General features: G+C 46.5%; 1 pseudogene; it reads left to right on the forward strand.

The window, feature by feature from the left end:
• The first annotated feature begins 21504 nt into the window (after positions 1–21504).
• Positions 21505–23165, forward strand: LOC147985094 (F-box/FBD/LRR-repeat protein At5g53840-like; annotated as a pseudogene).
• The last annotated feature ends 48924 nt before the right edge of the window (positions 23166–72089 follow it).

The raw sequence follows: 72089 nt of genomic DNA on the forward strand, positions 1-72089 counted from the left end.
AACATAGAAGAACAGGAGTGTTGTGTTACTTTTTGTGATTTTTCGGGGTTTGTCTGGACATTTTTATGCATTAAGTGAGTTTTCAATGCATTTATGTGCATAATTCAAATTTGAACTTCATGCACATGCTCCAATGCATATTAATTGGTTGAAAAATCAAATCTTAGTCCTTGGGTGCATGCTTAGGTCCCATGCAAGAAATGGGAATGAATGTCAAACACCCTGCCACCGTCACTCGGCCGCAAACATTGAGATACTTGGTTTTTAAATTCTAGTAAATCCAAAACTCATCAAATATTCATGAAACTTGGCATGCTATCATGGAGCAGCATCAACATGCCGTGGTAAATTTTTTGTCCCATTTGGGGCAGGTTTGGGTATATGCTTATCACAAACTAGAGCTTCTCACAACAAGCATGATGGTTTCGGTAGGGAACGTCCCACCTTTGGGGACAAAATGATATCCATTGCCTCTTATTGCTACCAAAATTTTTCTCATGTCAACATCGAACAATAGGAGTGTTGTGTCAATTTTTGTGATTTTTCGGGGTTCGTTTGGACATTTTTATGCATTAACTGAGTTTTCAATGCATTTATGTGCACAATTCAAAGTTGAACTACATGCACATGCTCCAGTGCATATAAATTGGTTGAAAAAACAAATCTTCGTCCTTGGGTGCATGCTTAGGTCCCATCCAAGAAATGTGAATGAATTTCAAACACTAGGGCACTATTGATTGCCGGCAAAACATTGAGATGCCTGGTTTTTAAATTCTAGTAAATCCAAAACTCGTATGAAATTCATGAAACTTGGCATGCTATCATGGAGCGGTATCAACACGTCGTGGTAAATTTTTTGTCCCATTTGTGGTAGGTTTGGGTATATGCTTCTCACAAACCAGACCTCTCACAACAAGTAAGTTGGTTTCGGTAGGGAACATCCCACCTTTGGGGACGAAACGATATCCATTGCCTCTTATTGCTTCCAAATTTTTTTTCCATGTCAACATAGAACAACATGATTGTTGTGTCATTTTTTGTGATTCTTTAGGGTTCATTTCGAAATTTTTATGCATTAACTGAGTTTTCAATGCATTTATGTGCATAATTCAAATTTGAACTGCATGCACATGCTCCAGTGTATATAAATTGGTTGAAAATAAAATATGTGTCCTTATGTGCATGCTTAGGTCCCATGCAAGAAATGGGAATGAATTTGAAACACCAGGGCACTTGTCGGTGTCAAAACCGGCGGATCTCGGGTAGGGGGTCCCGAACTGTGCGTCTAAGGCGGATGGTAACAGGAGGCAGGGGACACGATGTTTTACCCAGGTTCGGGCCCTCTTGATGAGGTAAAACCCTACGTCCATATCCGTACAAGAGTTGATCTATCACGAGATCGGAGAGGCTAAACCCTAGAAGCTAGCCTATGGTATGATTGTATCTTGTCCTATGGACTAAAACCCTCTGGTTTATATAGACACCGGAGGGGGTTAGGGTTACACAAGGTCGGTAACAAAGGAGGAGACATCCATATCCATACTGCCTAGCTTGCCTTCCACGCCAAGTAGAGTCTCATCCGGACACGAGACGAAGTCTTCAATCTTGTATCTTCATAGTCCAACAGTCCGGCCAAAGGATATAGTCCGGCTGTCCGGAGACCCCCTAATCCAGGACTCCCTTAGTAGCCCCTGAACCAGGCTTCAATGACGATGAGTCCGGCGCGCAGTGTTGTCTTCAGCATTGCAAGGCGGGTTCCTCCTTCGAATATACCACGGAAGAATTTGAATACAAGGATAGTGTCCGACCCTACAAAAATAAGTTCCACATACCACCGTAGAGAGAATAATATTTCCACAAATCTAATTTGCTGACACGTTTTGGCAACATGACATCATGCCATGGCCCGGTAATTATTCGAACCGTCTTTCCTTAACCAGCCCCACACATAACGCGAGGCGATTTCTTGACACGTCTTGTCAAAGAAGAGATCGTGTTCCCCTTATTACAGGATTCTCATCAATACGGATGTGGGTAACCCAACCGCGCCTAGGACTCCTAGATTTTAGGCAAGTCCCAAACGGCCACGAGGAGGACGCTTGATATTCACCCTCTTTATAAAGGGACAAGTATTTTACTTTTTTCCTCCCGTGCTCAATCGAATCCTTCCCCCGCCTTGAGTTCTAACACCCAAAGCCCAGGTCAGGTGCTTCGGACCTTCAATCATGTCCGGATCCAGCCTCAGTGGATGCCCTCCTCCGTCACGAAAGAGGATATCAAGAAGTTGAGGGAGGCAAGATACCTGACCGCCGAAGTTTCGCATCGGCTGCCTGCCCGAGGGCAGGTCGTCCCTACTCCTGAACCCAATGAAGACGTCGTGTTCATCTCCCACTTCCTCCGAGGACTAGGCCTCACTCTGGATCCCTTTGTTAGGGGTTTGATGTTCTATTACGGGCTTGATTTCCACGATCTAGCCCCGGATTCCTTTCTCCACATCTCGGCATTTATTGTCGTATGTGAGGCCATCCTCCGCATTACCCCTCACTTCGGCCTGTGGCTCAAGACCTTTGATGTGACGCCAAAGACGGTCGAGGGGCAGCATGTAGCTTGCGGAGGTGCATTAATAAGCAAGATCGCTGGAGCTCCATGGCCAAAGGGTTCCTTTCCAGAGGTGTCCGGATTATGGCAACGGGAGTGGTTCTATGTCACCGCTCCCAGAAGTGCCAAGTGGGTAGCTTCCCCCGCCTTTTGCTCGGGCCCTCCACCACAACTGATGTCATGGATCAGCAGGGGGCTGAGCTGGGGTCCAGCCAAGGATGTGCCCATACTGCAGAGCCGCATCCGAGATCTCTTCGAGGGAGATTTTAGTTTGGTTATGGTAGTGCAAGTCATGCTGGTTCGTCGAGTCCATCCTTGCAAACGCCGACCCCTCCGTATGTGGGAATTCAACCCGGAAGGACCGCGCACTATTCAGAACTTCCTCGGCCTGATGCACGAGGAGTTGTACAAATCATTCTTCGGACCCCAAGCAGAGTGTCCGGACACTACCGAGGACGTGGGCCTAAGAAGCAACCGTACCGGGGCCCAAGTAAGTAATCCCATGGCCGAACACACCGTCTTTTTATTTATCATGAGATCATTCTGAAGAGTCGCTCTTTGACCAGGACTGGATAGAAAGGCGAAGATGATCCGGTGTTCGGCCCCCCTTCCTGAAGGCTTGGACAATCCGGTGCTGGAAAAGATGCTCAAGCCAGCACCCTGCCCGGTGCCCTCAAAGGAAGATGAAGGGGGGAATAAAGAGGGCGAAAGCGGGCCTCCACCGCTACCTATTCCAATCGAGGGAATGAGCGCCTCCGTGAGGGAGGAAACCAGGGGGAAGAATCTGACGTTCCCTCGCCCCGGGGGAGGAAGAGGACTACCTCTGAAGATCTGTAGCGACCCGACCCGAATGGATCAAGTCTCTGTGCTTAAGTGTCATCCCTGGATCAGTATGCTGACACACACAGTACTCGAGGATTTATAACAGAGGTAAATCACATGTAAAAGTAACGTAAATACTATTACCTCAATCCAAAATAGCAGAAGTAACAAGGTTGTGGATTCCCATCAACACCAACGGCAAGGTTGAGTGTAGAAATCGTAACCCTAACGTATCACTTACTCGTCGTAAGAAATCCTGCAACATGAGATGTTGCAGCCACAGAGGGTCGGTACATGGAATGTACTGGCAAATTCACACCATAGAGAATGATGAATAAAGGCTATCACTACATGCATATTTGGCTGGTGGAAAAGCTCTATGGTTATAAGGTTTTTGCGAAAAGCCAATTTTTCCCTACTACAAAGGAATAAATTTATTTAGCTATCATGGTGGTTGTTAAACATTGAGAATGGTTGACAGCATTCTCAATCCCAATTAAGTAACATCATTAAACCCAACAATATTCATTTAAAGTAACATGATGAGATTCACATGATAATCCAGGTACTAGATACTCAAGATGTCCATAACCGGGGACACGGCTAACCATGATTAGTTTATACACTCTGCAGAGGTTTGCGCACTTTTCCCCACAAGACTTGATCTCCTCCGTTGGATTTCTCGCACTACATGGTGTTTGAGAAACGGATGACCGAGACATAGTCTTTCAGAAGCGTTTGCACCTTACGATGGGTAGACCGTACCACCTACAACCCCTACATCTGCTAGTCTACCACTTTAAGAGTTCACACGACTTAATCAACTATGCTAGAGCCCATAATAGCTTGTGGCTGCACACGGAAGTTTCTAGTATGAATAATCTCATCATCCCTTTGAGCCTGGGTGGCAGTCCATAAAAAACAGGTAATCCTGGTCTACCCAGGTGCCTAGACAGGCAATCCTGGAATACCCAGGTGCCTCAATCCACCCAGATGTGTGTTTAAGTTGCCACCTTAAGTAAACCATTAATTAACAATCTCACATCTGTCATGAATACTCTCAAAACCCAATCCACGTCTACGAGCATAGCATGGCACTATAAGCATAACATAATAGTAACTCCCAAGGTTTGAATGCAGGGCAATAGGTTCCTACCTCATCAACTACTTCCCAATACCCACATGTTATCAATCCTACTCATGCAATGTTTGAGGATTGACCTAATGCAATAAAACTAGGTATGAAAGAGGTATGATCAAAGTGTGAACTTGCCTGCAATGTTGATGAAGATGATTCGCACTCAAAACTCTTGATAGCTCTACTCGTCACACTCCGGTCAATCTATCGTAAGCAAGCAATAGTAACCACACATAAGCAATCAGTCAAAAGAATAGAAAGAACGAAGAAGACGATTTGGAAAACATCAAAATCAAGCAAATGACTCTTGCAACATAAAACAATTTCTAACAGAACCAAAATTATGTGAATTTGGCCTTATCAAAAATTTTAAGTCAAGAGCTTCGATTTGCAAAAAGAATCAACTCAAACGGAGCTACGAAACTCAAGTTATGATCAAACGAAGTTTGAATTCAAATCTGATCTAATTCAAATTTTAAAATTTTCAAAACATGTTTGAGTTGGCTTACTGGATAGAGGGGATCATAACGAAGATGTGGGCGTTGGTTTCGTTGAATTTGGGATAACGAGTAAAAAGTAATGATCGTTTGAAAATCAGGGGCCAATCTGTAAAAAATATTCACAAACGAGTCCCTGGCAGAAAACTAAAAGAAAAGAAAAAGACGAAAAAGCGAACGTTCGTTTATAAGATCTAAACAGCGGACGTTCTCTATATAATTAAACCTAAACAAAACCGGTTTTAAACGAAACTAAACTAAAAGAAAAACCGACGAACCGGGCGGTTTAAATTGGTTTATACCGGTTCGGAGGAAATAAACCGACAACGGCGGTGGTTACTCCGGCGAGGCGGCGAGGCGAGACGGCGGCTCCGGCGCGGCAGCAGGCGACGGCGGATGCAGCGCGGGACTGCAGCGGCAGCGAGGCGAGCAGGCGGGGCGCGGCGCGGTGGCGGTGGTGCAGCGGCGGCGTCTGGCGGCAGCAGCGGATCTGGCTGCGGCGGCGGCGATGCGAGAGCGGGGAGGAGAGAGAGGGGGCGAGGGGCGGCGGGGTTGGCCTTATAAGGGCGAGGGGAGGGGGACGTGGTGGCGTGGAGGAGGGGCGACGGCCGGCGTGGCTCGCTCGGACTCCGGCGAGTCCGGGTGGGGCACGGGAGGAAGGAGGCGGCGGCGACTTGGGCCGGCTGGCTGGGCTTCGGCCCAGTTGGCCCTCGGGAATTTTTTTTAAACAAAATTTCCAGACAAACATAACAAATAAAAACAAATAGAAATAAAATATTATATAGGCATATAATATATCAAAATTTTCAGAAAGATTCTCTACGACATGAACATTTTTATAATGCCAAATAAAATCCAAACTAATTCAAATAATTCAAAGAGTGCTACTGGTCTAATAAAAACTCAATAAAATCATTTTAAAAATACCAAAATGATTTCAAATTAATTTTTCTCCAATTTTCTATTGTAGGGAATCATTTTACCCTATTTTCCATATATTTTATTTTTGGAGAAAAATAATTTGAATAAAACTCAAATAACTCCAAATTGAAAATAAATTCAAAAGAACTTTGAATTTAATTCTTTGAAACTCCCAACTCATATTTCATATAATTTGAAGAAGTCATTTTATCTTCGCTCGTGAAAATCATTGAGTTGCATAAAGTTTCAGAATTGGAAATATTCTCAAATGAAATTCAAAATATTTTCAACACCCCTTGTCATTTAAATAAATGGAAGAAGTCCTGTTATCTTCTCTCCAGGGTTTTGTGATGAAAAGAATTTGAATTCACGGAGATCAAAATGCAAAAATGAAAGTTTGGGAAAGTCCTTTTATTCCCTCTCATTTATCTTTCAAAAAGTTTCGAATTCACTCACTTTCACACAATCAATCAAACAATCAATCAAATCTATCTATTTATTATAACATTCCAAAATTTAGAATTTTGGGATGTTACAAACCTACCACCCTTAAAATGAATCTCATCCTCGAGATTCGGAGAGGCTAGAAAGAAATAGGTTAGGGTTTGGGGGTCTCCTCAAAATCCATCGATCATCACAAGGGTCTGGGGTGCTACCACCCTTAGAAACATTGTTACGGTTCCATCAAAACTCATATACTCCATCCTTATTCTTGACGGGGCCGGTCTTCCTAGATCTTTAGTATAATTCCTTTCTCTGGGCTCTTCCGGTAACGGCATAACCTTTACCTCAATCCTTTTGTCCTTTCATCTTGGTAAGGTTATTCCGAGACTGGGTCTTCTTAGCTGACGGGTCTGGCGCCAAAACTAAACAACTATCGATATCTCATGGTGGTCAAAAATTTATGGTTCCTTCTGCAGGAAATGGGTCTGGGTTGATCCTCACTGTATAACCTACGGTTGGCAAAAGCTGCCTTGTACAAGGGAAAAATTCTTATACCATTCTAAGGTTTAACAAGGTTTAACATCGGCGTCTCTCTACTATAGGCAAGTCACTCAGATTTACCATCCCATATAGCAAGGCGAACAATAAGAGTAAGTCGGTATGGTGATCAATCCATCCCGCACCCAAATCATTACCTTGTATACGGTTTAGCGAATCTCGCATTCTAACACTCGGTCGTCCTCACAAGCATTGCATAATTTCTCTTGTCTACGAACTGCGTTCGGAATAATCCATTGATTCTGCAAGCCAAACAAACATCTATCGTTCCTTCACAACTCTCAGGTTTTGCGTAATTCCTATAAGATTGCCTATCGATAAAACATAACTCCTTCTAGGGTTTTTCCTTCAGCAAGAGTGTGCTTGCTTCTTGGCAGGTCCTGGGGCCTGTGGGTTATGGCCCATCTCATCACTTGTAGTCCTTGAACTTATCATCGGGCAACTGATCATTATTCCAACTTCCAACTTCCTGGTATTCTTAAATCCATCCAATTGTACTGTCTTCCTTCCTTCTATTGGCACCAAACTAGGACATGATTACTCAGATTCATCATGGAATTTCCATTGATCCATATTTTCCGACATCATACCTCCTTTATATCCAATAGTAATTTATCTCTTCATCCTCGGGGAATATCCCTCATACCGAGATAAAAACTTATACTTATGAAGTCCATATTCTACTTCGTCGAACATCATTATCCTTTCCAAGGTCAAGCGTCCTTACAGGGGAATATTGGCCATCTCTGCATGGCACTTCTTCAACTGGGAAACGTGAAACACATCATAAACTCCTGACTCCTTCAGGTGACTCCAACTTGTTGGCCACTTCTCCCATACGCTCCAAAAATCGGTATGGTCCGTCAAATCTCGGGGCTAACTTTCCCTTAACTACAAATCGTTTAACTCCTCGCAGAGGGGTCACACGAAGACATGCTCTGTCTCCAATTTCATAGACTACCTCCAGTTTATCTCGAATCAACTTAACATTCTCTTCTAACTCCTTTGATCACCTTTGGTCCAACAACTTGACGGTCTCCAACTTCATCCCACATACTCTTGGGGTATCACACATATCGAGACAAAACTCGTATTCATTTTGTCCGAAATCCACTCAGTGGAGTATCCTTATCTTTTCCAGGGGTCAACGGTTCTTACAGGGTACTACCACCCTTAAAATGCACAAATCTTCCATAGACCATATTTCTCTTATCCTCAAAAATGGTCAAAATCCTTCTTCATAGAGTAACAACTCATAAAATCCATATCAGTACCAACGATGCTAACTTTATTCATTCTCAAGTGATTACAATCTCTCGCTTTTCCTTTACATGTCTCAACTCAACACCTCAATATAAAAGAAAATGTTCTCACTTCTACTACTCCATTTCTTTTGTTGCAAACTCAACTATCTAGCAAAAGTCTCCTTCTCCTTGGGGCATCCTCTGGCAAGGTGCCCTGCTCTATTACAACGAAAACATTTTGCTCCTGACAAGTCTCGAGGTTTCCTTTTTTTTGGGCAACTGTTGAGGTAATGCCCTGACTCCTTGCACCTATAACAGGTGATATGACTCAGGTTCTTCCTGGAATCCAATCTATTTCTCTTCCTAGACCTTTCCATGCCAATCAGGGCTTCTATTTCTTGTGGGTCATATTCTACTTCCTCCGTCGGGAATTCTACTAGATCCCCATTCATACAATTCCGGGAGATGTGTCCTTCTTCTCCACATGAATAGCAAGACTTGGTGTAGGGTTTAATTGATTCCTCTTTGGGTGTTTCCTCCAACTCCTTCTTCAGCACTCGTTCTTCTCGAATTCCCATGAGGGCTCCTTTCATTGCTTCTTTCTTCTGCTGGATGGTTCTTTGTACCATGGGGTAAATGTGACACTGAGCAGGGTAGTGGGTAGTCCCTTCACACAAGAAACAAGTAATCTGCCTAGTTGGGCATTCTTCAACTAGGTGACTTCCTTCACAATTAGAGCATTCATCCTGGTGTTCTGTATGGTTGTGTCCTATTTCTCCACAAAGCTTGCATGCACAATGCTTCTTCATATCATTTCCATAAGGCTTCAACTTCTGGGACACACGGTGGGATTTTTGCAGAGTCAACTTTAATTCTCTCCAAGTGGTTACTCCTTGCCATCCATTCATGGTTTGGTATATCCTCCACCAAGTAGCAGCACCTCTTTCAAAGCACTGAAGAGCATGCTGGGTCATATCATTTCCAACTATAGGGTTATTCTTCATGTGATCCTCCATGTTCTGAGTCCATCGGTCTGTCTCCAACTGACTCACCGGTCCAGAAAATATAAGCTCATCTTCATTCATCCTTTATTGGGTCCATGGGTTTGGGGTGAGATAAGAGAGAGGGAGAGGGATACACACAATACAAACAAAAGTTTTGAAAAGACGGATTTTTATTGTGGCTGTCGGAAAAACATCAAACAAATGACAGCTCACAATTCGTCGCATCTATCATAGGAATATAACTGGGGTTTGGTCTTCTAAAAGTCAATAAATCTTCAAAGTCATCAAGCTCTACGAGTCTTGTTCATGCCTCCAATGGCTTCTTACGATCATGCTTGTCTTCTCAAGTTCTTTTGCCAGATCATCTCTGTTGACGTGAAATCTCTCATGACATCCTTTAATATTCCGGAGTTGCATTTCAAACTTCTAGGTTTCAACATCCTTCACATGAACCATGGTCATATTGTCCTTCAGTTCCTGATAAATCTCCGGTATCTCGAGGTCGTAGCTCCTCCAGCTTGGCTTCTTTCAGCTTTTGGTTCCTGAGTTTCTTCACGAAATGCTTCCTTGTCTAATACGGCTTCATGGAGCTCCATCTTAAACTTCTTGATGTACTACTCCAGATCCTGGTGATACACCGGCTAAGGTTAAAACTTCATCTTACTAATAGGTGCTCCATCAGCCTTCTTCCATCAAATCCATTCCGAAGAAATGCATCCTTAAGTCAGCACGGTGACAATAGCATCAGCGGGCGATGACATCACGGATAACTGTGTTTCTGCTCTTGTCATTCCCATGAGCTATCATTCCATAGTTGATATCTCCTGCCTTAGGGTTTTCTCGACAAATCCTTGAGTTCTTAACCCTACATGCTACGGTTTTTCTCCGATGCACCTTGATCTTGGGTATTGACAACTTCCATAATCTGTCAAGTTCCATAAGGGTAGCCTTCCTAGTTCATACAAATCTGGGAATTCTTTAGAGCCTTCAAATTCTCCTAGTCTTAGGAGTCTTCAACCGTTGTAGTTTCCATTATTCAGATGCACAGTAAAATCCTCTTCATTCCGAAGTGGTCTTAGTTGTCCAATATCTTGTACTTATTGGAGTGGTCTTATCCGTCGAATCTTCGAGTGATCCAAAGGGAAAAGGGATATGGTCTCACTAAAGGGAATTTTTGAATAAGCTCAGAAGAGAAGAGAGGTAAAAGATCTTTTTGAAAGGGAAAGTTGTAGAGAAAAATCTTTGCTATGGGCTTGCCAGTTTCTAGGGTCACGTCCTACAGTCAACATGTGCTCTGATACCATCTTGTAGCGACCCGACCCGAATGGATCAAGTCTCTGTGCTTAAGTGTCATCCCTGGATCGGTATGCTGACACACATAGTACTCGAGGATATATAACAGAGGTAAATCACATGTAAAAGTAACGTAAATACTATTACCTCAATCCAAAATAGCAGAAGTAACAAGGATGTGGATTCCCATCAACACCAACGACAAGGTTGAGTGTAGAAGTCGTAACCCTAACCTATCACTTAATCGTCGTAAGAAATCCTGCAACAAGAGACGTGCAGCCACAGAGGGTCAGTACATGGAATGTACTGGCAAATTCACACCATAGAGAATGATGAATAAAGGCTATCACTACATGCATATTTGGCTGGTGGAAAAGCTCTATGGTTATAAGGTTTTTGCGAAAAGCCATTTTTTCCCTACTACAAAGGAATAAATTTATTTAACTATCATGGTGGTTGTTAAACATTGAGAATGGTTGACAGCATTCTCAATCCCAATTAAGTAACATCATTAAACCCAACAATATTCATTTAAAGTAACATGATGAGATTCACATGATAATCCAGGTACTAGATACTCAAGATGTCCATAACCGGGGACACGGCTAACCATGATTAGTTTATACACTCTGCAGAGGTTTGCGCACTTTTCCCCACAAGACTCGATCTCCTCCGTTGGATTTCTCGCACTAAATGGTGTTTGAGAAACGGATGACCGAGACATAGTCTTTCAGAAGCGTTTGCACCTTACGATGGGTAGACCGTACCACCAACACCCCCTACATCTGCTAGTCTACCACTGTAAGAGTTCACACGACTTAATCAACTATGCTAGAGCCCATAATAGCTTGTGGCTGCACACGGAAGTTTCTAGTATGAATAATCTCATCATCCCTTTGAGCCTGGGTGGCGGTCCATAAAAAAACAGGCAATCCTGGTCTACCCAGGTGCCTAGACAGGCAATCCTGGAATACCCAGGTGCCTCAATCCACCCAGATGTGTGTTTAAGTTGCCACCTTAAGTAAACCATTAATTAACAATCTCACATCTGTCATGAATACTCTCAAAACCCAATCCACGTCTACGAGCATAGCATGGCACTATAAGCATAACGTAATAGTAACTCCCAAGGTTTGAATGCAGGGCAATAGGTTCCTACCTCATCAACTACTTCCCAATACCCACATGTTATCAATCCTACTCATGCAATGTTTGAGGATTGACCTAATGCAATAAAACTGGGTATGAAAGAGGTATGATCAAAGTGTGAACTTGCCTGCAATGTTGATGAAGATGATTCGCACTCAAAACTCTTGATAGCTCTACTCGTCACACTCCGGTCAATCTATCGTAAGCAAGCAATAGTAACCACACATAAGCAATCACTCAAAAGATCAGAAAGAACGAAGAAGACGATTCGGAAAACATCAAAATCAAGCAAATGACTCTTGCAACATAAAACAATTTCTAACAGAACCAAAATTATGTGAATTTGGCCTTATCAGAAATTTTAAGCCAAGAGCTTCGATTTGCAAAAAGAATCAACTCAAACAGAGCTACGAAACTCAAGTTATGATCAAACAAAGTTTGAATTCAAATCTGATCTAATTCAAATTTTAAAATTTTCAAAACATGTTTGAGTTGGCTTACTGGATAGAGGGGATCATAACGAAGATGTGGGTGTTGGTTTCGTTGAATTTGGGATAACGAGTAAAAAGTAATGGTCGTTTGAAAATCAGGGGCCAATCTGTAAAAAAATATTCACAAACGAGTCCCTGGCAGAAAACTAAAAGAAAAGAAAAAGACTAAAAAGCGAACGTTCGTTTATAAGATCTAAATAGCGGACGTTCTCTGTATAATTAAACCTAAACAAAACCGGTTTTAAACGAAACTAAACTAAAAGAAAAACCGACGAATCGGGCAGTTTAAATTGGTTTATACCGGTTCGGAGGAAATAAACCGACGACGGCGGTGGTTACTCCGGCGAGGCGGCGAGGCGAGACGGCGGCTCCGGCGCGGCAGCAGGCGACGGCGGATGCAGCGCGGGACTGCAGCGGCAGCGAGGCGAGCAGGCGGGGCGCGGCGCGGTGGCGGTGGTGCAGCGGCGGCGAGCGCAAGCAGCCGCGGCGTCTGGCGGCAGCGGCGGATCTGGCCGCGGCGGCGGCGATGCGAGAGCGGGGAGGAGAGAGAGGGGGCGAGAGGCGGCGGGGTTGGCCTTATAAGGGCGAGGGGAGGGGACGTGGTGGCGTGGAGGAGGGGCGACGGCCGGCGTGGCTCGCTCGGACTCCGGCGAGTCCGGGTGGGGCATGGGAGGAAGGAGGCGGCGGCGACTTGGGCCGGCTCGCTGGGCTTCGGCCCAGTTGGCCCCCGGGATTTTTTTTAAACTAAATTTCCAGACAAACATAACAAATAAAAACAAACAGAAATAAAATATTATATAGGCATATAATATATCAAAATTTTCAGAAAAAGATTCTCTACGACATGAAATTTTTTATAATGCCAAATAAAATCCAGAATAATTCAAATAATTCAAAGAGTGCTACTGGTCTAATAAAAACTCAATAAAATCATTTTAAAAATACCAAAATGATTTCAAATTAATTTTTTTTCCAATTTTCTATTGTAGGGAATCATTTTACCCTATTTTCCATATATTTTATTTTTGGAGAAAAATAATTTGAATAAAACTCAAATAACTCCAAATTGAATATAAATTCAAAAGAACTTTGAATTTAATTCTTTGAAACTCCCAACTCATATTTCATATAATTTGAAGAAGTCATTTTATCTTCGCTCGTGAAAATCATTGAGTTGCATAAAGTTTCAGAATTGAAAATATTCTCAAATGAAATTCAAAATATTTTCAACACCCCTTGTCATTTAAATAAATGGAAGAAGTCTTGTTATCTTCTCTCCAGGGTTTTGTGATGAAAAGAATTTGAATTCACGGAGATCAAAATGCAAAAATGAAAGTTTGGGAAAGTCCTTTTATTCCCTCTCATTTATCTTTCAAAAAGTTTCGAATTCACTCACTTTCAGACAATCAATTAAACAATCAATCAAATCTATCTATTTATTATAACATTCCGAAATTTAGAATTTTGGGATGTTACAAGATCCGGAAACCAAAGTTTCCAAACGGGAGAAGAGAAATTCACCAGAGGGTCCTGCCTCGGAGGGTGCTCTTGCCGCACAAAGTCCGCGCGGGGATCAGCCCTCTAACAAGCTGTAAGTAATCAAAAAGTACTTAGTAGTGAAGATATACTACCTTACCTTTGAGGAGAATGACCGAAGCATTTATCTTGTAGTTCGGTTCTTAGCCCTTCTCAGTAGAGCTCGTCTTCGGGGGATCTTCTTCCAGAGATGATGGAGAGCGAAACGCCTCCCCCGGATTCCCCGGCTCAAGAAGCGGGCGACCTTGAAGTATCGTCGTGGAGGGTCACTCCGGATATGGTGAGGCCAGAAGATAATCCTATGGTCGCCCGAAGTCCCTAGTATCCGGCTCTTGAAGAGAGCAACCAAAAGAATCCAGCACCGTCTGGTATGCGGTCGGACGCACTGAGGGATCTGCTAGAGCGAGCCACTATCTCAGAAGAGCACCGTACATTGATGGGTACGGTGATTGAAAGGATTTCGTCCGCCGAAAGCGAGTTGCATGAAGCCTTTATGAGTCTACTGACGGGCTTTGAGGTACGTGAAATGATATACATTTGTGATAGTACCACACATTTTTAGGTGTGTCGTGTGTAGATAGTATCCCCTGAGACTCTGGTTGTCATCGAGAACGGCGGCGATCAGAGGATCATAGTCCCAGGTAATAACCAGACCGCCTTTATGTGCAGGTATCTGAAGCTCCGGTGGCTAGCCGGACTGATGGGGTTGCCGAACTAAAGCGGCGACTGGATGCGGCGGATGCCGACATCGAGCTTGTTAATAAGCGGCTTGACGAGGCACAGGGTAGGTGATGTTTATAGTGAATGTCACATAGTAAGAGCAGCGTGATGCCAGTATCTTTAATATGTTCTGACTGCAGATGGAGCTGCCACCATGGAGGCCCTGCGGGCGGAGCTTGCCCGAGCCAAGGAGCAAGCAAGGAGTAGTAATGCGGCCGCTTTGAAGGCGGCCGAAGAGTTGAGAGCCGAGAAGGCCGCGCATAGCGAGAGCAAAGAGAAAATGGCCAAAATGGCTGTGAAGTTAAAAGACACTACCGACCGCTGCTAGTTTCTTGAAGAAGAAAACCGGGCGAAGGCTACGGACCTCGAAAAGGCCACAATGGCGACCAAAGACACCCGCTCTGCAATGAGAGCAAAGAAGGAGGAACTGCGTGAAGCCGGGGACATTGTGGTTGGGAAGCCATTTATGTTGCAGAGGAAGTTCGGAGATCCGCGGTATGCCCCTCTGGATCGGCTGTGGAGTTCGGCCGACGCATATCTGGACTTGGCGGCGAGCGCTGTCGATGCGGCCGAATACTTCCGAGATCAAACAGATCGTGAAGTGGACAAGCTATTCTGGTCGCAATTTAACGTTCCAGAGCGTCCGCTTCCATTGACTGATCAGCTTGCCGAATGGGCCGAACTCAATAGATTGTCCGGAGTCGCCATGAGGTCTGTCGTGGATCATCTATGGCCGGAAAGGCCAAAGCCGAACAGCTATTTTAGCTTGGTGCAGCAGTTCCTTGGTGCGGTGCCACACATTAATTCGATGAAGAGGTCGGCGTGCATAGAAGGCTCGCGGATGGCCCTTGCCCGTGTCAAAACATACTGGGCGGAGATGGATGCCACCTCTGTCGCGGCGCAGGGTTCGGCCATAGGCCGAGTGGCTGCCGAGCACTATTTTGAAGAAGTTCTTGAGGGCGCTCGTTTGATAGAGGCCCAGTGCTCGAAGAATGTCATGTTTGACTGACATGTATTCCCATTGTAAAAACAACGTTTTATTGAATTTATCAAGGCTGTATTTATACTTTTGCCCAAAAGTATTGTGATGCCTCCTGTGCGGCCGTTTATGTATACATGTATATAACCTGAAAGATTGCAGTCGTCGGCTTCAGCCCCCACACATATAATGCGGGGGTGTTCGCAGAAGACGTGTATTCACACTTAATCCAATGTCTTGGTGCTATTAAGGAGGTGATAGCGCAGCGAACTAGGCAACCGGACTATAATGCTTTAACACTTTCACTTAGCCAGAGGAGTTTGACAGTGGGGCTACTATATAGCCCCTAGTGGCTCCGCACTCATCCGGATTCGGGGTGCGTACATGCCTGGCCGGGAAACGGCCCTTCGTTAATGCGGAGGAATCCCGAAGATTCCAATAGGTCATCGAGTGGTTCACCAGTCTCACGCTATATCATGACAGTCAGTTTTCGACTTTCTCTACTAAGGTGCTCGTCCGGATGAACAAGGGCACAATTGCAGTAGTTCTCCTGGTGCCGCCTTAGCCGATAGAGCGGAACGTAGGGCAGCAAAACACAGGAGCCGGGCAAACCCAACATTTGACCAAAGACATGATTCGGAGCTGATGCATATAAGGTCAAACTCACGACGCCGAACACTCCCTAAGGTATTCGGTCTTTATGGTATAAACCGGGCCTAAACAGTGCCCTTTGTAATAAGCCCCTGGTGTCCAGGTACATGCATTATTCTGACGTGGCCACATGCCAAGACGTCAGCATCCTTCTCAATTGTACTGAGAATTCAAGGGATGTGTAGCAACAAGAGACAGTAAAAAAGGTTTACGCAGGGTCTTAATCTAAAAAGAATCCTTGGAACGGGTCCCTGCTGCACGTCTGCGCCTGTGTCTCCGTTGTGCTGTATCCTGGACGGGTGTAGCACGATGGTCATCTGTAAAAGAGAGGAACTTAGTTGAAAAGTTGTCGCGCAAAAAGGTAGGTTATACTAAAGAAACCATGTACAATGCAAGATGAGTAAGATTGAGCCTAATTGCCACTTGTTTGCGCATGTTGAACCCCTTGTATTGTACTAGGGGTATGGCCATCAAACCTGTATTAATTACATATAGCTGCGCCAGACTCGTCTAACCGCGTCTGTGGTCTTAACGACCTGTCGAATGCTTGAGTTGGTGAGGCCGTTTAGTGTGCGGCTGCCAAGGCGGCCGCACTGTCTTCGGCGCTCAAGGAACGCTCAATATTTCCATTTACTGTAATGATGCCGCATGGACCGGGCATCTTAAGCGTGAGGGAAGCGTAATGCGGTATTGCATTAAAGCGAGTGAAAGCTTCGCGTCCGAGTAGTGCTTGATAGCCACTTTGGAACGGAGCGATGTGGAAGGTTAAATTTTCGCTGCGGAAGTTACCGGGGAAGCCGAATATAACCTCTAGTAGCAGGGAGCCCTTGGAATGAGCCTCTGGACCTGGTGTTACTCCTTTAAAGGTAGCATTGCTGCGGCAAATATTTGTTGGGTCTATCCCCATTTTGCGGACTGTATCCTGATATATCAGATTGAAACTGTTGCCGCCATCCATCAGGACTCGTGTGAAGTGGTATCCGCCAATTATTGGATCTAATACCAAGGCAGCCCATCCTGCATGTCGGATACTTGCCGAGTAGTCCCGATGATCGAAGGTGATTGATTGAGACGACCAGTGGCGGAGCTCCGCGGTGATAGGCCCTGGGGCATGTTTCTCTAAAGGTGCAGCTTTGTTTCTCCCTTTTATCACGTGTAACACGTTGACTGTTTTGACTTCTACTGGGAATTTCTTCTGTTCCCCTGTGCTTTGCTTGCGAGGCTCGTCCTCGTCTTCACTTGGTGTATCCTGCCCCTTGTGTTCGGTGTTGAGCTTGCCGGACTGTTTGAAGACCCAACATTCTCTGTGGGTATGATTTGCAGGTTTATCAGGGGTGCTATGGATCTGACATATTTGGTTAAGAATTTTGTTTAGGCTGGACAGTTCGTCTCTGTTGCCTTTGGAGGGCGGCTTTGCTGACCTGGCCAAGATCTTCTGAATCCGGCGTTTACCGCCGTGCTCTTCGGGATGTCTTCTTTATTCCGGTGCTTATTATTGCTGCGTCGTGATTTCCCGTTTCCATCCCTGACTTCGGATATACTTGGGTCGCTGGTGCTGCATCGGGCTAACCAGCTGTCCTCGTCCGCGCAAAAGCGGGTCATGAGGCTTGTTAATGCTGCCATTGTTCTCGGCTTTTCTTGACCGAGGTGTCTGGCAAGCCATTCGTCTCGAACGCTATGCTTGAAAGCTGCTAAGGCTTCGGCGTCCGGACAGTCGGCTATTTGGTTCTTTTTAGTGAGGAACCTGTTCCAAAGTTTTCGGGCTGACTCACCGGGCTGTTGAGTTATATGACTTAAATCGTCTGCATCCGGTGGTTGGACATATGTCCCTTGAAAATTTGCCCGAAAGGCGTCTTCGAGCTCTTCCCAGCTTCTGATGGAGTTTTCAGGGAGGCTTTTAAGCCAATGCCGAGCTGGCCCCTTGAGCTTGAGGAGTAAGTACTTGATGGCGTGGAGATCGTCTCCTCGAGCCAGATGGATATGGAGGATGTAGTCCTCAATCCAAACCCCAGGGTATGTTGTTCCGTCGTACGCCTCTATGTTTACGGGTTTGAATCCCTCTGGAAATTCATGGTCCAACACCTCATCGGTGAAACATAGGGGGTGTGCGGCACCCCTGTATTTGGGTGTACCGTGGTGTTCGGATGTTTATTGTGTTGCATTGTATGTTGGAGCGCTCTTGCGTGGTCCATAGATGGATCTGGTTGCGTCGTCCTTTTGATGCGAGCCCTTACGCGGATCGCGTACTGGTTTATGTGCGGCATCGTTTGCCGCTTTATGTTGGCTATGAGGTCGTCTATCCGACTGGATGGCCATTTTATTTTTTAATTGTGGAGGATCTAGGGCCTCCTCATCGAATTCAGGTAGCAACTTTCGCTTCGGATAGCTCTTGGTGTGGTGATTACTGCCGTACTTCGCTGATGTGTTGAGTACTTCACTCCATCTAATTTTGAGTGTGTCTTCTGCAGCCCTGAGCCTTTGCTTCTGCTTTTTCAGACTCCTCGCAGTGGCAACCAGCCTTTGATGGGCATTCTGTTGCTCCGGGAGCCTGTCCGGTGTGATGTCGTCCGGACTGTTATCTTCGACGGAGTCGGGTTGTTCGGTTTGATTCTCCGTGTTGCCCTGGTCGGGCGATGGTTCACCCTGCTCTATCGCTGGGCCTATATGACCGTTGTTTCTGCCGAGGCGGGGTTTAGAGCGGCGCTTGCGCCGCCTTTTTGACTACTTCCCAAGGGGACAATCCTTTGTTGCGTCCTTTTGTTCCTCGACATCATTGTCTTTGGGTGTGTCCACCATGTATACATCATATGATGAAGTGGGCGTCCAGTGCCATGTGGGCGGTGGTTCCTGTTCATCTCCGGCATCGTCGTCCATACCATCGATGTCTTCGGAGTCGAAGTCCAGCATGTCGGTTAGATCGTTGACAGTGGCTATTAAGTGGGTGGTGGGTGGGCGGCGAATTTCTTCGTCATCCACATCCCAATCCTGCCGAACGTAGTTCGGCCAGGATTCTCCTAACAGGGAGAGAGACCTTAATGAGTTCAGTACGTAGCCGAAGGGCGAGTGCTAAAAAACATCCGCGGAGGTAAACTTCATGATTGGCACCCAGCCGGATTCGACAGGCAGGGGCGCAGGCGGTTCGGAGTCCGTGGCCGGAGAAGGATCCGGTAGTTCGGCAACACGGCTCTTATGAAAGGTAAGGTCGTTCCTTGGCTCGATCGCCGCTGAGAGTACGGCCTCCATAGCGGGGTCTATCCACCCGTCCATGGATGGCGCGATTGGCTCCGAATTAAGGGTCGGAGCAGTCGCCGGTGCGATATCCTGAACACTGTCCGACGACAGAGATAAATCATGCTCATCGAGACCGTGCAGCACACTTGGCAGGGGTTTGAATCCGTCGAAGATCAAGTCTCCACGGATATCGGCCGTGCAGTTTAAGCTTCCAAACCTGACCTGGTGGCCAGGGGCGTAACTTTCGATCTGCTCCAGATGGCCAAGCGAGTTGGCCCGCAGTGCGAATCCGCCGAATACGAAGATCTGTCCTGGGAGAAAAGTCTCACCCTGGACTGCATCGCTATCGATGATTGAAGGAGCGATCAAGCCTAATGGCGACGACACAGAGGAACTCTCAATGAAAGCACCAATGTCGATGTCCAAACCGGCGGATCTCAGGTAGGGGGTCCCGAACTGTGCGTCTAAGGCGGATGGTAACAGGAGGCAGGGGACACGATGTTTTACCCAGGTTCGGGCCCTCTTGATGGAGGTAAAACCCTACGTCCTGCTTGATTTATTCTTGATGATATGAGTATTACAAGAGTTGATCTACCACGAGATCGGAGAGGCTAAACCCTAGAAGCTAGCCTATGGTATGATTGTATCCTGTCCTACGGACTAAAACCCTCCGGTTTATATAGACACCGGAGGGGTTAGGTTACACAAGGTCGGTTACAAAGGAGGAGATATCCATATCTGTATTGCCTAGCTTGCCTTCCATGCCAAGTAGAGTCCCATCCGGACACGAGACGAAGTCTTCAATCTTGTATCTTCATAGTCCAACAGTCCGGCCAAAGTATATAGTCTGGCTGTCCGGAGACCCCCTAATCCAGGACTCTCTCAGCACTGTTGATTGCCGGCAAAACATTGAGATGCCTAGTTTTTAAATTCTAGTAATTCCAAAACTCGTCTGAAATTCATGAAACTTGGCATGCTATCATGGAGCGGCATCAACATGCCGTGGTAAATTTTTTATCCCATTTGGGGCAGGTTTGGGTATATGCTTCTCACAAACCAGAGCTTCTCACAACAAGAATGATGGTTTCGGTAGGGAACGTCCCACCTTTGGGGACGAAACGATATCCATTGCCTCTTATTGCTTTCAATTTTTTTTCTCGTGTCAATATAGAACAACAGGAGTGTTGTGTCAGTTTTTGTGATTTTTTTTAGGTTCGTTTGGACATTTTTTATGCATTAACTCAGTTTTCAATGCATTTTTGTGCATAATTCAAATTTGAACTACATGCACATGCTCTAGTGCATATAAATTGGTTTAAAAATTAAATATTTGTCCTTGGGTGCATGCTTAGGTCCCATGCAAGAAATGGTAATGAATTTCAATCACCAGGGCACCGTTGATTGCCGGCACAACATTGAGATACCTGGTTTTTAAATTCTAGTAAATCCAAAACTCGTCTGAAATTCATGAAACGTGGCATGCTATCATGGAGCGGCATCAACATGTCGTGGTAAATTTTTTGTCCCATTTGGGGCAGGTTTGGGTATATGCTTCTCACAAACCAGAGCTTCTCACAACAAGCCTGGTGGTTTCAGTAGGGAACGTGCCACATTTGGGGATGAAACGATATCCGTTGCCTCTTATTGCTTTCAAAAAAATTCTTGGGTGCAAGCTTAATTAGATCCCATGCAAGAAATGGGAATGAATTTCCAACACCAGGGCACTGTTGATTGTCGGCAAAATGTTGAGATACCTGGTTTTAAATTCTAGTAAATCCAAAACTCGTCCAGTGTGCAGGTTCACCGAGAAGCATGCGAGATGTTCAACGCAGGATTTGTGCATCTCTTCAACGCAAACGGTTCGGTGAAGCAGTAAAGTGGCAGAAAATAAACCAAAAAATACACGTGCTACCACACGCCCCGTGTGCCGTGCGAGTAGGAGTGAGTTGACGGGACGCATGCGAGCATTCCACCGTGCAGGCATACCGGGAGGCGTGTGTGCAAGTGTGTGTATTGACGGGGAGGCGTGCGAGTAGCTGTGTGAAATGATGGTAGGAATGGCAGACGTCCGCCGCGCAGGCTCACCAGGACGCGAGACAACTTTTGACCGATGCCTGCCTCGCTCCCACTGGTCCGTATTAATTGCGCGCCCGAGCCGCTGGCCATAATAGGCAGCCGCACCCCCGGTCCATAGTGGTCACCAATGTCTGGACTCTGGAGTGTATGAGATGGCGCTGAAGTGCACCATCGGAGGGAGTGGCGACGCCGGGGCTGGTGAAGCACCCGCACAATGCATGAAACTGGCCACAGAGGTTTCCATCGCCACCGACGAGGTCTCGCATGGGCAGTCGCACGACCTTGACTTTGTTGGCGCCGTCGTGCCCCCCCCCCCCTCCCCACAAGCCGGAGCCGTAGGTCAACAACAACTCCGACAACAACAGCGACTCCGACGGAAAATCGGTTAGTCATCTATATACCCATTTGTGCAGCAAACATATCAAGTGTTTTCTGTGGTTAATCCGCCCACCCCGCCCCTCTATAATTTTTCTGGAATACAAATCCTATGGTTATGTTCTCCCAGTCCATGAAATCAGAGTAATTAAGATCCATTAGATGCACGTAGTGTATTGATTGTTTGAATGTTATCCGTATAGAGGTAGTGATTAATTGTTTGTTCTGTCCAAATAATTTTTGCTAATAATCCAACTAGGGTTAGCTAGCGTGCTAATAATTCGTGTCCAGATCTTGAGAATTGATTTAGAATGTCCTACATATATGTTTGTGCCTTTTTTCTTCCTGATCTTGAGAATTCATTTCGAATGTCCTACATGTTATGCCATTTATTTCTTTCAGATTGGTATGTACACAGATGAGGCTCCGACCAGTGCCGCCGCCGGATGTAGATCTTGGACCCGGCTGTGCGGCCAGAAGCGCCCCCTGGTCCTAAGGAACTAGTAGAATCTCCGGCGGACCGCAGCAGCGATCTCCTGGACGGAATCCTTGGGGAGATCATCTCCCTTCTCCCTACAAAGGATGGCTACCGCACACAAGTCCTCGCATCTCGGTGGTGCACTCTGTGGTGCACCACGCCTCTTAATCTGACTGTCGTCAGCTATCTGTCGATGATGATTCTGAACTCCCCGGAGCCATCATCTCCTCCCATGAGGGCTCCGTTCAACGCATTTGCATCCCGGCACGCTACCTGCTAGACATACCCTACACGGTGGCCGCTTGGCTGACATCCCGTCAATTTGATAAACTCCAACAGTTTGAGTTCTACCATTACTACGGCGATAGGTTAGCACCAATAGCTGCATCTGTGCCCTCACCACCGATGCCCACCTCATGGTTTTCCTCCTCTCTCGACACCGCCACCTCGACCCGGTGCCATCTAGCAGACTATATGGTACAAATGCTTTGACTGCGACTGCTGAAAAAACTTGCGCTTGTGTTGGTTGATCTTTCGGTGCCTCACTTCACAGCATCATCCACTCTAGCTGCCCTGAACTACAGCGTTTGGTGCTTGTTTTTGGACTAGGAATCCATATCCCTTGTCTCAAAATAAAGTCGTCTCACCTTGTAAACATTGGAATTCATTTTGAAGGATAGGAGCTCATCATCGGAGATGCCCCTTCACTTCAAAGGTTGCTCCTTGATTATTGTTATAAACCTTCACAAATTACTATGGTCTCTGCACCTAAACTGGAGACCTTGGGTGCAATTAGTGATCCTTTGAATGGTTCGAGTTGGTGTTTGCCTCCACACCTATTGAGGTACTGTATATTATTCACGTACACTTTTGTAATTTGCATTTTTCATTTGTGCGCATAAGTTAAGTATCATCTTGGAGTACACTTTCAATGCTAATATTATGTTCTATGCTCACTGAAGCGCTTGTCCATCCTAACACATGGAGAAAAAGGTATAACCAATCGATGGCTCAAGAAGCACCGGGATTTTCTCAGATGTCACGACATTCATTTGAAGATAGTAACACTCGAAGGATATGCATCCGACGATGCAAATACTATCTTTGTCACATTCTTCATGTTGAATGCGAGGGCACTATTGTGCATGACGATTATGTTTTTCAATAAGAAATTTCTTACGGCTGCAGGTGTGGAACAACATAAAAAGAAGTTTCATGTGGACGGTGGACCTAAGGGCTTCTGATCATGCTCGGCTTCTATTTACAACAACTTGTCATCATGGACCAGTAGAATTTCTGGCCGGGGATCTTGATTTTATGGATCAAACCGATCCATTTGATTGTGACTGCCGAAAACTTTGGTTGAGTTAGATGTCATTGTCCTATTCAATCTGGATTTTGTCTAAACCTGATGAGCAATTAATCCTCGTGCTTTTGTACTTTTTGTTAGCTGGAGTTAGATATTGTTGCCCTTTTCAACTCGGCTTTGACCCATATTTTCTTTCATATTGGGCCAATGGCTTGCCATTTCCTTAATTAAGACATAAATATTATAAGTATTCACAACATAAGCAAAGAACATCACTCTCGCGGGATCCTTGAGATCTTTGTTCATTATAGAACCGCAAGTTCGTAGTGCCCACCAGCACCCACAAACTTATTTTCAGCTTGCACACCAAGGGCTATAATTCTTAATAAGAAAAGCTGCATGGTGGTCACAGATTTGGATTTATCATTTGGGACCCACGAGGAGAAAGCCTATCCAGGGCGGTGCCGACTCGACAGTAAACATTGAGAAACCTGGTTTTAAAATTACTGCAAATCCAAAACTCGCCTCAAAATCATGAAACTTGGCATGGTGTTATGTCGTAGCACCAACATGTTGTGGTAACAAATTAGTCTAATTTGGGACAAGTTTTGGTACAATCATCTTACAAACCGGAGCTTCTCTCAAAAAGGCTCATTGTTCCGAGAGGGACCTTGTCACCTATGTGTGCGAAACGACATATGATGTCTCTTCCCGTCTTGATTTACTTTATGGAGGCAACATGCAACTATATATAGTAGCGTCGTCCTAAACATATGAAATTATTCATGGTTCGTTTTGCCTTTTTATACATTATTTGAGTTTCATAGGCATTTTGGAACGTACTTTCGTGTGTGCAAAGGTCATGTGTGTACTAGCCACATATGTAATTCGATGTTCAATCTGTTTATGGACTCAAGTCCTTATACATGTTATTCTTCTGTAGACAGAACAAACCACATGGCTTATTAGCAGCAATCGTCTATGTTATTATTGGTCTTCGCACACATTTCTGATTACGGACCAGTTTGCCGCGTATCACACACATCTTGTTCGGTTGAACCGTTTCCATTATGTTGCCTAATCACACACAGTTCATCCTAGTGAACCGTATCCTGTATATCGCACACACCTTCATATAGCTTCCCGTTTCTTTTGTTCCTCATCATCTCAAACAGTTAATTGAACTGAACCGTATGCCCTACATCGCACACGCAACTAAAATCTGAACCGTGTTTGATCCATCCTCCATCGCAAATGTTTTGCACCTTTTTTGACGGGTTTTTTACACCACCGTTTATGATTATTGCATCGAACACAGTTCCGTCGAAGGGTCTCTGATTGTAGTGTCGCGTTAGCAGCATCCTGCAGTAGTGATAGTTCAAGTCCACCACAGTCGAATATTAAAAACTCTCATCTGCCACATAACCGCGTGCACAGCTCTCGAAAGTTTAAACCCTGCAGGGGTGTCCCAAGTTAGCCCATGACAAGCTCACGATCCGTGGAGACAATCCTCCATCTGGGGACCCTCCGATCAGACTCAAATCTCGGTGCACAAGACATTTTGACAATGGTAAAACAAAACCAGCAAGACCTCCCGGTGTGCTAACACCCTGATAGTAGCCGCGCGTATCTCGTCTCGGGGCACGACCGGATGAGCATTCCGTACAACTCAGTCCTCGAGTTTCCCCGTGGCGGCGCTGCAAGGGGCTCTAGTTTGGACCAACACTCATGAGGAGCACTGGCCCCGGGGGGCTTTATTAATTAAGTCCTTGGGTGCTAGCCGGTCCCTATGCAAGTTTTAGTTGTTATTAGGCAAATGGCAAAACCAATGTTGGGCCTTGCTGAAAGAGTTTTATTCAAAGCAAACTGTCAAGAGGGGGCCATAAACCCTCATCGTGTTAGGGACGCAAAATCAAGGAACATAACATCGGTATGACGGAAACTAGGGCGGCAAGAGTGGAACAAAACACCAGGAAAAAGGCCGAGCCTTCCACCCTTTACCTAGTATATAGATGCATTAATTAAATAAGAGATATTGTGATATCCCAAGAAATCCATGATATCCATGTCCCAACATGGAAAAACCTGCAACTGCACCTGCAACTAGGAACACCATAAGAAGGGCTGAGCAAAGCGGTAATATAGCCAAACAACAGTTTGCTAGGAAGGGAAAAAGGTTAGAGGCTATCATGTCAATTTGGGAGGCTTGATAAACAAGTGGTAGGTAGCGCGGCATAGCGATAGCATCGAGACAACTAGAATAGCAAAGATATTAGTGAGATCCAAGGTGACGATCATCTTGCCTGAAATCCCCCTTGGAAGAAGATCGAATCCATGAAGAAGACGAACCAACGTAGTCGAACGGATCCTCGCAATCGCCACGAAACCGGAACTATCAAGGAGAAGCGCAACCGGAAAGAAGCAAAACAACACGGTGAACCAACAAGTATAAACATGGCATGATGCACAAACAAGTATGATGCATGTCCGGTTTAAGTAGTATGGCATGGCAAAGTGCAACAAGCAATACTACAAATTAAGTGAAGCTCAATATGCAACGAGTTGCATATTGATGAAACACCACATGACTTACTTAGTTCTCTCTCGGTTATGCTACTCATCAATATTAAATGTTGGTTAACATGGCAAGAGGTGAAGCATAATTAAACTAACTATTTAGGCAAGTTTAAATGAGGCCGAAAACAACAACAATAATTCCGGAAAATCCCCATATGCATGTTTAGCAATTTAATGCAAACAACAATTTTAAACATTTTAACTCATGTTATCATGATGCGAATGACATATACAAGTTTTATGCAATTTATCAAAATGTTGACATGAGCATGTTATGAAGAATTTGGTCACCATGGCTAAACGAAAGGGGTGCCACCGCAATGACAATGGAAATGGTGCCACGACAACATTCCGATGATCCGACAACTCATTGAGATATCCGTGCAAAAGAAAGTGTGGATGTGTGGAACATGCTAGAGATGGTGGGGTGATCTCGGGTACCGGGTTCCCATGGGTCGACAGCACGGCAAACGACGAGGAACGTGCAAGCGATACATTGTGCGCCGTGAGCAATAGATACATGCAACCAACTCATACACACATCATATGCATACGGTCCACGAATGGCCGTCTCAGCGTTATACCTTCGAAGCGTGCATTTTCAAAACGGATCAAGTTCGTCGAGGGAAGTAGTCGTTCATGGAAGTCGTGGAAGTAGTGGTACGTGTTCGTTTCATAGAGGTACTTGATGCATCGCCGGGTGTAGTCGTACACGTTCGGACACGAACTTGGCGTAAGATCCGACTATGGATGAAATCAAACGAAAAAGAACAACGACATCCACCCTGCTAATCCCAGGCTCCCCGACCCGAAACCTATCCCTTGATCGAAGAAGAACTCCAAAAGAAAGCATCACTCTCATGTCAGATCATCGCATTACCTGTACCTGCAACTGTTGTTGTAGTAATCTGTGAGCCACGAGGACTCAGCAATCCCATTATCATGGGTATCAAGACTAGCAAAGCTTAATAGGTACGGAATGGATAAGTGGTGAGGTTGCAGCAAGTGACTAAGCACAATATGGTGGCTAACTTATGAGTATAAGAATAACATGAGAAACTACGCAACGGTCGCAAACTAGTAATGATCAAGAAGTGATCCTGAACTACTTATGTTCAAACATAATCGAACCGTGTTCTCTTCTTGGACGCACCCGAAAAGAGATAGTCACGGTTACACACGCGATTGGTGTATTTTAATTAAGTATAGTTCAAGTCCACTACAACCGGATATTAAAAACTCTCATCTAACACATAACCGTGGGCATGGCTCTCGAATGTCTAAACCCTGCAGGGTGTCCCAACTTAGCCCATGATAAGCTCACGATCCACGGAGACAATCCTCCATCTCGGGACCCTCCGATCAGACTCGGAATCCCGGTGCACAAGACATTTCGACAATGGTAAAACAAAACCAGCAAAACCTCCCAGCGTGCCGACACCTTGATAGTAACCACGCGTATCTCATCTCGGTTCATGACCGGATGAGCAGTCCATACAACTAAAACCAATCCTCGAGTTTCCCCGTGGTGGCGCTGCAAAGGGATCTAGTTTGGACCAACACTCATGAGGAGCACTGGCCGGAGGAGTTGATTAATTAAGTCCTCGGGTGCTAGCCGGTCCCTATGCAAGTTTTAATTGTTATTAGGCAAATGGTAAAACCAATGTTGGGCCTTGTTGGAAGAGTTTTATTCAAAGCGAACTGTCAAGAGGGGCCCATAAACCCTCATCATGTTAGGGACGCGAAAATCAAGGAACATAACACCGGTATGACAGAAACTAGGGCGGCAAGAGTGGAACAAAACATCAGGCAAAAGGCCGAGCCTTCCACCCTTTACCAAGTATATAGATGCATTAATTAAATAAGAGATATTGTGATATCCCAAGAAATCCATGATATCCATTTCCCAACATGGAACAACCTGCAACTAGCAACGCTATAAGAGGGGCTAAGCAAAGCGGTAACATAGCCAAACAACGGTTTGCTAGGACGGGTAAAAAGGTTAGAGGCTATCATGGCAATTTGGGAGGCTTGAGAAACAAGTGGTAGGTAGCGCGACATAGCGATAGCATCGAGACAACTAGCATAGCAAAGGTGACGGTCATCTTGCCTGTAATCCCGCTAGGAAGAAGATCGAATCCATGAAGAAGACAAACCAATGTAGTCGAATGGATCCTCACAATCGCCACAAAACCAAAACCAGAACTTGGCATATAAATGTACTTCGCGTTCCGGTGTGGTAGTCGTACTAGGCATCGGGCGTCGAGGGTACTTGGCGTTTCCGAAGATGGCGGTAGAGGTACTAGGTGCAAAACCTTGTATTCGTTCGGGCGCTTGTGGTCTTGCCGGTCTTGACAGTCCAATGTGAAGACACGGAGAAGCACGGGTCATAGGCGGTGTGGTGGCCGTGGAGCAGCAAGGGGCTTGGGTCAATGACGCGAGGGTTCGCCGGATCTTTCCGGATCCAGAGCGAGGAGGGCAGGAACGGTTTAACGACACAACACCGAAGCTCCGGTGAGTTGGACACTATCGAGGCAGGGGCGGACGGGGCTTGCATGGAAGCTGGAGGGCGTCAGAGTCCTTTGCTCAAGCACGAGGGGGCGATGACGGCTTGAGGCGTCGGCGCAGGCACAGCTCGGAGAGGCCACGGCGAGGTGGCTGTAAATGTCGAAGCAGGGGAGGTAGGCCGGCAAGCTACGGTGCCTGGCAGCCCTGGCAACGCGACGGGATGGCGAGCTTGACCCTCGCGTCTATGGTGGCAAGGAGGAAGGCCATGGAGGAGGCGTAGGGGTCGCGGGCTCCTGGCGGACGGCTTGCCGACGGGAAGGTGCAGAGGCGTGTACGAGGTCGCACGGGAGCCGGGCGACGCTCGGAGGAGAGGGGCGGCACACGACCATGGTAGGGAGGTGGCGATGGAGGTCGCCGGCGTGCAGGACAAGTCGCGGGCGAGGTGTGGCCGCGGGGGAGACGAGGTGGCGCTTGGGGCTCAGGGTTGCGGGGAAGGAGCCGCGTAGAGAGGTGGCGCTCGGCGGCGAGGCCGACGTCGAGGAGAAGATTGGGCGCGGGGGCGAACCGGAGAACGGGCAGGAGGGCAGCGCGCGTGGGGATCGGGAGAGCTGGATGAGGCTGGCGGCGCGCGAGGAGGACGAAGGGAAGAAAAGGGATCAAGCAGGGCTCTCCCTTCCGCCTAGGGTTAAGAGGACAGGGTGGATGGGCCTTGGTGGGCTGAGGAGAGCAGGGCGGCGTGGCTGGGTCCGGCCCAAGAGGCCGGCTAGGCTCTCTCTCCCTCTCAGTTATTTCCATAACAGAAAAAATGCAAAAAAAAGAAAAGGAGTGAAGAAAAGGTTAAAGAGTTTGGGCATGAGATTATTTTCCCGGACTCACAAAATGTGCACGGTCCATGAGAAATAGGAGTACGCATGATTGAAAGTTGAATTCAAACTCATTCGAATTTAATTCAAATGGGTTTGAACTAGGACCAGGTTTTCGAAGTGCCCAAAAATGTTGAGAATTTAGAGGAGCCTCAATAAAAGAGATAAAGAATTGTTGCCAGGGTTTGGAGGTGAAACTTGAAGTGGAATAGGCATGGGAATTAAATTGCAAGTGTGTTATCGTGATTCCAAAGTTAATGAAATATTTTAATATAGCTCCCTAATAATAATAGGAGACTTTGAATATGTTTTAAAGAGAAATCACCATATGTATTTCCCTCAATTTAAATGGATCAGAGATCCATGCAATCTATTTATTTGAGTTGCAAAGATTTAGTGGCATGATGCAATGTAAATGATGTCATGATGAATGCAGCAAACAAATAAAAACACACGACGATAAGGGAAAACATGGGAGGCATCTGGAGTGTCGATCTCGGGTCGTTACAAAATGCGAGGCAGGCACGTGGTGCAGGTGAGCTAGCTGTGCTAGATTGGTAAATATGCCGTTGAGGCTGCTGGGCTGCATGGTTGCTGGTCTCTAGGATGCACTGTTGCTGCTATTGTTTCTCGCTTTTAATTCTTTAGACAAAATATGAGAGCAAAAATGCACATAGAGTAAGGGAAGTGGTGGGAGAGATGTGAAAACATCCCTATGACCCTTGATTTATGCACTATTTTAAAAAATTATTTGGTCATTTTTAAGACAGAAAAATAAACCAAGTCTGAATTAAATTCAAACTTTATGCACTTTTTAACCCAACCAGAACAACTCCAAAAGAGATGTAATTTGGCAGAGAGGTTGGAGGTATAGTGTCACATCCCTAGTCTGGTATGCTCTAGGCTAGCTACTGGTGTTGCATCATGTTTAAATATCAAATGAATTTGGAATGGGGGTATGTGAAAGCCTCGGGAATCATTTTTTGAAACGATCAAGATAAAAATTGCTTCAAATAGGTCAAGAAAATGTCCCTATATTTTTCTGAAAATATTGGCCAGAGATAAAATTCAAACCAATATTTTCAGGAGCATAAAATATTTATTTTGGGCATATGAGTTAATCCAATACTTATTTGCATTGTATTTATATTAGTTATATATTTAATATATGTCCAATAATTCCGATATTTGCCGAGGGGCTTTGGAATAATCCATCTAGTCCCTACAAAAATTATCAGAAGTAAATAAATTGATTAAGTATATTTTACTAAATCAGGAACAAATTACAGAAAAGAAATGATGAGGACATCAATACCATTGTTACACCCACAGCCCCTACTGTTACATATACTGGACCAATTACTAGAGCTCGCGCACGCCAATTAAATTACCAGGTACTTTCGTTTCTTGGTAATGATTCTAATGTTCATGAGATTATGATGCTGCCTAAATTGGATACATTTGTTTTGCTTACAAATGAAGGGCCTAGCTTGGAGAAGGATGAACATTGGAGTAAGAACACGCATGGAGTTGATGGCATGCGCAAGGGGGTCAAGAACGGAGTTACAAGTGATGATTTCAGGACTTTGAAGCCGCCATAAGGAGTGCATGAAGCCTTGGACGAAATATACAAGATGCCACTTCATAATATTCGTCCATAGGCTATTCTAGGTGCTGCGTCACCTTATTAATGGGCCAGGCCCATGTAATTTCGAAATACTTAAGTATAGGCTATTTTTAGAGTCTGTATGTGTGGGGAAACAAGAGTTAGGGTTGGTTTCGGACCCCACCCTCAAGGGCCACGAAATTCCCCCCTCTTCCTCCATATATACAGCCCTTAGGGCGTCGTTTAGACTTTGGGTTTTGTTTAGATTAAAAGTTCGCCATAGCTGCAACTTCGCGTACTTCGTTTGTGTCCAACGACCAGACCAAGACGTCACAGAACCCCACCTTGATCAATAAAGCTTTCATCTTATATTCGCAATATCCCGATTGCAATATCAGTTTCTTGCTTGTTCTTCATTTGCTCGCAGGAAACAGACCCTCGTGGTCAGGTTGATCGTGCTCCGGCGTGGTCAATAACCCTCGGAAGTTGGTTTAGCGATTGCTAAGGCGCGACGTCTCGCACGTTCGTAGTCGGATCGTCAAGGTCGACTCCCACAGAAAATGATAGCCACCATCTCATCGAAACATCGGGACACCTTAGTCTCTATCAAGTGGTATCAGATTTCCAGGTTGCTCGGTGAGATTTTACAGTTTTTCGTAGATTAGATCGAGTCTGTTCTTCATACCTACAGTCCACGAAAAAGCCAGAAAAAAAATTAGGGTTAGTTCATCATATCCGAACCAATCTGAGCCTTTGCATAATCTTTTTAGGGTTTTTGCTTTGTTGAATTTGCGGTTGCATCGTCGTGTCAAGTTGTTGGTCTTAGAGTCTAGTCTTTTAGAGTTTCGAGTTCTGGTCATAAGTTGTCACGCCGCCGCCGCACCATCATCATCGCCCATCTACCACTTCTGCTTATCCGCCACCGCTCTGAATCCATATCCATATACCACCACCAATCCGTATCCATATACCACCACCAAACTGTATCCATATACCACCACCGCTACCATATACCACCACCGCTTCCATATACCACAACCATATATCCACCACCAATCCGAGTTCTTCTCATATTAGGTTTGTTCTTGAGATCAATCTAAATTCCGATTCGTGTTTCCTTGCCTGCGTAGGTCTCGAAAAAAAAAGAGTCTGGAGACCCCCGGGCAGTTTAGGCCAAAATTTTCACGGGAAATTTTTTTCCCTATCCTATTTTTAGGCTTTTCTGAGTCTTTTGAGCCACGTGCCATCATAGTGATTTTTTGTCGCACTTTTTCGTCGTCGCTGCCCTGATTTCCGAAAAAAAAAAGTGCAAAAAAAAATTTCGTGCCCATCCTATCAGTTTGACGAGGGAAGAGTTTTGAGACACTCGCCATTATAGTGTTTTTTCACAAAAAAAAGCGCAAAAAAAAGGAGCGCAAAAAAAAGAGCGAAAAAAAAGAGTTCCAGAGTGTGCTTTTCCCTTATTTACGTGCAGCGCCGTGATTTTGTTAGTGTTCTAGGCTCGCGTCTCTAGCACGGTCTAGCCTATGACCAGCACAGTACCGTCGTTGAGCGTTTATTCAACTTTGCATCTCTGAGTTGATTATTGCTGACCCTTTTTGCTACCATACTATAAGCCTTCCCAGCTCCACATACATCTACGTCGTGCGTTTGACTCTCCCTGGCAATCGCTCTATCCAAGCTTTTGAGAGTTTTGACTACAACGGTTGCCGATCACCGCCTGCTGCTGGGTAAGAACTGGTAAGAATTTGAGATTTGCTTGACGGATTTGTGACACCCGCCACCACCATCACTTGTTAGTAGTCTGTAGGATCATATTCTTGTGTGTTTCTATTGCTGCTAACCATGCCAGGATCACAAGTCGACGAGACTGACTGGGAGAACTTGACGAACAAGGAGCTTCATGATACGTTTCAGCAAATGATGAGTGGACAGGTGCAAGATGTGATAAACAGATTTGAAGAGGCCATGGAGAAGATAGATGGCATGGAGAAGACGTTTGAAACAAAGCTCGATAACAAGTTTGCTGAATTGCTTTCGCGTTTTCCACCACCACCACCGGCTGCTCCTGCCGCACCTCTGCAACAACAGCAACAACATTGACTACCTCCACGTCGGGAAACAGCCCTCCGCCGAGCGAGCCGTGTCCCTCTTCAGTCGGGCCAAACTGCTGGTGCTGCTGTTGATACTTCTGTGGCTCCTACTGCTGATGTGGAGGAGGATGATTATGTGGGAGATTATGAGGATGAGGTTGATCAAAATCAGAACTACATGCCACCACCAGCACAGCAACCACCAGGTCGTCCACATGCAAATAATGGCAATGGTAGGGCTCACCCTCAGGTACGAGATCATGACCATCTCCCTAAACTAAAATTGAATATTCCACCATTTGAGGGTAGATATGTTCCTGATATATATCTTACTTGGGAGTTAGAAACTGAACAACGATTTACATGTTTACAATATCCCGAGGAGAGACGTGTTCCTGCTGCTGTTTGTGCATTCACTAGTTTTGCATGTGTTTGGTGGTCTGAGCATTGTAGATTATATCCTATTCCGGCTACTTGGGCTGCTTTGAAAACTGCTATGCGTATTCGTTGGGTTCCACCATATTATCAACGTGAATTACTTCAAAAATTGCAGCGCTTAAGACAGGGGAAAAATTCTGTAGAATAATATTATCAGGAATTACAAACTGGCATGATTAGATGTGGTATTATTGAGGAGAATGAAGCTATGCTTGCACGTTTTATGGGTGGATTAAATAGAGAGATTCAGACGATTCTAGAGTATAAGGAGTATACTAATATCACTCGTTTATTCCATCTTGCTTGTAAAGCTAAACGTGAAGTGCAGGATCGACAGGCATTGGCGCGGACTAACTTTTCTGCAGGTCGACCTTCATCATGGACACCACGTGCATCATCTACTTCCACACGTTCTGCTACACCGGCGCCTCCGTCGGCTGCCACCTCCAACCGTGATACAATAAAGCAGGCACAATCACCACTATCTGCCAAGAGCACACCTTCTGGGCCTGCAAAGAGCTCTTCTTCATCCATGGCATTAACAGGGCAAACACATGATATTATTTGTCGACGTTGCAAGGGTGGAGGTCATTATGCGAGAGAATTCCCATCTAAGCGTGTGATGATTGTTACTGAGAATGGTGGGTATGAGTCCGCTAGTGACTATGATGAGGAGACTTTGGCTCTTATTACACATGAAGAACACGGTGGAGACGATTCTGATCATGAGACGCAATACATGGCTCCTGAAGATGCTGACAGGTATGAATGTTTAGTTGCTCAACGTGTTTTGAGTGTGCAGGTTACACAAGTTGAGCAAAATCAGAGGCAAAATTTGTTCCATACAAAGGGAGTTGTGAAGGAACGTTCTGTTCGCGTGATCATAGATGGAGGGAGCTGCAATAACTTGGCTAGCATGGAGATGGTGGAGAAGCTATCTCTCACCATAAGACCACATCCACATCCTTACTACATCCAATGGTTCAACAACAGCGGCAAGGTTAAGGTAACACGTACTGTTCGTGTGCATTTTAGTATCTCTACATATGCTGATTATGTTGATTGTGATGTGGTACCTATGCAAGCACGTTCCTTATTACTTGGTAGACCATGGCAATTTGATAAAAATTCTGTACACCATGGTAGAAACAATCAGTATACTCTTGTTCATAACGATAAAAATATTACTTTGCTTCCTATGACTCCTGATTCCATTTTGAAAGATGATATTAATAGAGCTAATAAAGCAAAACAGGAGACAAATAAGAGTGAAAATCAGATTGTGGCAAAAGAATTTGAGCACCAAATGAAGCCTAATAATAAACCATCTACTGTTGTTTCTGAAATTAAATTGAAAAGTGCATGTTTACTTGCCACCAAATCTGATATTGATGAGCTAGATTTTAGCAAATCTGTTTGCTATGCTTTTGTGTGCAAAGAGGCATTATTTTCATTCGAGGACGTGCCAAATACTATTGTTTCACATCGTGATACTAAATTTCTTAGCCACTTTTGGAGATGTTTATGAGCTAAGTTGGGGACTAAGCTGCTTTTTAGTACTACTTGTCACCCCCAAACTGATGGACAAACTGAAGTAGTCAATAGAACATTGTCTACTATGCTTAGGGCTGTTTTGAAGAATAACAAGAAAATGTGGGAAGAATGCTTGCCTCATATTGAATTTGCTTATAATCATTTATTGCATTCTACTACTAAGATGTGCCCTTTTGAAATTGTGTATGGTTTCCTACCTCGTGCACCTATTGATTTGTTGCCTCTTCCATCTTCAGAGAAGGTTAATTTTGATGCTAAAGAACGTTCTAAATTGATTTTAAAAATGCATGAGTTAACTAAGGAAAACATTGAGCGTATGAATGCTAAATATAAACTTGCTGGAGATAAGGGTAGAAAACATGTTGTGTTTGCGCCTGGAGATCTTATTTGGTTACATTTGCGTAAAGATAGATTTCCTAATCTGCGCAAATCAAAGCTAATGCCACGTGCTGATGGTCCTTTTAAGGTGTTAGAGAAAATAAATGATAATGCATATAAACTTGAGCTACCTGTAGATTTTGGGGTTAGTCCCACTTTTAACATTGCAGATTTGAAGCCTTATTTGGGTGAGGAAGATGCGCTTCCGTCGAGGACGACTTCATTTCAAGAAGGGGGGGATGATGAGGACATCAATACCATTGTTACACCCACAGCCCCTACTGTTACATATACTGGACCAATTACTAGAGCTCGCGCACGCCAATTAAATTACCAGGTACTTTCGTTTCTTGGTAATGATTCTAATGTTCATGAGATTATGATGCTGCCTAAATTGGATACATTTGTTTTGCTTACAAATGAAGGGCCTAGCTTGGAGAAGGATGAACATTGGAGAAAGAACACGCATGGAGTTGATGGCATGCGCAAGGGGATCAAGAACGGAGTTACAAGTGATGATTTCAGGACTTTGAAGCCGCCATAAGGAGTGCATGAAGCCTTGGACGAAATATACAAGATGCCACTTCATAATATTCGTCCATAGGCTATTCTAGGTGCTGCGTCACCTTATTAATGGGCCAGGCCCATGTAATTTCGAAATACTTAAGTATAGGCTATTTTTAGAGTCCGTATGTGTGGGGAAACAAGAGTTAGGGTTGGTTTCGGACCCCACCCTCAAGGGCCACGAAATTCCCCCCTCTTCCTCCATATATACAGCCCTTAGGGCGTCGTTTAGACTTTGGGTTTTGTTTAGATTAAAAGTTCGCCATAGCTGCAACTTCGCGTACTTCGTTTGTGTCCAACGACCAGACCAAGACGTCACAGAACCCCACCTTGATCAATAAAGCTTTCATCTTATATTCGCAATATCCCAATTGCAATCTCAGTTTCTTGCTTGTTCTTCGTTTGCTCGCAGGAAACAGACCCTCGTGGTCAGGTTGATCGTGCTCCGGCGTGGTCAATAACCCTCGGAAGTTGGTTTAGCGATTGCTAAGGCGCGACGTCTCGCACGTTCGTAGTCGGATCGTCAAGGTCGACTCCCACAGAAAACAATAGCCACCATCTCATCGAAACATCGGGACACCTTAGCCTCTATCATGAAAACAGAAAGAAATAATAAAAAGGGCTAACCTAGACTTACCTACCTGGCGGCCCAGTTCGCAGCCGACGCCAGTTGTCTTCCTCCTGGGGCTAGGAGGACGTGGAGCTCGCGCTCGCCGCGCGCGTGCATGGGCACCACGCCACCTGCCTGCCTGCGCCTCCCCCTCAACGCCCCGGTCTCTCTGGACGTCGCCACAATGCACCCCGGACCCATCTTGCTCTCCCCCGTCCCTATCCTCCCTCCTCTGCTCTGCTCTGCTCTGCTCTACTCTCTCTCTCTCTCTCTCTCTCTCGCCCGGACCAAACGCGCTCGTCACCACTGTTCGATGTGGCCGCGCGGACCGCCACAGCCTCGCCTCTCCGACGCGTCCAAGAGCATCACCGCGTCTCCCTTGTCCTCTCCATCTAGCCACGCGACGCCGGACGCCCGAGATCGCTAGTCGCCTCTGATGTCTCCCCCGAGCCTCTGAGCACCCCCACGACACCGCCGTGAGCTCCGCTGCTTTCCCCTTCCCACTCGTGGTCTCTGTCGTGCCATAGCCGCGCCAACCACCGGAGCCGAAGCTCCCCTCCGCCAGGCATGTCACGGACGGGGCTTGAGCTCGAACCAGCTGCTCCCGAGTGTGTTGTCATATTCCTCGTGCCACGAGGGTACCGCAGAGCCCCTCAGTTGGCCTCCCCATGCCCCGTAGCAACAGTCGCGCCTCGGCCGTACTCCGACCGCCGCCATGAGCTTCGTTTCGGTGAGCTTCGGTCACCCCGCAGCCACCCAGCTTCTCCCCTGAATGTGGGCGAGCCCGGGCTACGCCGTGGTGCTCCCAGCCGCCGCTCCCGTGGCCTCCAGCACAGACTCCGCCGCGACCAGTGGACGCCGGCGACGAGCAGCCGCCCATACCACCAGCCAGTGGGTCCTGTCGGTCAGGTGATTAGCTTAGGGCTAATCATTGTTTAAAAACCCATAACGCTCATAGTGGGCCCCGACGCTCTAATATTTTAGTTATGCTAAATTAATCCGCTATTTAAACCATATGTCACTGACGTGTGGACCCCTCATGTCAGGTTTGAGCTGGTCAGCGTTGTTGACCTGTTGACGTAGGCATGACACAGCGCTGAGGCAGTAATTCAGTTTCTGGATTTAAAATAATTCAGGAAATTCCACAAAATTAGCAAAACTTCAAAAAATCATAGAAAATCAACTGTAGCTCAGATTGAAATAATTTATATATGAAAAATTATCAGAAAAATTCAATCTATCCATATGTACCATTTTCATGCATGATAAAGCAACTTATACCTAATCTATTAGTGAAAACATGATAATGGCATTTTAAATGCTTAATATGGAGTTTCCATATAAACCCTTGGATCATATGGACTTCATTTAAATTGTTGCTAGATGCATTAGTGCAACTCATAGCAATCTTGACATGTCATGATCATGCATCATATTGTGGCATTTGCTTGTGTATTGATTGTCGGCACCGTCCTTCTCGATGCATCCTGCTCCCGAGACCGTTCCAGAGTACCTATCTGAGGAGCAGTAACCCTGCTGATATTTCAGGCAAGCAAACCCCCTTTGAGCATTCCGATACAACCCAATCTCTTGCTCCTACTCTCTTTTATTGCATTAGGACAACAATGATTCAGCTACCACTTTGCGCTGCGGTAGTTGAACCCATTCCTCTGCATGACCTGTCATTGCCACAGTAAATAGTTGAAATCCACTTCCATGTGTAGGAGTTGATTGGGCAATGTTGCATTTCTACCATGCCATGCCTGCTATTGCTTAGAGTTGTGTCAGGTCCGATTCGTTGGGAATGGATTGGAGTGCTATGATATGTTTCGATGCTGAGAGTTAAGTGTGTGAATACGATTTGGTAAAGGTAGCGGTGAGAGACGATGTAGGAGTACATGGTGGGTTTTCTCATTGGGACCATCTTAAGAAATGAGTTATGTGTATGTTATCCAAGACTAGCTTCTACCACACATTGGGTTCCGGTAACTCGACCACTCACAGCTTATTAACCGCCTTGATCTTTGTCCAAGAGTTGCAACTTGTTTCTGGTGTTTGTAGGTAGTGCTATTTTTCTACCAAGTGGCACCTGACAGGGTGGACTTGAGACAGACTAGGCACAGTGGCACGGTGTACCAAGTGGCACCCGGATGGTGGGCTTGAGTACCCTGCTCACATCGTTTGGGGTCGTGATGGAAACTTCGGTCGAACTTCCCTTGCGGGTTTGACCTTGGATAGGCGATAATCCTGGACTAGAGTCTTGTGTGGTTAGTCAGGACGCAGCCGACACCCTCACCAGGCTTCCGCTTGAAGGTTGCTGAGATACATGACATGTACATGGCGGTAAGTGGCGAGAGCATCTGTGAAGAAGTACACCCTTGCAGGGTTAGCATGAACTATTCGAATAGCAGCATACTCGGATATGGACTACTTGGATACTTACATGATACGTATAGACAACTTGAAGTGGATACTCTAAAATGCTTAAGACAAGTGTGAGTGCTATGGATGGCCTACTCGCAGGGAGACGGGATAGAATCCATAGTAGTGTATTGATGTGGTGATTAGTGGACTCGTGTGCGCTTTCTCACCTCAAAGAAGTTACTCGTAGTCGTAGAACATCATAGCCACTAAGTCAAAGCTGGCTTGCTGCAGCCAAACCCCACAATACCCCTCTTGTTACTAATGCATGTACAATAGGATCTAATGTAAGTCTTGCTGAGTACCTTTGTACTCACGTTTGCTTAATTTATATTTTTGTAGAGGAGATCTCGGTCTCACTATTTGTTCCGCATGGATTTTGACAAGTAGCTTGTTACCTCAGTTACAATCTTGTACCCTTGGGAGGGTCTTGTAGATAGTCAGGCTTCTCAGCCCTTCTCATTTGTAGTTTTCTACACTCAGACATGTTATCCTTTTCATTTGTAGTTGTCCGCACTCAGACATGTTATGCTTCTGTTGCTTGTATGCTTTGAATGATGGGTCATGTGACCCCTGTTTGTAATATCATGTTGTGTATGGCTCTTTGGAGCCTTCTAAATAAATACTTGAGTTTGTAGAGTTATGTTGTGATGCCATGTTGTATCTACACATATCGTGCATATTGTGCATATGTTTGAAATGCATTGGTATGTGTGGGATCCGACACCTAGTTGTTTATTCTTGGTAGCCTTCCTTATGGGGAAATGTCTCCTCGTGCTTCCACTGAGTCATGGTAGTTCACTACTGCTCCGGAACACTTGGATTTGCCGGCATTTATCCTTCTTTGTTCTTGTGTCTATCCTTTCGAGGAAATGACACACGTTCTTCCTTTAAGTCCTTATAGCTTGCTACGACTTGGGTTCATACATTGATGACCGACAGGTTCATTGTTGGGTTACATATGCCTGTCCCTGTAAGTTTGTGCCACCTTGGGTTTACGACTAGTCATGTCGTCCTAGGTTCTCTGTCATATGGATGGTAGCGACACTATCATATACGTGAGCCAAAAGGCACAAACGGTCCTGGCCAAGGTAAGGTTACAACCGTGGGAATACCGTGCGTGAGGACGCAAAGTGATATAATGTCTTACATGCTAGAACGGTGTGACTTAGGATGGGGGCCCGACAGCTTTGGTATCAGAGCCTGGCTGACTGTAGGATTACCAAGCCAAACTAGTCGAAATTGAGTCTAGAAATTCTTTAGTTATATAGGGGAATTGATTGCGGAAGGGGACATAAGACTCTTTTTACTTCTTATACCTTATGCCCTTCTGATCTGAGTCATCCTATCTTTACTACGGGGTTAAGGAACTAGGCTTTCTCTTCCGTCTATCAGGATCACGAGTTACTATTCCTTAGACTCATAAGATTGGTTGATCAGAGTCATATTCCAGTTTTCGTGTACTTCCTGTGTAGTTTGTTTAGTATTATCACAGATCCTTTCCTAATGATGTTGAGTTGTTGTACTACCCCATCTTGTAGGATGTCTCCTATTTTGGGCATTTTACTGTCGTTATGCTGCCAAATTTTCCTCTGAATTAGGGACATTCTAATGCCTTCGCAATGCATTCTGCATCCTATAGTTTATGCTAATTTCGTCCTTGGTTTTGTTTCTCAGGATGTTGTCAGTTACCCGAGGTTCAGTTGCTCGTAGTCAGAACCACGAAGGTGGTAGGCATGAGTAGGATCCTCCCGACCAGCCCTCATTGCCAGAGTTCAGGTTAGGGGTTGAGATAAAGAAGCGTGAGACTAACCGCTTGTTGGCACAGATTGAGCAGGACACCGCACATCGGTGTAATAAGTTTGTTTCCATCACCGACTTCATTGGCCTGAACCCACCCACCTTCCATCATTCCATTAAGCCACTCGATGTAGATGACTGACTCCGTAGCATCACTCATAAGCTGCGTCCACGAACATGGCTGAAGATGACAAGGTCAACTATGCTACATATACCTGGAAGGTCATGCTGGTCTTTGGTGGCAGAACTATGAGGCTATGCTTCCAACTATCCATATTCCTACCTAGAGAGATTTCGCCGAGGCTTTTCATGAGCACCACATACCTCAGGCCCTCCTCGATCGCAAGAGAGAAAAGTTCTGTTGTTTCACCCAGGGTAAAATGGTTGTTGATGCTTACAGTAGAGAGTTTGGAAACCTCGCCCACTATGCTGCAGAGGAGGTGTCCACGGACGCCAAGAAGCAGGCTAGGTTCCGAAAGGGTCTCAACACTAAGTTGCGTCGTGATCTTCACTTACACCATTGCGATACATTTCAGGCTCATGTGAACCAGGCCATTACTGCAGAAACATCTCGCCTCACTCACGAGGTGTCTCATAAGCACACCCGTGACTTTGGTTCTTCCTCCGGGTCTGGTTCTCAAAAGCGGCGGATTTGGGTTTCGAACTACGCTCTCCCACCTGAATATGCACCGAGGCCATCCTATGTGGCGCCTCACCTATTTCAGTTGTATACCACCCCCCCCCCCAGGCCTATTGGTAGACCGCCTATTAATGTGAGTCCTCATCCTACTTTAGGGACTAGCTTCACATGCGGAGAGCCAGGACACTATGCACGTGACTGCTCTCAGGTCTCCACCCTAGTTTGAGAAGTCTATTGGCCTTGGTAAGTCATCAGTCATGATGATCAGTGCCAAGCCAGCTCCCACTGAACATGGACGTGTGCATCACGTCTCAGCTGTTGAAGCTCATGATGATCAGGATGTCGTTCTTGGTACCCTCCTTATCAATTGCCATCCAGCATCGGTTCTATTTGATACTGGAGCATCTCATTCTTTCATTTCTAAAAGCTATGCCAGCTTGCACAACATGTCATTTTGTGATATGCCCTCTCCACTAGTCATTCAAACTCCTGGATCCAAATGGCAAACTTTTATTGTAAGCCATGGTAATGAATAGACTTGTATTCCTTGCATGACTTACATCCCTCAAGTCTACATATATTAACATCATCTTAGGTATGGACTGAATGAAAGCTCATTATGCCAAGATTGATTGTTACACCTGGTTTGTTCATCTTACACACCCATGTGGCTAGATAGTCACTGTCTCCATTATAGTTGCAAAGCGTCAACTCTGTTCTCTTAATGCCCGCCCTCTTCCAGACCTTGAAGATATTCTGGTAGTCTGTGACTTTCCGGATGTCTTTCCAGAGGAATGTCTAGGCATTCCACCTGATAGAGATGTAGAGTTTGTTAAAGATCTTATCCCAGAAACCGCCCCATTTTCTAGGAGACCTTACAAGATGGCACCCTTAGAACTATCTGAGCTCAAGAAACAACTTGATGAGTCCTTCCAAAAAGGTTTCATCCATCCTAGTTCTTCTCCTTGGGCTTGTCCCATCCTCTTCGTCAAGAAGAATGATGGTACAGATCGGATGGTTGTATACTATCATCCCGTTAATTTGGTCATGATAAAGAACAAGTATCCGCTCCCCAGGATCAATGAGCTGTATGATCAGCTCGCTGAATCCTCAGTCTTTTCCAAGATGGATTTGAGGTTAGGCAACCATCGAAACAAGGTCAGAAACAGGGACATTCGTAAGACGGCTTTTGTCACTCATTATCGCCAGTATGAGTACACCGTCATGTCCTTCGGTCTAACCAATGCTCCAGCCACATTCTCCCGCTTGGTGAACCCGATCTTCATGGAGTATTTAGATAAGTTCATCGTGGTTTACCTCGATGATATTCTTATTTACTTGAAGAACGAGAAAGAGCATGACGAACATCTTAGACTTGTGTTAGAAAAACTCAGAGAGCATTGCCTTTATGCCAAGTTCTCCAAGTGTGAATTTTGGTTGCTATAAGTGACCTACCTAGGCCACGTGATCTCTAGTAAGGGCATTGCTGTCAACCCCGAGAGAGTTCAGGCCGTTCTTTATTGGACTCCACCTGAATCGGTTAAGCAAGTTAGGAGTTTCCTTGGTCTAGCCAGTTATTGTCACTACTTCGTTGAGAACTTCTCTAAAGTGGCCAAACCTATCATGAAACTTCTCAAGAAAGATAAAAAGTTTGAGTGGTCCCCACAGTGTGAGCACAGTTTTCAGGAACTGAAAAGACACGTGACTTCTGCGCCCATACTTGTGCCACCGAATTTCACTAAGGACTTTGTTATCTATTGTGATGCCTCACGATAGGGACTAGGTTGCATTCTTATGCAGGATCGTCATGTGATTGCCTATGCATCTCGACAGTTGCATCCACATGAGGAGAATTATGCTACACGTGATCTAGAGCTTCCAGTCATAGTCTATGCACTTAAGACATGGAGACATTACCTTCTTGGCAAAAGTGACGAGATTTACACCAATCACCAGAGTCTTAAGTATATATTCACCCAACCGGATTTGAATATCAGGCAGAGACGTTGGTTAGAGCTAATAATGGATTGCGACTTAGGGATTACTTACACTCCAGGCAAAGCCAATGTCATGGCTGATGCACTAAGTCGTAAGTCCTATTGCAATAATCTCATGTTGCAATAGGGCCAGCCACTTCACCATGAGGAATTCTATAAGCTTAATCTTCACATTGCTCCTCAAGGATTCTTTTCTAACTTGGTGGAAAAACCTACTCTTGAGGATCATATTATAGAAGCCTAGAAGATGATACGAGGATTACCCGGATCAAGAGAAACATTAAGCAGGGAGCTGGCAGTTTCTCTATAGATGATCGCGGTGTTGTTTTCTTTGAGAACCGTCTGGTGGTTCCCAAGAAGCAACATCTTCGAGAGTTGATCCTTAAAGAGGCTCATGAATCTCCTCTCACGATTCATCCTGGTAGTACTAAGATGTATCGGGCCCTGCGCTAGAGGTTCCGGTGGACTAGGATGAAGAGTAAAACCGCCGAGTTCATCGCTTACTACGACATTTGTCATCACGTTAAGGTAGAACATCAAAGGCCTGCTGGCACCCTTCAGCCTTTGGCTATTCCTAAGTGGAAATGGGACAAAGTTGGTATGGATTTTATCACCGGCTTTCCCAGGACCAATTGAGGGAATAATGCTATCTTCGTAATCATAGATCATCTTTCCAAAGAGGCTCACTTCATACCTGTTCGAGAGAGTATCATTGCTAGTCAGCTTGCTAACTTATACATTTCTCGAATAGTGTCACTACACGGTGTTCCATTAGAGATCAATTCAGATCGTGGTAGTATTTTCACTTCTCATTTTTGGGAGTGTTTCCAGACTACCATGGGAACCCATCTTTCCTTCAGTACCGCTTTCCACCCTTAGTCGAGTGGTCAGGTGGAAAGGTTCAACCATATTCTCGAAGACATGCTTAGAGCTTGCGTTATCTCCTTCGGTATGGATTGGAAAAAATGTCTTTCCTTCGCCGAGTTTGCTTATAACAATAGCTACCAATCCAGTCTCAAGAAAGCTCCTTCTGAGATTCTTTATGGACGAAGATGTCGAACACCTTTGAACTAGTCCAAAACCGGTGAAAGACAATTCTTTTGGACCGGACTTGATTCTGGAAGCAAAAGAGCAAGTTCGCATTATCCGTGAGAATTTGAAAATAGCCCAATCTCATCAAGAGAGCCAGTATGACCGCCGTCATAAGGAAGTTGCTTATGAAGTTGGCGACAAGGCCTACCTTCGGGTTACAACTTCAATGGGTACTCATCGGTAAGGTATCAACGGCAAATTGGCTCGTCGTTACATTGGTCCTTTTCACATTCTCGCAAAACGAGGAGAGGTTGGCTACCAGTTGGAACTACCCCCACGTATTTCTCGAGTTCATGATGTCTTCCACGTCTCTCAACTCAAGCGTTGCATCTCAGATGCCATCCGCAGAGTAGACCATGAAACGCTTGATCTCCAAGATAACCTCACATATCGAGAGTACCCTGTTCGCATTCTTGATCAACCAGAGTGAGTCACTCGACGTCAGAACATCAAGTTTCTCAAGGTTCAGTGATCTCATCATTTTGAGAGAGAAGCTACTTGGGAGCGAGAAAATCGTCTTCGACTTGAGTACCCCGCTCTTTTTCCACCGACTCTTGAATCTTGGGACGAGATTCTTTCGAGTGGGGGCAACTTGTCACATCCCTAGTTATGGTATGCTCTAGGCTAACTATTAGTGTTGCATCATGTTTAAATTTCAAATGAATTTGAAATGGGGATATGTGACAGCCTCAGGAATCATTTTTGGAAACAATCAAGATAAAAATTGCTTCAAATAGGTCCAAGAAAATGTTCCTATTTTTCTCCGAAAATATTGGCCAGAGGTAAAATTTAAACCAATATTCTTAGAAACATAGAAATATTTATTTTGGGCATTTAAGTTAATCCAATACTTATTTGCATTGGACTTATATTTGTTATATATTTAATATATGTCCAATAATTCTGATACTTGGTGAGGGGCTTTGGAATAATCCTCCTAGTCCCTACAAAAATTATCAGAAGTAAATAAATTGATTTAGTACTTTCACTAAATCAGAAACAAATTACAGAAAAGAAAACATAAAGAAATAATAAAAAAGGACTAACCTAGACTTATCTATCTGGCGGCCAGTTCGCAACCGACGCCAGTCGTCGTCCTCCTAGTGCCAGGAGGACGAGGGGCACGCGGTCGCCGCACACGCGCATGGGGTCTCTGCCACCTTCCTGCCTGTCCCTCCCCCTCGACGCCCCGGTTTCTCTAGACGTCGCCACGACGCACCCCGGACCCCTCTCACTCTCCTCCGTCCCTATCCTCCCTCCTCTGCTCTCTCTCTCTCTATCTCTCTCTCTCTATCTCTCTCTCTCCCTCTCCCTCGGACCGAACGCGCATGTCACTGCCGCTCGTTGTTGTCGCGCCCACCGCCACAGCCTTGCCTCTCCAACGCGTCCAAGAGCATCACCGCGTCTCCCTAGCCCTCTCTGTCAAGACACGTGATGCCAGAGGCCCTGCAGCGCTGTCGTCGTCGCCGTCTTCAACCTCGGCCGCTCGAGATCGCCGTCAATCGCCCGTCGCCTTCGACGTCCCCCACCGGGCCTCTAAGCACCCACACGACACCGCTGTGAGCTCCGCCGCTTTCCCCTCCCCCCTCGCGTTCTCTCTCGTGCCATAGCCGCGCCAACCACAAGAGACAAAGCTCCCCGCCACCGGCCATGTCGCCGACGGGGCTTGAGCTCGAACCAGCTGCTCCCGAGCGTGTCATCGTATTCCTCGTGCCACGAGGGTACCGTAGAGCCCCTCAACTGGCCTCCCCACGCCCCGTAGCAACCGCCACGCCTCGGCCATACTCCTGGAGACGCCGCAAGCTCCGTTCCGGCAAGCTCCAGTCACCCCGTAGCCACCCACCTGCTCCCCTGGATGCGGGCTAGCTCGGGCTACGCCTCGGTGCTCCCAACCGCCGCTCCCGTGGCCTCCAGCGCGGACTCCGCCGCGACCAGCGGTCGCCAGCGACGAGCCGCTCGTACCACCGACCGGTGGGTCCCATTGGTCAAGTGATTATCTTAGGGCTAATCAGCGTTTAATTAAACCCCTGACACTGACAGTGGGCCTCGGGGCCCTAATCTTTTAGTTGTGCTAAATTAACACCCTGTTAAATCCTATGTCACTGACGTGTGGACCCCACACATCAGGTTTGACCTGGTTAGCATTGTTGACCTGCTCACGCAGGCATGACGCAGTGCTGATGTAGTAATTCATTTTTTGGATTTAATATAATTGAGGAAATTCTAGAAAATTAGCAAAACTTGAAAAAATCATAGAAAATCAACCGTAGCTCAAACTGAAGTAATTTATATATGAAAAATTATCAGAAAAATTCAAACTATCCTTTTGTACCAATTTCATGCATGAAAAAGCAACTTATACCTACTGTACAAGTGAAAACATGATAATGGCATTTTTAATTCTTAATATGGAGTTTGCATATGAACCATTGGATCATATGGACTTCATTTAAATTGTTTCTAGATGCATTAGTGCAACTCATAGTATTCTTAACATGTCATGATCATGCATCATATTGTGGCATTTGTTTAGGTATTGATTGTCAGCACCGTCCTTCTCAATAGGTCCTGCTCCGAAGACCGTTCTAGAGTACTTATCTAAGGAGCAGTGCCCCTGCTAATATTTCAGGCAAGCAAACCCCCTTTTAGCATTCCGATACAACCCTCTCTTGATCCTGCTCTCTTTTATTGCATTAGGACAACAATGATTCAACTACCACTTTACGCTGCGGTAGTTGAACCCATTCCTCTGCATGACATGTCATTGCTACAGTAAATAGTTGAAACCCACTTGCATGTGTAGGAGTTGATCGAGCTATGTTGTGTTCCTACCATGCCATGCCTGCTATTACTTAGAGTAGTGTAAGGTCCGATTCATTAGGAATGGATTGGAGTGCTATGATATGTTCCGATGTTGAGAGTTAAGTGTGTGAACACGATTTGATAAAGGTAGCAATGAGAGGCCATGTAGGAGTACACGGTGGGTTGTCTCATTGGGATCGTCCTTAAGAACTGAGTTCTACGTATGTTATCCAAGACTAGGTACTACCACACATTAGGTTCCGGTAACTCGACCCCTCTCGACTTATTAACCGCCTTGATCTTTGTTCAGGAGTTGCAACTAGTTTCTTGTGTTTGTAGGTAGTGCTATTTTTCTACCAAGTGACACCCGACAGGGTGGACTTGAGACAGACTAGGCACAGTGGCACAGTGTACCAAATGGCACCCGGATGGTGGGCTTGGGAATCCTCACTAGAAAAAAAGGCCCATCCATGACATTTTGGCCCGATCGATTTTCTTCCCGTCATGCTTATGAAACTTCTACGATGATAATCTATTTATATATAAAAAGTGCTTGACAGGGTCACCAGAATAAAGATAATTAGCTTAGTAAATCTCACAATAATTAGAAATATCTGACCTTTAATTCCATGCGAGGACAAAGTACAACCGTTAGATCTTAAAACGGGCAGGACCATACCGTGCCATGACGACTTCATGTTGAATTTCACGCTGCCACGATCCCACCTAGAAACCCAATAGGTTGGATCAGAAAAACGCATACACCATTCAGTGCAAAAAAACATATACAGGTTTGGCCATCACACGCGTACATGTTGGACCATGCCATGAGCGATTCAGCCACCCTATAGAAAATAAAAGGTCCAGGGTGGACCATGCCATGAGCGATCAGTCCATCCTAGGGGAAACGAAGGTCCAATATCCCCTAACAAATCAAAACTATCATATCTCTCCAAACGAAATATCTATCCAGAACCCTAAAAAAAAGAAAATTTGTCCAGACGGCATCCAAAAAGCCTCTCTTTCCATCGTGCAGGCATGATAAACTCAGCCATCCGTATAATACCTTCCCCACGACCTTGAAGGTTCATTGTTCTCTAGATTTTAGGGTACAACTTCTATATCATCTTCCTTCGGCGACCAACGCTTCGAGGTCAACTTCCTCCAAGCAGTGGCACTTTGGAAATGTCTTTCTCCAGAGGCACATGCCATCTCCGTCGAGCAATCAAACCACATCAAGCCAGCTCCGTCTAGCAATCACACCAAATCAAGTAAGTACCATCTGCACGAAATTATAGACCAGGCTTATTAATGGATCAATAATGGTTCAATTATGCTCTAGGCAATGCTCATCTAAAAATATTTGACATGTTCCCTCAGAAGGTTGATTATTTAGAATTCTATAGGTGTGGGTTCCTATCTTAATGGTGTCAGATTCATACTTTTTGCTCATCTACAAAAGGCTAATGCCATGGATGTTGCTTCCAGTGTTTTCACATTAAGATAATATACTTTAGAGTCTAGAATTATACTACAACTATAACAGGAACAGATGGGATAGTTTGCTGCGATATAGAGAAACATATTACAAATCAGACCTATTATTATAGATCAGACCTATTAGTTGATCAATAATACTTAGATTATATTGTAGGCAGTGCTAATCTAAAAAGATTTGACATGTTAGCTCACAAGTTTCATTATCTAGAAACAGAAAAAATAATGAAGTGTATTATACATACATTAAGAAACGAAATTATATAGGTGTGGGTTCCTATCTTAATGATCCACGTTCATACTTTTACTCATCTAGAGAAGGCTAATACCATGGATGTTGCTTCTAGTGTATTCACATTAAGATAATATACTCTAGAAGACTAGAATCATACTATAGCTATAACATAAACAAATGGGATCGCTTGATGCGATATAGAGAAACATACACATTTGATCAACCTCAAATGCTATAGTGGGTTCCTGTTGTAATGCCAGCAGCTCCATCTGAAACAAAAATTAAGACCAATTGTCAATCAAATTGTATTGATTTATGTACTATGATTTCCTATATCTATTCCAGTTAAAGAAGTCCTCAATTTACTTGGTTGTCACATAATCACTAGAGGCAGTTGTAACAGAAATATTTTGTATCTGTAAAGCTTGCATCTCTCTATATTACTTACTTTACTAATCAACATTTTGTTCTTATATTTTTAGGGCCTCAAAGATAATGGCACCTACACCAATGAATGCATTGACTACCCAAAACGAGAATACTTAGAAGTTAGAAGAAAGACCATTATTATGTCCAAGAAATGAAACAGTTTGCGGTATAAATGAGTATATAATGGATCAGCTAAAGGTGAAGAGAAAACTTATGTAAGCTGCGACACAATATGCAAAGCAACTACCTTTAATGCAGAAACGGAATTGTTACATCCAAGGGAATTCCTGAACAGCTTACCATTTCCTGGAATCCCAAATCCCGAGCTAAAATTGAAAGTTGGCATACCTGTGATGCTACTACGTAATGTCAACCAAAGTGATGGGTTATGCAATGGTACAAGGTTGTCGATTATTCAACTTGGAAGAAGATTCATCGAAAGACATGTTAGGAGCTAGGGTTCTAGGGCGGAGATTATAGGGAAAGGAGGGAGCAGGGCGAGGGCTGGAGCGCGGCGGCCGGCAGCGAGGCGCCGTCCTTGCGGCTGAGCGGTGGCGGTGCAGGAGAGAGACGGCTAGGGTTTAGGGTTCCGGCTCCTCTGGGAGCCGGGCAATAGAATAGTCTTATTGCTTGATTCTCAAAATAGTCTTACAACTTGTATATATAACCCCTGTTCAAGAATTCATCCGATTAACCAGTTAACTTGCCGATTAATCCCTACACATAGGGTCACCGAGTAGCCGATAAACCGAAAAATCGTCCGATTAATTGATTAAATGGCCGATTAACTTGCCAATTAGCCGATTAATCCCCTACTCGCTAGCCAACCGAGCAGCTACCAGTTAACGATTTCCTCAACAATGTATATAACCATAATCTGAAAATAAACTAAGATAACTTGGGCCTTAAGCCTGCCCAGTGGGCCCCCGACGGCCATAGACCTGGCCGGTCATAACATCTCTCCCCGCCTGCGCAAACAGCTCATCCTCGAGCTGAAAGTCGGGGTAGTGCTGGCGGAACTCCTCGCGTTGTTCCCAAGTAGCGTCCTCCTCTGGTAGCCCAGCCCACCGAATCAATACGTACCAGGAGCCGCGGCGCAGCTGAGCCTTCAGCGCCTTCTCCGGTGCAGGAAGGAGACGCCCGTCCGTGATCGGCGGAAGCGCCGGCGGTGCCGCGGGTGGATCGCCGCGGAATGGCTTGAGCAGCCCGACATGGAAGACATCATGGATCCGTGCGCCTGCCGGAAGCTGAAGACGGTACGCCACTTTGCCAATGCGTTCGAGGATAGCAAAGGGACCGGCATAGCGAGGACCGAGCTTCTTCCTCGCGCGTGGGTCCAACGACTGCGTAGAGCGGTGAAGTAGACGCAGCCAGACCCAATCACCCACCGCGAACTCCGCCTCGCGATGGTGGCCATCATAGTATCGTTTGGCCAACTGATGGGCCTGGAGAAGTCGTTGCTGGACCTCCGCGAGCATCTCATCCCGGCTCCTCAGAAGAGCCCCGGCTGCCTCGGTCCGCGCCGAGGCCGGGTCAACCGGCAGAATCGGCGGGGGCGGCCGGCCATACACCACCTCAAAGGGCGTCGCACGGAGGGCGGAGTGGTAAGAGGTGTTGTAGCAGTACTCCGCCCACGAGAGCCAGTCCACCCATGCGCGAGGGCGATCACCTGTAACACAACGCAAATACATGGCAATCACCTTGTTAACGATCTCAGACTGGCCGTCCGTCTGAGGGTGGAAGGCGGTACTCAGGCGGAGCTTCACGCCCGCCAGTCGGAAGAGGTCGCGCCATACATGGCCCGTGAACACAGGATCCCGATCACTGACGATCGAAGAAGGGAACCCGTGGAGACGGACAATGCCATCGAAGAAGGCCCGCGCGACAGATGCCGCTGAATATGGATGGCTAAGTGCGATGAAATGAGCATACTTGGAGAAGCGGTCGACCACCGTGAGAATGACGGATTTGCCGCCCACCTTGGGAAGGCCCTCGATGAAGTCCATGGAGATGTCCGCCCAAACCTGAGATGGGACCTCCAAGGGCTGAAGCCTACCAGCTGGCCGCAGTGTCTCCGTTTTGTTGCGCTGGCACGTCACACAAGACCGTACCCAGTCACGGACCAGGGCACGATCACCTGGAATGTAGAAGTCGGCACGGAGGCGATGGAGCGTCTTCTGCACTCCCTCATGGCCCGCCGAGTGGGCGAGACGCAGCACCTGCTGACGAAGATCGTCGTGTGCTGGAAGGAAGACACGGCGCCCGTGGAGAAGCAGGCCGTCGGCTAGACGCCACGGCTCCTCCAGCTCGCCCGCCGCCAGCTGCTACTGCAGGAGGAGGGCGTCGGCCGCGGCAGCAGTCGCCCGGCGGATGTTGGCGTAGAGGGCGAAAGAGGGCCCGGTGATGATGCAGAAGGCTGCCCCTTCCGCCGCACCGTCGTCCACATCGGCGTCACGCCGCGACAGGGCGTCGGCGACGGTGTTGAGGCGACCCGGCCGGTACTCGACGGTGAAATCAAAGCCAAATAGTTTACTAATCCACTGGTGCTGGGGAACCGTCGAGAGCCTCTGATCCAGCATGAACTTGAGGCTGTAGTGGTCCGTGCGGATCCGGAGGGAACGGCCCCAAAGATAGGGCCGCCAATGGCGTACTGCCTGCACCAACCCAATGAGCTCACGCTCATACGCCGCCAACTTAAGATGGCGAGCAGCAAAGGGGCGGCTGAAGAAGGCGAGGGGTCCATCGCCTTGGTGCAGGACCGCACCAAACCCCGCACCGGAGGCGTCGCAGTCGACGGTGAAGGGAAGGTCGAAGTCCGGCATCTGCAGTACGGGTCCCGTCGTGAGGGCCCCCTTGAGGGCCTCGAATGCGGAAGTGGCCTCCTCATCCCAAGAGAAGGCGTCGCGACGGAGGAGACGCGTGAGCGGGGCCGCGATGAGGCCAAACTCCCGGATGAACTTTCGGTAGTACCCGGCAAGACCAAGGAACCCGCGAAGAGCCCGCGGAGACTGCGGAATTGGCCAGGCGGCGACGACCGCCACCTTGTCTGCGTCCATGGCCACACCCTCGGCCGAGATGACGTGGCCGAGGTAAGCGACCGAAGGTGTCCCGAATGAGCACTTCGAGCGCTTAAGATGAAGATGATGCGCCCGAAGCTCGTTGAAGACGATGGCCACATGCTGGAGGTGCTCCGCCCAGGGGGCGCTGTAGATAAGAATGTCATCAAAGAAAACGAGCACAAACCGACATAAGTAGGGCCGGAGGACATCGTTCATCAAGGCCTGAAATGTCGCCGGGGCGTTGGAGAGGCCAAAGGGCATCACCAAGAACTCGAAGTGGCCGTGATGGGTCCGGAACGCCGTCTTGGCGATGTCGTCGGGATGCATGCGCACCTGATGATACCCCGACCGGAGGTCCAGTTTGGTGAAGAAGCGCGCCCCATGTAGCTCATCCAGGAGTTCATCGACCACCGGAATAGGAAACTTATCCTTAAGTGTGAGAGCATTAAGGCCGCGGTAGTCGATGCAGAAACGCCAAGTGCCGTCCCACTTGCGGACGAGGAGGACCGGCGCCGTAAAGGGTGATGTAGATATCCGGATAATGCCCGCGGCAAGCATGATGGCGCACTGCCGCTCCAACTCGTCCTTCTGCAACTGAGGATACCGGTAGGGCCGTACTGCCACCGGAGCCGAGCCTGGCAGGAGATGAATACGGTGGTCGTAGACCCAGGCCGGCGGAAGGCCCTGGGGTTCCCCAAAAAGATCACCGTGCTGCTGCAGGAGGTGATCCAGCAGCGGATGCTCGGCCTCCGTGGTGGCCGCGGCTAGCTGGAGTGGGGGTGACGCCGGGGTGCCGCCAACGCCTTCCCACCGGATGCGGCGGCCGAGGCGCTAGAAGGTCATCGTCAGGGCGTCGAAGTCCCAAATGATGGGACCGAGTGTCCGCAAAAAGTCGACGCCGAGGATGAAGTCGAAGCAGCCCAAGTCGATGCCGGCACACGTGATGGTGAAGTGTTCGTTGCCGATAGTAATGGGAACGTCCCGAGCGAGCCCATGGCATCGGAGGCGGTCGCCATTAGCGACGGTGACCCGCAGCTGCTCCCCTCCCGAAGGCTGTAGTGCAAGGCGCCGCATAGTAGCCTTCGGTAGGAAGTTATGTGTAGATCCTGTGTCCAAGAGAGCCACCAGAGTCTCGCCGTGGATTGTGACCGGGATAAGCATAGTCCGCTCATTGCGGATGCCGGCCAATGCGTGGAGGGAGACGACAAGGGCCGTAGCCGGCGCGGGCGCGGGTGCCGGCGCGACCTCGGCGGCGGCTGGGTCGCCGAGTCCATCATCGGTGGTAGCGTCCTCTGTCTCATCGACTGTCTCCAAGTAGAAGAGGCGTGGGCAGACATGGCCCGGGGCATAGGGCGCATCACAGTTAAAGCACAGCCCCAGGCGGCGGCGCTCGAGCTGCTCGGCTTGCGAGAGGCGCCGGAAGGGCCGCGTCGCGGCTGGAGTGGCCGCCGGTGAGGCGGCTGAAGGAGCTGGCGCGGCCGGCGGTGGACGTGGAGGCACTCGGCTCCCCCGAGGTGGTGCGGGCCGTGTTAAGGCCTGGGCGCGCTGCTCGAAAGCCCGAGCGTAGTACATGGCCGTCTGCAGGTCCTGGGGTCCCTTCATTTCGACGTCCACGCGGATGTGGTCGGGAAGGCCCCCGACGAAGAGCTCAGCCCGTTGTAGTGCCGTCACCCCCGGTGCGTGACACACCAGAGCCTGGAAGCGGTCGGCGAAATCCTGGACCGTGGAGGTGAAGGGTAGGCGGCCCAGCTCGGACAAGCGGCTGCCGCGCCGTGGTGGTCCGAAGCGAAGGAGACACGGCTCGCGGAAACGATCCCGGGGGGGCATGCCGCCCTCGTCCTGCTCGAGGGCGTAGTACCATGTCTGGGCGGCACCCCGGAGGTGGTATGACGCGAGCCAAGTGCGCTCGGACGCCGGTGTGCGCTGCCCCCGGAAGAACTGATCACACTGGTTTAACCAGTTAAGCGGGTCCTCCGAGCCATCATACGTGGCAAAGTCGATCCGGGCGAAGCGAGGTGGTGTCGGGGTGGATGCGCCAGCGCCCACCGGTTCGTCGATGCGAAGAGCCGAGGACGGTGCGCCGAACTGTAGGGTGGGCACCGACGGGTCTCCGGCCTCCGTGTAGACCGGCGGTGGCGACGTTCCGGTGAGCCAAGCCGGAATCGGAGAGGGCAACGGCGGAAACCGCACCTGCTGGATCGGAAGCCCCCCGGAAGGGCCCTGACTCAGGCCGGCGCTAGGCGGTGGGGACGGCGTGGGGGCCGGCTCAGCCGGCACGGAGGGGGCCGGGGCGGGCCAGGCCGGCCACGGGGTTGGGGCGGACGCGGCCAACGCCGCAGGCGCTGGCGCAGGCCAGTGTGGCCAGGCCGGCGCTGGAGCGGCCGGCTGCTGTAGCGCCGGGTAGCCGCCGGCGAGCGCGGCGGGCACCGAGTACCACGAAAGCGCCGGCGGCCCGGAGGGCGCAGGCGGCGGGGGCGGCCCGTACGGGCTGGCCAGGAAGAACCGGATGCCCTGGACCGCGACGACCAAGTCGTTGAGGACCCCCGCCATGACCTTCGGGGTGTAGTTGGCCGGTAGGGTTGATGGCGGCGTAGCGGTGATGGGGGCCGGCGGATGGCCGGGTGACGCGCCGGGGACGAGGTCCAGCGGCGCGGACGGGAGGACCAGCGGCCCCGTGCCGAGGGGCGCTGACGCGGCGGTGGTGGTGGTTGTGGATGCGGCGGCGGTGGTGGTCATGGGCAGCGACGGCGATGGTGGTGAGGATGACATGGTCGAACCAGAGCTGGCTGGTACCAAGGTGTTAGGAGCTAGGGTTCTAGGGCGGAGATTATAGGGAAAGGAGGGAGCAGGGCGAGGGCTGGAGCGCGGCGGCTGGCGGCGAGACGCCGTCCTTGCGGCTGAGCGGCGGCGGTGCAGGAGAGAGACGGCTAGGGTTTAGGGTTCCGGCTCCTCTGGGAGCCGGGCAATAGAATAGTCTTATTGCTTGATTCTCAAAATAGTCTTACAACTTGTATATATAACCATAATCTGAAAATAAACTAAGATAACTTGGGCCTTAAGCCTGCCCGGTGGGCCCCCGACGGCCATAGACCTGGCCGGTCATAACAAGACAGATAATAACTGGAAAACATGTGGGAGAAAAGGTATATATTCCAAGAATAGTCATGTCACCAACAGAACCAGCATGGCCATTTGCTCTAAAAAGGAGACAATATCCTATATCAGTTTGCTTTGCTATGACTATCAACAAAAGCCATGGCCAATCTCTGAACAAAGTAGGACTAGATCTACCCAAACAAGTTTTCACGCATGGACATTTATATGTAGCCTTCTCAAGAGTAACAAAAAGGGTGGGACTGCGGGTAATGGTAAATGATGAAAATAACAATGAGGATGATGTGGTCAAGAACATATAGTCTATACAGAAATATTCTAAAGGTATGAACAAGTTACACAATTTCAACATGATGTTTCTTTCACTAGATGAGGCCACTGTACTATTATGTAAGAATTACATAAACTTACTACACAGCAAAATCTCTTAGACATAAAGTCTTACTTAACGATGCTAACATGATATGGAAGGTCGAATATGGTGTACTACCCTGCCAGAGTAATGCAAACATGCAGCAATAGGTGGAAATAGTTCATTACCAAACGTCAAAATTCTATATTTTGTGATACTTGATTGAGACGTGGGGAGTTTGAGAAACTAATAGTGAGAGCATCTGGTCATTGTTATATTTCATATTCAGCTATTATCTATTAATTTTTGTTGGTGAAATATTGTGAAAATGCATCAACAATTGAAAATATTTAATTACTACCAAACATCAACAAACTATATCATGCGATGTCTTATTCTTCAAGCTTACTATTGCATGCAAACCAATAGTGAGAGCATTAGGAAATAATTATAATTCACATGTACAATTCAATCAGACCTGTTTTCATATTCAATTATTATAAATTCATTATTCTCTGGGAAATGTTTAAACATCAATTATTTCGCCAACTGTACTAATTATTTCTGAAGTTGTTGAATATTAATAGGGGTAGGGGGCTAACACTGCCAATGTCGGTCCCAAGCCCGGAAAAAGGTGGAGGGGACATAAACATATTAACACTAAACCTTAAGATGTACTCCCTCCGTCCCATAATATACTATCATCAAGCAAATCAAAAACAAGAGCAGACAGTATATGTATAGTACTAATTTGCATTGGTATGTCTGCTCAAACATATACTTACTTTTTCAAATGTTGACTAACTTCTTAATATCTACTTTGTACCTCATTAAACACTTATAGAGAACTTAAAAAAGAATCAAATGTTCTTACAAAATTTGAGGAAAAAATGCTGAAATATTTACCACCAACATGCATTTCCTTAATAAAATTATATTTTTTAAATGGCGCAACACAGAAAAAGGTTAAGACAAAAAGGAAAATATGACAGTCAGGAAAAGAAAAATAAGGACCTGCAGTTCAACTTCGAAGACGGTTGCCGCTGTGGAGGATGAGGTTGATGTGTCGAGCTGCCTCGAGCGGAAATTGCGATGATGCCTCTGGCTTGCGCGCTTGGGGAAGAAAACGTAGCCACCTTCCTAATACTAAAGCTGTTTCCAAGAGAGTTGCAAGATGAAAACCACGACCAAATCAAATGCACGGACGACAACATCAACAGCAGCATGCAGATCGATGATCTCGCCTCCTCCCTAGCGCAGCAGATCCTTGGGCGTTGCTACCCACTATTCAGGAAGCGCCAGTCACTAGGACCACAAATCAACAGATTCAACAGCACACAAAGACCATGGGTTGGTGGATTCACAAGAAAAGGAAGAGGAACCATATGTTACATGTACGAGAGCTTGAGGATTTGCTGGCCGAGCTCAACAGTGCCGCCTTGCTGATGCACCTCAGGCTGGACGCGCCTATCCTCAATGCAGCGAATCAAGAGAGCTAGCTGATGGAAGGTATCCATCAGCAACAAATTTTGAGTGAGAAGAAAAAATAAGAGAGGAGAAAGGGGATCGGGCAGGAACATGCTTGCTTGTGTGAGGAAAGAAGAACGGACAAGTCTAGCTAGAAGATTACAGAATGGGGAAGAGTAGTACTGGTGGGACACATGCCATGGGACCAATTACGTATTGTGGGCGACACTGTGAGAGAAAACTATTTAATGTGAAAATCTAAGACGCCATTTGTTCTACTGAGTGCACGTCCATGAAAGTAAATACCAACAAACTTTTTATGGATATGTATAGTATATAAATAAAATAAACCATTTACACTACAAAAATCACTAAATAAAATATGTCAATATTGCAGAGCATTAGTGACTAAATCTATGACTACACGGAAACAATGAGAACATGTAGAAAAAATATACAAATTTAATTTAAAAAATTCAACCGATATAAAACTATAGTTAGATGGCATGCGTAAATACCAAGGAAAGGATCAACGAATAACACATATTTAAAAAACAAAACATAACAAAGGCAAAATTACGTCCGCAAAAGTATTATGAAATTGTCATCACGTTTTATTTCATTTTTCCTTTGATTAAAGAACAAAACGGTCACCCTTGGTACAGTTGCGCATGTCTATGGAAACAAATACCCCCCCCCCCCCCACTCCTCAAAATATAAGACATTTTTTCATAGCATAAAAGAATAATTAAATAAAATAAACAATAAATAAATATGCCAATCTTGCGCAACGTTAGCATATTTCTATTTGAAGAAAAAACTAAGCAACATGTGAAAAAGGATAGTAAATATATACAAATATAATTTGAAGAATGTAATGGAACGTAAGTTTACAATATAAAAATACAATTTCAAGAATGTAGTCGACCATAAAACTATAATACTACTACATGCATAATTAGCAACGAAAGGATGAACGGAAAACACATATATCCATATATCAATAAAAATAACAAAACATACCAAAGGAAAAAGGTTTAAAAAATTCTAATAATTAAAATGTTACCACAATTTTATTCATTTTTTCTTGGAAGAAAATAAAATACAATATTCGTCAAATCCTAGCCCGCGCATAGAGCGGGCCACTTTGCTAGTTGTGACAAAAGCACGTATCATCATAGATGTGGTGGGCTCCTACTTGTATGAAAAAAATCATGATAGAACATGGGTTTTTCGTCCTGGGCGGGCCAGGATGCACGTGCATGACATTATTTGGGTCGTCTATGATGGAAAAAGTCATGGTAGAAGCGAGGGCGAGGAAAATATCGGGAAGTTCCTGGTTACGGTGGGTGGTCGGGGCCGAACGATGCACGAAGGTTTGTGCGTTTCTCTCATACACGTACGTGCATGTGTGGAGGCATTGGGCTCTAACTGAACCTGAGCGAGGTGTTCGCTTACTGAACCCGAGCGATTGCACTAGCTACGCTACTGAACTCGAGCGATCGATCCCTTGGCTATTAACTGAACCCGAGCAATTCATTCGCTGCTGACTGAACCCGAGCGATTCCTTCGCTGCTGCTGCTAACTAAACTCGGGCGATCGATCACCGCTGCTGGTTACTGAAGCCTGTCAAGCCCCGTGCGAGATGTAGCTAGCTAGTGTTGGGTTTCCTCTCGACGAACAGTGACCGTTGCTACTGTGCACGCGGTACGTAGAATGAGTCGAGACATGGTGAGTCAAGCCGGTTGGTTGGCTGTGGATGAACAGTTCCCGGTGGGGGTTGGATGAACAGGACCCTGTGGTAGTAGGTCGTTACCGCTGGATGAACAGGACACCGAGGAGGCCGCCGCACCCTAGCCGGTTGGGGGTCGATGAACAGGACCCCGTGTAGGCTGGATGAACAGTAGCCAATGGAGGCCGGATGAACAGTAGCCCGTGGATGAACAATAGCAGGTGGAGGCAGGAGAAAGTTGACGGTGGATGAACAGTAACCCGTGGAGGCTGGAGGGAGGCGGTAGACGGTGGATGAACAGGACCCCTTTTCGACCGTAGGCGCTCCAACATAAGTCTGTTTCCTCTGTTTTGCGGTACGCCACACCCCTCCTGATCAATGGGATCCCGTTTCGACCGTAGGCACTCGAACAGAAGTCTGTTTCCTCTGTTTTGCGGTATGTCATACCCTTCCCGATGAACAGGACCCCGTTTTGACCATACGTGGTCGAACATAAAGGTTGTTTCCTTCGTTCTGCGGTAAGCCAGACCTTGTTTTGGTTGTTTCGTCCAAGATGGTTGTCTCCCGATGAACACGACGCCGTTGTTGCCGCCCGCTGCCTATCCATGTACACAAGCCCTGGTCGTACGTATGCGCGAGTAGGCGTTCGAGACCCCGCCCGTATGTACGTGCGGAGCCGTATTTTTTGCGATCTGGCTGTACATACGTGTACATAGTTTAGAAGGGATTGCGTGAACAGCTACGTCAGGGGCTCTACTACTACACGTGTCGCTGCTTTCTCGGCCACGGTTCATTGTTGCAGAGAGTCCGATCGACCAGTATGTACGTACACATTCGCGACCAGACAGACAACCCTACGTACCGTTCGACCGGGTGGGTCCCAGCCGTCAGGGAGGATAAGGGGGCACTCCATTGCGTGTGAAGATATATGTGGTGGGTCCTAGCTGTCAGGGGGATGAATCATTTTTTGCGGGTAATAAGGATGCACTTCCTTGCGTGTGAAGATGTAGGTGGTGGGTCCAACTGTCAGCCTCACCGTGTACAATCGTCTTCCGATGGTTGTCGTTCGTTGACAACGTTAACCACGCTGTGCCGAGAGCACCAAATCGGTGGAAGACGGCAAGGCCTGCTAAGGGAACAATGTGGAGCCAAGGAAGATGAGGAAGTGGATGTCCATGCGGAGGGGAGTACAAGGGTTCACTGGTTCCGCTGCGGTGTGAGGCCGCCGTCGCCGGAGAATAACACAGGGTGTGGGTGAGTAGAGGGAAGTCGTGGCCGGCGGTGGGATTAGGGTGGGGCCGTGAGGCCTGCGCGACAGCACTACTGCCCATGGGAGGCAGGAGCAGGCGGTTCCGCCGGTGCTGGTTTGGGCGGCTGGAGCAAGAAGATCAGAGGTTGAGGAAGCAGCACGGCTGTTGGATTAACATCCAATGGTCCAGCTGCTAGTTGACTAAGGTGACAAAGCCCTGCATACACTCCAGCTTAGTAGGCCCACAAGTTAGCCACCAAATCTGCCGGGTCCCAACTGTCATCTGGAGGAATTTTTTCGCATAATAAGGAGGCACTTCCTTCCGTGCGAAGATTTTGCCGGTGAGTCCCAGCTGTCAGCAAGAGCAATCATTTTTTCGCGAAATAAGGAGGCACTTGCTTGTGTGGGTTCCTACTTTCAGCCTCTCCACTTACACCCCTCTTCCGATGGTTGTCATTTGTTGACCATGTTTACCACGCCGCGCCGAGAGCACCAATGCGGTGGACATGTAAAAAAGAAACGTGGTGGACGACGGTGAGGCTTAGGAAGGGAATGATCGAGAGCCAGTGAAGCCACAACAGTGGATGCCCACACTAAGGGCAGTACGAGGGCTGACTGGTCGGTCGCGGGGGTGAGGCTGCCGTCAGCGGAAAATATCAAGGTTGTACGGCTTTAGCTTCTGTTTGTCCCCTTCGATGGTTGCCCCACAGAAGTATACGTCCTCCTGAGACAAGAAATCGTGAAGCTCACGTGGTATGGAAGGCGAGTGTATGATGTGGTACACCAAAACATCATCTTCGTGGCATAGCTGAAGGACGGCGGCGCACTGGATCTTCCCAGGGGCACGCTCCGTGTACTCTGCGTCGAGACCGTTGACCCTCGTCTCTACCTTTTCGAGGGAGTTGGATACATTGTTGATCCACTACCGAACAACCCTTGGGTGGACGGTGACGGTGGCAACTATGCACATCGAGCCTTCGACGACGGCATGTTGGATGCTAAAAACCTGCATCTCGATCTCTTCCGCCATTTGGAAGTGCTGGAACAGAGGGCTATGGTTTGGAGAATTAGGATTAGATGGCTAGTCTAACTGAAGTAGTAGATGATTATTTAAAGAGGTTAAAACAATGTGAACGTAGTGGGGTTTGGATGCAAATGAAGACGAAGGGGAGGTGAAGAAGCCGAGGAGAATCGGTTCCTGATGGAGAAGCAAATGGGAGAAGTGGCGTGCAGGCAGTTGATTAGACGGCTAGGCAGACTAAACGAAAAGGCTATGCGGGTAGACTGATGAGTCGTACCTATTCGTGTACGTGCCCATCCTTCCTGATAGGTGGGACCTATGCATGCAAACAGATAAAAAATGTCCGGGATACAAAACATGGATAACACTGTATATTTACTGTAGAATCTTTTTAGTACTTTGAATTTTGGCCACTACTTCTGCTGTTTAGTAACTTTTCTGAATTTTGGCCACTACTATAGTAAGTTCAAGTGAGTAACTATAGTAACTTCAAGTGAGTAACTCCATTTTTGATTTTTTACATAAAACTAACCATGATATTTGTCCCTCTGTTCTGGTCATAATTATAATCTGATTGCTGAACCCTTAATCATTCTCATAATGTTTACATGATGCACAATTATACTGCCGTCAAAACTACTCCATACACACACTGTCGAAACTGACAAGATGGTGGTGGAGGTGGGAATAAATGTTCAGTATTGGTGCATTTTCTGTGCTTACAAAATTTAGATTGAATTTCACTACCAAAAGAAAAGAAGTGGAGATTAAATGTTGCTTTCCACTTACTTCACCTATGTGTAACTCTTTTGGTGCATTTTCCGCAGAACCTATGTGTAGCTGCAACATACAGGCCAGTTCATCAACTACTCGAAGAAGAAAAGAAGGTGGCATTTCCTTGCCTTTAGCATACAGGCCAGTTCACTTAATGTCCTCTGGTGCTATATTTCTGAGAACATCCAAGTTTTTACTTATCACTTTGCTAGCATTCACAAGTCTATTGAAGCGTGCATGTCTCTATGAATCTTGCTGTCTACTCCAAGTAGATGGTGTGTAGCCTGGCAAAGGATATTAGTACTTGGTGCATTCTAAGTTTAAAACCACTCTAGATTTACAAGTGTTTACTGAAGATGACAAGTGTTTATTCAATTCTAAATTTGAAGTAACTAGTAGACGAACAATATTCATCTTTTTCTGTATATGAAGAAGAATAAACCTAGCTAATTCAAATAATTCCAATTTTAGGGACATGTTTTTATCAACTCTTAGTTAAGGGGTTGTGGCAGTTTTCAGTTTTCAGTTTTGTGCTGCTTGAATTGATTCTACAGGAATATTTAGGGAAGAGTCATGGCTATGCTTAGCTCTCTGTAAAATGAATGACTGAAATTGGACAATTGGAAACTTTAGGTATGTTTGCAACTGGACAAATGGTGTATAAATCCAAATAAAGCAAATAAATTCAAATGATTCAAATAAATCCAAATAAACATGGTTGATCTTCATTTTGCATAAACCTGGTTGAGTATTACAGAGTAATTGACAACAAATTGACCTGGTTGGAATTCATACAGCAACAGTAACAGTTAACTGAACTTCTTTTGCGTGCATTTATCAGTTCAGAAAACTTTCAGTAACAAGTGAGCAGCCTCTGCATTTTCTCACCGAAATTTTGAGTGCATTTATCACTTGTTGGAGTATGCTACAGCTTCTACAAATCACAAACTCCTTTCGTTTACATCTCAGTTTTAGCAAACACTACAGTTTCAGTAAAGGAGTCATAACTGAATTACAGGCACCGTAGTTTCTCTACAGTATTGGAACACTGAACATTTTCAGTTAACTGTAGCAAGAAAAACTTCCAAAAACTAGCAGATCTCCAAGAATGCCAAGAGTATTACTCGATGAATTTGATGGCATCAAACTAAATTTTCACTATAATCTGTTCATCATTTAGCAACAGTGTACAACCTTTGTCCTGGATTATTTCTCTAGCTTTGTATCCCCTGACTGAATTTTCTCCGCCTGTACTGAGAATAGTAAATTCAGACTCACAGCAACAAATTGAACAGCAACAGTAGCAGAGGCGGGCGGGGCAGACTCACCAGCACAGGCGGGAATGGCAGCAGAGGCGAGGCAGGGGAAAAGGCAAAAGCAGCATCAGAGGTCCACGACACCGACGTTGTCCACCAGTAGCAGCATGAGAGGCGGGAGTGGCCAGAATTGTCCACGGCGCCGGCAGCCGAAGAGGACGAAATCGGAGGCGCAGGTGGGCGGTGAAGGTGGGCGAACGTGGGCGGCGACCTTCAACGGGGCTGGCGGCGTAGCTCGAGGAGGGCGCCGGCGCAGGTCGCCTTCACGGCGGGCGGTGCAGGTGGTAAGCCGCGGCACAGGTGCAAGCGGGCGGCGGCGCTATTGTTGGTCGCGAGCTGGGCCACGGTTCTGGTGTTGGTCGTGGCGCAGATCCAGGCAGGCGGCGGCGCAGGTGGGTAGCCGGCGATGGCTGCAAGGCGCGGGCGACGGGGGAGGAGGAAGGAAGGAGATGGACTTCTTTGTGACGTGTTTAAAACTCTGTGGGTTTTTTTACAAAAAAACAAATACACTGCCCTGTGGACAACTTTTCCCGGACGGAGAGAGTACTAGTTAAATCCTAGCTATGGGTGTGAAGCACTGATATGCCAGTACATTTGATTGTGACCTGTTCTAATTTTGTACCTGAACTTTTTTTAGAAAGGGCTGTACGTCAACTTAATGTGCTAGCAGAACTTATTGTGTTGTCTGTCTGTTTTGTTTACACAACATTCAAGATATTTCCCCGTCATTGATAAAGACGATGAACCGTTATGTACGACTTCGTTGGTTTCAACATAGCCCTTCCCATAGCGATCCACTGCTTCCATCCTGATTGTGCCGCCTGCGTGAAATTTTTGTATGCAAGTTCAGTGTGCTATGATGTTCTATATGATTGTGTCAACTATATAAGTTTTTATTGAGCATCAACAATGCATATGGCTGAAAGATGTATTTACGAGCATCGACCGATGGGTCTCTCTCTCTATCTCTCTCTCTCTCACACACACACGCACGCACACACGCGCAGACGCACAAGTGGGACCCGTTGAATTATTTATTTGCTCGTGATAGCTTTTAATTAGGTTCCACTGTAATCTAACTTTTTTCTTAAGTTATTAATTGAGCTCAGTGACTTCAAAAAGTTGTACAGAAGCCTTGTTTGGGCCTTTCCGGCGTCGCTGAATGTGGGCTGAGTAACCATGTTAGGTTGTACTGTACTACACAGGCTTTTTTTCAACATCAGCAATGCAACTGGGCCGACAGTTGTACACAATATCCGGGTCAACTTGTTATTCTCCGCCCCGCTGGGCTGCAAACTTTCCTAGGAGGTATGCATTAAGCTTAACAAGAAAATGGACTTTAAGAAATAATAAATGGGATGTAATTATAATAACTAGACAGTTACTATGCACCAAACACGTAATTAGTATGAAAAATATATTTTAGGAATTTGAAAATTTTAATTTCATTACTTGTTGCACGCACAATATTTCGTTGGATTTTAATGTAATACAACTTTATTTTGAAATTATATTTGACCTGACTAGAAATTTCGGATCCCATCAAAATGTGGGATTTCTTTTGAATTCTGTTCTGAGCGGTTGTTTGAAATTATTAATCGTTGTTCTAGCTAGAAGTTGGGCTGTACTTTTAACAAACTGTAAATGGGCTGTAGTAAATTCCATTAGAATTAAAAAATGAGATGTACATTCTTACAAATCGCAAATGGGCTATATGTTCTCTGCCAAATCCGAGTTGTGGACCTATTAAGTTGACGGGGACGAAGGGCTTTGTCAACTTAGTCAATATGCACGATTCTAGCTCAACTGACAGTACGATGTCCATCCAACGGCCGTAGTGCTTCTTCAACCTCTGGCCTTCTTGCTCCAGCCGCCCAAAGCAGCGCCGGTCGTGCCGCCTGCTCCTGCCTCCCGTGGCCGGCTGTGCTGTCGCAGAGGCCTCACCGCCCCCATACTACTCCCACCGCTGGCCAGGCCATCCCTCCACTCCACTCACCCACACCCCCTGTTATTCTGCAGCGACGACAGCGCAGCCGAACCAGTGAACCCTCGTACTCCTCTCCGCGTGGGCATCCACTGTCGCGTCTTCCCCGGCTCCGTGTCGTACCCTTCCTAGGCCTCGCCGTCGTCCACCGCCGTGGTGCTCTCGGCACGGCGTGGTCCATGTGGTCAACGACCGAATTCCATTGGAAGAATACTGTACGTGGAGAGGCTGACAGCTGGGTCCATGGCAGCCGCAAGGAAGTGCCTCCTTATTACGCGGAAAATAATTATTCCTCCACCTGACAGCAGGGACCCACCGGATGCCCACCAGTATTTCGTGAAAAAAACGTTTGCCCCTGACTGCTGGGACCCACCCGAGGGCCATCGTATTTCGCGAAAAAAATGTTCCCCTGCTGTCACCTCGGACCCACCGGAAGTGCCTCCTTATTACGCAAAAAAAAATGAATACCCCCTACTAGCTGGGACCCACCTTGGTGGGAGGCTGACTTATGGGCCTACTAAGTTGACGGGGACAGAGGGCTTTGTCAACTTAGTCAATATAAACGATTCTAGCTCCAGTGACCGTACGATGTCTATCCAACGGCCGTAGTGCTTATTCAACCTCTGGTCTTCTTGCTCCAGCCGCCCAAAGCAGCGCCGGTCGTGCCGCATGCTCCTGCCTCCCGTGGCCGGCTATGCTGCCGCGGAGCCCTCACCGCCCCCTACTATTCCCACCGCTGGCCAGGCCCTGCGGCGACGACAGCCTCACACCGCAGCCGAACCAGTGAACCCTCGTACTCTCCGCGCGGGCTTCCACTGCCGCGTCTTCCCCGGCTTCCTGTCGTCTCCTTCCTAGCCTCGCCGTCGTCCACCGCCCTGGTGCTCTCGGCGCGACGAGGTCAACATGGTCAAGGAACGACTTCCATCGGACGTGGACTGTACGTGGAGAGGCTAACAGCTGGGTCCACGGCCGCAGCAAGGAAGTGCCTCCTTATTACGCGGAAAATAATGATTCCTCCACCTGACAGCTGGGACCCACTGGACAGGCCACTGTATTTCACGAAAAAAACGTTTCCCCCTGACTGCTGGGACCCACCAGCTACATCTTCGCACGCAAGGAAGTGCGTCCGGGCAAAAAAAACGATTCGCCCCCTGACTACTGGGACCCACAATTATCGTCATAGAAGTGTCATATGTAATGCAGAAAAAAAATTGTTCGTCCCAAAATGTCACAGATGTGTCTTTTTTTTGTAGTGAAGGGGCTCCGTCACCACATGTACTTACTGCATGGACACGGGTGGTCGCACACACTTAAGCTCGGTTGGGTGGAAGAGCTTCCTCGTTGCCAAGAATCTTCGTGTTGGATAGGCCATCCTAATTACTATAAGGAACAACCACCGCCCAGGCTTGAGGATGATGATCGTAGTCGATATCATCTAGAACTACATTTGTGTGTGTGGCTGTATGACTATATATAGCTAGTAGAACTGCTATATATGTGTGGCTGTAAGACTACCTAGTACTGCTTGAGGATGCATGTTGACTATATATGAAATTGTTATCTAGTACTACCTAGTATCTGGAAATTGCAGTTTATTGAAACTGAAACGGGGTAGGAAGCAGGGGGAAAATGATGAAAGATATAGCAGTAGCGCGGGGATAGGAAAACGCTACAGCTAACTAATAGTAGCATGTTCCCGAAAAGCGCAGCTGATATAGTCAATAGTAGTAGCGCGGGTACGGACCGCGCTAGTACTAACAGTTAGCTATAGCGCCGTAGTAGTAGCGCGGTCACCTGCGCTGTTGATAGGCTCAGAACCCGCGCTACTACTAGGGTTTTCCCTAGTAGTGTTAGGGCCTTCCCGAAATCGGCCCAACAACGTCATGTGGGCCATCGAATATAACACCAGCATGTTTCAATTTTGGCCATGTATGGCCCCCGACTTCTTTTGGCCCATATGAGGCCTTTCGTATCTTTAGGCCCTTTGTGGCCCACGATGACTCTAGCCCATAATGAACAATAAATTTCTTTGTACCCATTAATGACCCGTGATTCACATGGGCCGTTTCCAGCCCCCGTGTTAGCTTTCGGCCGACTGATGGCCCATACGTTCTTGGCCTTCTTTCCGGCCCTCGATTACTTCCGGCCCGTTACTGGCCTGTTCCCCTAATGGGCCAAATTCGTCCTGTGGCAAGAAGCAGCCCATTTGTGGCTTGTTAACCCGTTGCGCCGTTTCCAGCCCGTCCTATATTCTAGCCCATTAATGACCTGTAATGCCTATGATAGAATTAAGCCTTTGCTGTCCTCTGGCCTGTTAACGAGCTATTACCGTGCTGGGCCGATACTAATTATGCCTGTTTATGGCCCATGTGGACCCATTTATCCGACGGCCCGAGGCCCACCGATTCTACGGCCCGTTGGAGGCCCATTTAACCGACGGCCCGTAGGAGGCCCATGGATCCTACGACCTGTAGCAGGGTCAAGGTTACCACGGTCCATATATGGCCCATGGTTGTTGCGGCCATTAGCAAACTAGGGAAAAGAAGACTAGGAAATAAATAAGCCCGAAACTAATGCTAGGCTATTAAGGCGATTGCACAGACTACATCCACTAGGCATCAAAGTTCACCACCAATGCAAATATAGGGAACACCCTACACTATACAAAAATGGCTTGCTGTTTTCTTCAGCCGGTGGCTGCACGTTAAGAAAATTTTTTGTATCGCAACAAAATAAATTACAACCATAAAACAAAAGGAAGGCTGGCATAAAATTTAACAGTCTAGCAGATAAATGCACCTCCAGAAGTTCAGAAGCTCAGTTCATTTGACCTGACTATTACGTTTTCATGTTGTATTGTCCGATGGAGCACCATAACCTTCGCCTTCATTTCTCCTAGGCTCCTGAACAACATAGAAAATGTCTGATAGTCTGGTTTCAAAACCATGCATATCTTGACGACATCTAACAATGGTTGTCCTTGTTTCACAAAGGGTCTCTGTTAGGGAATGGACTTGTGTCTGGAGCGCAGAAATACCATTGTTTTGAGCTTGCATATCTTGATCATGAGGAAGTTTGGACGAGATAGCCTTAACAACCAACCCAGTATTATGCAGGAACATGCTTTTGGTACTTTTAGTGGACATGTACTGACCCACTGCAGCAAGAGGTGACATTGCGGTTATAGTTGCCTCGTCACCTTCAGAAGGTGGTGGTTCCACCATTTTTTTCCATAGCTTGCTGAAAAGTTGAGTTTTTACATTAGTAGTACCAGAACAGAAGATATTAAGGAAGCAGCAAACCAAACAAAATAGCTTTGGTCTATATATAGAGCTTATTCTGGTGAACCCATGTAAAATATTAGTTGTATTTTACTGCAAAGTACATAATAAAGCCAGGTTCCAAACATATGACCATGTACCATGGCTAATGTATTGTCTATTTCTACACACTGTATTGACAGCTAAGGATAAAGAGACAAAGTTTATAATACGATAAGCATAGTATGACATCATTCATATCACAAAACAACTGAGAACAGACAAACAGGCAATTGTAATGTTGTGTGGGCAAGTCCAGCACAGAACTAGATTACAGATCAAGATCAAAGGAACATCACTCATCTCTTTTAAACCTTGCAAGGTGCAATGATACGCTAATAAAGTTGTGTATAAAACTGAAAAGAGTAATAGACATTGGCTGCAAACCATGTAGTTCAATGCACAAGTCATAGTAAGTAGTAGTTTAAAGGCATGAGGATTAAGGACTTACAACGGCGGCTTTGACTGATATAGTCATGCCCTTCGTCTTGCTAGTGTGACAGTCCTTGAAGATTTCCACAACATTAGGTTCAGGTACTTTTTGGTCCTTGTAGGCTTTCCTCTGCATTTGGAACAAGTCAATATAGATCTGATAATATGGTACAACGAAAGAGTGAAACAACAACTAATTACAAGAGCCTCGCAGTGTGCAATATAGCTACGAGATCTTGTCATCTGTTGGAATTTTACTTTCGTACGGTTGGCCTTGTTCTTTGAATAGTTCACATACAAGAAGATAGATTTGCGAGGCACATGCTGTTGACACCAGATTCGATTAGTTGTATTTTGTTGCTAATCAAAGTGGCCGATATATAACTATCGTCCTAAGCAAAGACATGTCTGATATATAATTATCGACCTAAGCACATATAAATGGACGATGGAGTGTTGACATCGTCCTTAGAACAAACTCTGGGCAAATTATTTTTCGGCATCCAAGTTTTGCCGAAAAAACAGGGGGCATGTGTTGACACCAAATTTTGGCACGGTCAAGAACTTAATTAATATGGCCTCAAATGGAGAAGTGATCTACATAAAAAAGTTTTGTATTGTCGATATGAACATCCTTGAAGTTTGGGCTATCTCCATCCGATCTCATCTCGAAGGCCGAAGTTCTGTTCTAAATACTGAGATTTTGTATTCAGAACACTATTCGGCTCATTACGCCCCAAGACCACCTCGTATGAAAAAATGATCTACACGGATTGTCTTCGTCTCATCGAAACGATCGATTTTGGTATAAAAATCGTTCCAATCCAAATTCATATACAAAAGTTAGAGCCATCGGAATGAAGCTATGTCAAGAGGCAGAAAATGGCGCGCCCCACAAGACGCCATGTCTGATGGGTAGCGCGAGTATAGCCTGTCTTGCGCGAGGTAGCGTGAATAATAGCCTGTTTTACACGAGCAATTTGACCCTTACGATGACCTATGATCAAAAAACATTCAACATGAAAGTTGTTCGTCTCGTCGAAATGGTCATGATTGCTTTCGGACTCATTTCCATCCGAGATCGTTTACCACAAAAAAAAGACCCGCAAGGTGCAGCCAGTTTAAACTGAACAATTTTGGAAAGTTCGGATAAAACCAATCCGAATTTGACTAGGGTTTTGGACGTGAATCCAAGCCTTTTCCTTGCACGGGAAGTCCAGCAGCCTCTTATATACCTAAGGGGTGACCGCCGATTGAACAACACACAATCGATCAAATCATCTACCACTTTTTATCTTTTATCTTTTCTTCTTAACCCTAATTCTTCTTTTTCCTCGTCCTTCGTTTGTTCTTCTTGTTGCAGGGTGGTGAACCTTGAGGCCCTAGGGGCGATCAGGTCGACCTAGGGCAGCCCATAGCCACCGCGTGCCCTAACGGGCTCCCTCCCGGGCGTGTGGGGTTTCGGGTCTTCAAAAGCACCCACCGGATTGCTTGTGTACCGCGCTTCCGGACAGGTCTCCTTCGACATGAGTTGCAGTGCATCACCCCCGGCGTCGAGGGTACACGGTGACGTATTCGTGTGCAAACACACTTTTTGGCGACTCCGCTGGGGATGAAGCTTTGAACGGTTTCTAGCCCGTTCTTGCTACGAAGAGATCGCCATCAAGTTGCTGCAATCTACAAAGGTAATATGAATACCCAATTCCCCTTTGTAGATGCAAATAATCCATACGTTCTTGTTGGATCACCTAATGAGCATAATGTATCGGCTAGCCCTAGTTTTATCAATCATGCATCTAATTATGCGCAAGGGCCAATGCAAAACAATCTTCATGCTTCAAATTCTTATGATTTTAGCAACGTACAACATATGTATCCAAACTCTCATGCGTCGGCAACCCCACAAATCCATATGCCGATGAACAACATGATGGGTTTGGTTAATCAATTTGAAACACGTAATGTTAAAATTTCCAATAGTATACAAGAAAGTGTTTCACCTTTTTATTCATCGGCAACTAATTTGCAATATGTGAATCCAACCTTGCTGATGGATGGGAGGATTGGCCATGCTACTACTAGCTATTCGTCCAGTTACTGTCAACCATCATATGCTACACCACTTGTTAGTAATTTTTTAGCACCATATGCAACTGTAGATGTTCATAATTCGGCCCCGCGTTTTCATGGTCATAGCTGGATAAGTGAAAAATTTACAGGAACACATGTGCCATCATCAAATACTGTAGCATATAATGCATACTCTACGCAATTCAAGAATTTCGGCAATACTCATGAGTCATTGTCGAAAGAATCTAAAAATATTGCGGAGCAATCTCTTCCAGAAGCGGTTGTGGCTGCATTAAAAAAGAGCTTGGGACAAAACAAGAAAATTAGTGCTCTTTGCCTTGAACAATATGGAAAGGGATTGTTTCCTGATTATGCTGCAACAAAGGCTAGAGTTTTGCAGGAAGATGAAACTTCATCAATTGATAGTATTGGTGAGAGAGCATATGGTTATATAGCAGTGCATACACCTCCACCTAGTACCGCAGCATATTATACACCCCCTACACAATTGCAAAATTTCGGCAACACTAACAGTTCTTTGCCAAAAGATCCAAAAAGCATTGGGGGGCAAACTAATCTAG

Source organism: Triticum urartu, chromosome 2A, assembly GCF_056163025.1.
Source record: "Triticum urartu cultivar PI428250 chromosome 2A, HENAU_Tu73, whole genome shotgun sequence".
NCBI classification, from domain to species: domain Eukaryota; kingdom Viridiplantae; phylum Streptophyta; class Magnoliopsida; order Poales; family Poaceae; genus Triticum; species Triticum urartu.